Below are 72,089 nucleotides of genomic sequence, written 5' to 3' on the forward strand. Positions count from 1 at the left end.
TATGAAATGTGGAAATGTTTTATTGAGAAATGTTGAATAACGTGAAATAAGATATGTATATGTTATTATGAGATGAAATATCATTGAAATGATGAAATAAGTTGTGAATGCAAGAAATGAAAATACTGCAGTGTGAAATTTACAATGTAAATCTTGAGATGTGATTACTAAAAATGTGAACATTGTAATGTTAGTGTTGCAATAAGAATGATGAAATGTGAATATTGGTATGTGAATATGAGAAATGTAAATAATGCAGCATGAATACTGCAATATGAATGTGAAATGAGAATACTGAAAATGTGAATAAATTGCATTGTGAATACTGCAATTGTGAATTATTGAAATGTGAAAATGAAACCTTGTTGGATGGATGTATTGTTGAAGTGAGCACGGTACTATTTCTAGTGGTGATTAAGTGCAACCACATGGACTCATGGAGTGCGTGGCATGACAGTTCGAATGAGCCAGTGTGAAGGGTTGTTTTGCTCCCCAAGTCCTGATCAGGGTATATGACAGACCATTCGTACTACAAACAAGTATATGATATGATTATTTTGATCTAACCGGGTAGACCAATCGTGGTTAGGTCTAGCCTTCGGGCCGCACAACCTTAACCATGGGGGGAATCATGTCGTTGAGCATGGAGAGAGACCTTGATCATGAGGTGAAGCATGACGTGGAAAATATCCTCAGGGCAGCCATGAGTTACAGACGCAGATGTATTGGTTACCGAGGACATTGATGAGCTAGATGTAAAATGGAAATGGAAATGGAAATGAAAATGGAAATGAGGATGGAAAAGAGAAAGAAAATGAGAAATGAAATAGCGTGAGTTAATAACATAAATAATTAAAGCGAAGTAAAACACTCCATCCGAGGGCTTACTGAGTAAGGTGAGTGCCCTGATAAGTATCAGTTGTGACCGAAGGTAAGAACACAAACGGTATTAGGGCAGAGGGAAGCTACTTGTATGGGTGGGTATTCTTTCTTATTCTTGGGAACTTCACTGGTAAACATGGGTTGCATGTGAATCGATTTGGAAAATGAAATTAAAAGCTTATGGAAGCTTGTGTTTTATATTTATATGATTATGAGCATATATCAGTTTATTTTCTCAGATGATATGATGATTTTAAAGAGTATGTCAGGATATAATGAAACTCATTTTGCCACACACTGTAAATAATTTATTCCATCTTACTGAGATGTGTCTCACCCAAAATTCTAAATATTTCAAGAAATTGAAATATACTGGGTGGTAGAGCTTCGAGATAGAGGGGAGTTGATACCCTGCATAGACAGGGTGAGTATTCTGAGCTAGGGATGGAGGATTCCCCTAGAGTATTTTGTATTATTTTTGGGAATGTGTTAGACATGTATATATGGATGGTTAGTACTCTAGTATGTGTATTCGCTGTGGTATGTATAAATATAATGACTTTCGCTGTTAGATTTGTGTATATGGAAATGGTTGTGTACCCGGTACCCATTCGGGTCGGGTTATGTATAAATGGTATCAGAGGTGTTGACGTGGCCGATATGTGACTAATATGTTTTATTTATATTGAAAAAAATGGTATGAAAAATCGGGGCGTCACATCTTTTTGACCAGTGTCATAAGGAAGACTAGGATACAATAAGTAAGAGAATATCAAGTAGATGCCTTGACTTAGATAGTTGCCAAAAAATAGTTTAACTATAGTAAAAAATGGAATAAATTGACTATAAGTATATTCCAGATTTAATTGATCTTGGAAAAGGAAAAGTGAGCAAAAAAAGAAAATATCATAAATATTGATATAAAGAAAGGGGGCCTATTGATGAAAAATGAGCTTGACTAGACTAGCGAAATTCATCGCAAGCATTTGGAGATAATTTTATAACTCCAAGTTTGACATGCAGCGATATAAATAATTGTAATGATAATCTTGCAAGAACCTTGAATCCAATTCACATATCAATACAATTAGTCTAGTTCTCTATTGTTTATGGTGTGGCTCTTATACTTGGGGATTCATAAACAAAGGAAGAAAAGCATAAGGGTGCAACACAGCAGGGACTTGTCGACGAGTGCCCAATGCTCGTTGATGAGTAGATCCCGAGAGTAAGGAAAATTAAGAGTTTCTGAGATACCGAGAGTAGAAAAATGGGCTCGCCGACGAGTGATCATACTAGTTGATGAGTGGTCTTCTCTGACTCGTCGACGAATGCCCTGTTCTCGTCAACGAGTGCGCCTAGGCTACGAAAAAATATTTGAATTTCGAATATGAACGTTGGGGTGGTTGGGTAATTTGAGGGAAACCTCTGGGGGATTGTTATATATATCATTCTAGGCGTATATTGATAGTAAAGAGGGATCATTGTGAAGTGTATTGTGTACTTTGATATTTCTTAGTGAAATTCTTGTGTTGATTGTTTCTGTGGATGTAGGTTTTGCCGAACCACGTAAATCTTGTTGTTGTTCTTGTTGTCTCTTATTTACTAGTTGTGTTTGATTTTCTTGTTGTGTTTTATTTCGCTGTGCATCCTATATCAGATCTCTATTACAACAAAATTGGTATTAGAGCAAGGTTGTTATCATGGCATCAGGATCATTTTTTGCAAGATTTGACATTGTCAAATTCGATGAAACCGGAAATTTTGGTTTATGGCAGAGGAAAGTCAAGGATATTCTTATGCAATGAGGAATGACTAAGGCTCTACTTGGCGTTCAACTGGAAGGAATGGATGAGGTAACATGGGGAGATTTGAAAGCAAAGGTCATTTCTAGAATACGCTTGTGTTTGGCCGGCAAAGTACTCTATCGTGTGATGGAGGAGGATTCTCCAGAGGCTATATGGCGAAAGTTAGAAAGCTAGTACATGTCCAAATCACTCAATAATAAATTTTTTCTTAAGCAGCGTCTTTATTGGCTTAAGATGGTTGAAGGATCAAACTTAGATCAACATATAAATGCCTTTAATCAAATCATAAGAGATTTGATGAGAGTTGATGTTAAGTTTGATGAAGATGCTAATACTTTGATGTTATTAAACTCCTTACCGTTGACTCATACCTATGAAAATCTGGTTACCACTCTTACATGGGGAAAAAAGACTCTTGATCTAGAAGAGGTAACAAGTGCCTTACTGAATTTTCATCAAATGCTAAAAATATGTGATGAAGGAGAAGGACTTGTGGTGAAAGGTCATAATGAGTGTGGCAAAGGAAAGTTCAAAAGTGGGTCAAGAAGTGAACCATTTGAGCCAATAATCAAGTTTAAATGCACTAAATATTTGAAATCGCATTTTGAAATCCAAAAGAAAAATAATTATGTATATTCAATATATTACAAATAGAAATATAAAACAAATTCCTTTTTTCTTTTTTCATTAGTGACAAATCCTTTGTAAGAACCCAACCCGTGAGATAAGGAATAAATAAATAAGAAAATGGTAAAAGAGTAATTTGAGCAGGCTTCATTAACGAAGCTAGTGTTTTCGTTGACGAAGACCCTTCTATTGTTCGGCAACTAAATGCAGAGGTTCATCAATGAGGAGAAGCCAAGAGATTTTGGGAAATCCTGAAATCTTAGGCTCGTCGACGAGGCCACCGTGACGTTGACAAATTCCTTTGCTAGCTCGTTGATGAAGACGCCCCCTCGTCGATGAGGTTGGCCGGGTCAAAGGCTCTATAAATATCCATTTTCTTTGCTTCTTGGCTAAGTTATCAAAATTCTCCCTCTCTCTCTAGAACTTGAAACTCCTCTCTCACTCTCACTCTCTCTCTAGATTTCTTCGCCGTTCGTCATCAAAATCAACGATCCGACATTACTACGAGGATCAGGGAAGGAATCTCTACGTGTTATGTGGAACAAATCTTCGTTTTGAGGTCTTTGGGTTCTGACCCAAAAATTGAGGTAAGGCTCAGTTTTCATTTTTGTTTTGGTAGATCTATAGAGAGTAAGATTGTAAGTAATTATCGTACTATGATTTATAGGTTTTGAGAACTCCAGTTCGCTGTTTAGGAGCCGTAGAGTTTGTGTTTGGATTTTTGGGGAAAGGTAAGGGGATTCTATTTTTATCGGTTATTTTTGAAATAAGATTATGTAGAACTGTGGTTCACGATCTTGTGTATGTTTTGGCTACTTATTTGGGGAAATCTAACGGGTAAAAATTACGGGGTTTTCACGTTACAGTTTTGGGGAAAAATGGGGCGTCAGGTTGCATCTCTTGTTTCGTTAGAAAATTGTGGATATATTGTTGAGTATATTGTGTTATGGAGATGGCCGTGCCATGACTTGTTTCAAATTGTATTATGAAAATCATGATTTTGTGATTACCAAATAAGTGTGGAATGAGTTGTTATATGAATATGCATTGAGTTGTGATATGTTGAAATGAGATATAGGAATGAGTGTTTCAAATTGTTCCAAGTTGTGAAAGAGTGTCCGGCTCTATATCCGAGGGTGTGAAATACCACCTGCCAGTGGCAAGAGTGTCCGACTCTATATTCGAGGGCATGAAGTATCGCCTCTTATTGATTGATCATCGAAAGGTGTGGATCCACCAGATATATCAGTACGATGTCATGGGAGCCTAGGGCTACACCATGTGCCGGGGACGTTGTGTAATGTGAGCCGACTTTGTGCCAAAGAGTGTGACAACACTGGGTTGATTGATCATGTGTGTGTTGAGAACTATACTAGAAATGTTTTGTGGAAATTCTAAAACTGAACTATGTATGTTTTATGTCATGATAACACTCACATGCCACACACTGATATAACCTGATTTCGCCTTACTAAGATGTGTCTCAACCCTATCGTACGTACATGTTTTCAGGTCCTTCGAGTAACCGGAACTATCGTCCTAGTGTTGGGAGAGTGGTGGTTGGTTTACTGTGTAGAGTACTTGTGTAAGTACTTGGACTGTAACATGGTTGTCGTTTTGGGTATTGCTACCCTGGGTTATATTTTTTAATATGGAACTTAGACTCTATTTGTATAGACTTTGGTATGGTATGATATATGTATGGAATGAACTTTTCTGCTGCGTATATGTCATGTATGTGAATGTGTATAGGGTGTACGGGAACCCCACGGGGTCAGACCCTCATTCATTATAATATCATGTGTGTTTTGTATAATACAGGGACAAGTTAGGTTACTACATTCACACCCTGGGGCACATTGCCAGGTTCGGGGTGTGACATCCTTAGTGAAGGCTGATTTGATTTAATTACTTTTTATATGCATTAGAATTTTTATTTTGTTTTCATTTAAAAAATATTTAATTTGTATTCCATTTTTAAGAGGAAAGCTTAGAATTAAGTTTACTCAAAATTTCATCTAAATAGCACGTTTGTCATCAATTAAAAATTTTCAATATGTGCATTACAATATTTTAAAAAAATTAAAAAGTAATAGCAACAGAATCAAGAAAAATCACAGTGGAGATCTTTATATATTGAATTATGCTAGTTTGAGAATGTCAAACCCAGCATCAGTCCCTCTCGGTAAGCCTACGAGTCAACACTTACAAGTCTAAAATGAATTCTAAACTATATAATAAGCCATTGTCTTATTGTTAGTAGACTAAACAAACAAAACATACTTCAAAATTAATAGTGTAATGGGAAAAAGAAAGGAGAATGAAATGCACAAGCTATTTATGATGGTAAGACATTCAGGAAAAAAAAAATAAAAAAATACACCATTACTCTACTTGTGAGAAGCTTGATTGGATGCATAGGTAACTGTAATAAGCATTGACAAAGCACTAGAATCTTAGGAGATCTTTGATAAAAAACTTAATTAAGATTTAAAATATTATAAGGTTGATATATATATATATATATATATATGTATGTATGTATGTATGTATGTGAATCTATTTGGGCAATTCTTGTACACTCCTTTGGAATATAGCGGTAAGTGTTTGACCATTAACCATGTGGCAGATGGAATATTAGGATTGGATATTTACTGGAGGATGAAGTACTTGGCCATACTCCAAAGGTGTATGATGGTTAGATAACCCAAGACTAACATCATGTCGGTCGTAAGGCAATAGCCTAAGTAAGGCAAATCACTTATAGCCTAATCGTCCAAGAAATTACAAGAGAAGTCTCCCAAGCAAAGCACAAGACAAACATCACCCAAACAAGACACTTTCTTGAGGAACATGATTGATTACCCAAGGAAGGTACAAAGACAAACATCGTTTAGACAAGGCATTTATTTGAGAAATTAAATGGAGGTCATCCAAGCAAGGAAAAACCAACATTGTTCAAGCCCAAGGGCCACAAGGAAGGTCACCAAGGCAAGATAATCATGACCTCTTTTTGACCAATGTCATAAGGAATACTAGGATATAATAATTAAGAGAATATCAAGAAGATGCCTTGACTAAGATAGTTGCCAAAAAATAGTTTAACTATAGTAAAAAATAGAATAAATATAAGTATGTGAATTACGATGTAATCCCAAGAGGGGGGGAGGGGTGAAATGGGTATTTTTAAAAGATTATGACCTTTAAGATCTAATTTCAAAAAACCTTTAATTACAAACTTTCAAATTACCTAACAACGAGGTTAATGTTTCACAATTAATCAATCTAATATGTATCTTTGTCAAGCATACACTTTTACCCAATTACTCACAGATGTAACAAGTGTTCAATGCATAGACAATGCACAAGTAATTTAAATATAATGCAAAAATTAAAAAGAAGTTAAGGGTAAGAGAGATGCAAACACGATTTTACGAGGTTCAGCTACCCCGACCTATGTCTTCGCCTAGAGCAACCCACTCAAGGATTCTACTAAAACTCTTCTCCTTTAACCGGGACGGAGCTTCCCTTACAATCTGTTGCTTACAAGAGGTACAGTTTCCTCTTACTCCGCTGCTTATAAGAGATAAAGTTTTCTCCTCAAACTCGCTTCACAGCCTGAACCGTGATTACAATATAGAATTACAATTATGCAAAACTCAATATTGCTTCCAACCAAGCTAGTGAGTAATAGAAAATCCCAATACATATTCATATGATAAAACTTGAAACTCAGTATGTATGTAATGATGTAATCGTTATATGAATGATATGTTTCAAAAAATTACCCTTTAATCAATATCTCCCAAAAATTGATTTTTAAAAAAATAAGAACTTTGGAGATCTTAGGGTTTAATTTCAAAAGACTTTATGCAAGAACCGAAAATAAGATCCTTTAAAATAATATTAAATAGTGCTCAGATATATGTTCTTGCTATCTAATAATTTGTAAGATTAAATCTTTAACTAAAATAAGTGACTTTGAATAATGCAAAGATTTAAACAAAACTTTTCACAAGATATTTCTCATGAATATATATTTAGAACCTTTAGAATTTTCAATCAAGTAGATTTCGCAATAACAAAATATCGAGTCTTTGAATAAAAATAGGAAGTTTAAGATTAGCAAATATTTAATGTTTAGAAAATCCTTTCACAAATAAATTTTTTTGTAACAACACAAGGATTTTTCTTCTCAATAAGAATAATAGATGTATGAGTATGAGATATGAAAAATATTCAAGATATCCATATATTGAAAACACAAACCAATCCCTTGTTTACCAAACTTCAATCACCAAAGCTTGCTTTCAAAATGTGTAAATGAAATCCCTTTGAAAAGATGAGATGATTTGCCCAAAGAGAATGAAATCAGTAGAATATTGGCAAAGTCTTGGTATGGAGGCACACGTAGCACAAGATGTGTGAATATCTCTCTAAAACTCTTGCTTCTAGTGCTTTTAGGGTTTTGGGAGTGTTTATAGAGTTTTTAGAGTGAGTTTCCTTGTTGCCCTAAATACTTGGAATATCTCCCAAGTTTTTATAACATTTAAATTTGAAAAGCTTATTTTTGGAAGTTTCCTGTTGAAGTTCAAAATTTAAAATCTCCGTAGGGTCAGTCGACTGAGTTATCGAGTTCAATCTTCCGGTGTTCCTTAAAGCACTGAAAATTATAGTCCGAACATAGGGTTAGATAATTGAACTGTAGGTTCAATCTTCTGAAGTCCCAGCTTAGACGACTGAACTGAAGGTTCAGTCTTCTGAGGGTGTTTTGCCTGTTCTATGGTTCAATAAATAAATTTTCAGTAGATTGAACTAATTCTTCGGTCTTCTGAAGAAAATTTCAGACGTTTGAAGTAAAACTTTAACTGTTTGAGTGTGCATCTTCAGACTTCTAAGGGTACACCTCAGCCGTCTGGCATACCAACTTCAGAATTTTCATTTTGGTTTTCAAAATCCTTTTTCGGGTTTTGAAATAAGGTCTCTAAGTCCATGTTTAACCCTAAAAGATTTTCATGAGATACATGTGTCCTAAGGTCAGTCTAGGGTATATTTTGAACTTCTAGCTATATCATATAAAATATGCAAATATAATTAATTCTAAGTACCCATTCCCATGACGATCTTGAACTTGACGCTTGCATCTTCATTCTTCTTCTCTTTTAGTTACATGGATTGTGCCAGGTTGTATATGTTTTAATCCTCATAGCTTCCATAACTTCCTCATGCTAAATAATGTTCCTGCTCCCAATCTCAATGCATAGGTCAAATACCAGGTGATTTGTCATTATCAAAATTGGATTGGACTCATAGAGTCAACAATCTCCCTATTTTTTATGATGACAAATACACGAGCAAAAATAGAAAATGGGTTATGCCTAACAAGTCTCCCCCTCAAATAATGCACAATCTAAAATTCAGCAATATGAAATATGCTCAAACACAATGTAAAATAGGCAATAGTTTTGCACGTATAACTCATGTACTTATGTACTTTTCTCCCATTGCATTCAAAAATTTTTGCAAACTATTTTTTCTATAAACTTATATTCTTCTCCCCTTTTGACATCAATAAAAAAAGGTGTAGATATAACAATATCGTTCTAACATAACTTTATCGCATCTTTGAACATAAATATATATCTCCTTGTGTTACTCACCTTACTACTCTCCTGTTATTAAGAAACAAGCAAACTCTCACCCTTTCTAAGATATATCTGTGTTGTTTAATCAAATTTCAATGAGAACATATACAACATGTTAGCTTTGGTGCAATCCCAAGAGGGGGTAAATTGGGTATTTAAAATTTTATCGCCTAGGTGAATCGGTTTAACAGCAGTATTGCACAACCTAGGGTCACTCTATGCAATCAATAAATAAGCATACATGTGCAATAAAAGTAAAGTGCGGAAAAGTAAATAGTACATGCGATATGTTATTGGGGTTCGGCCAATACTGCCTACGTCCCCGCCTTGGCCACACCAACACAAGAATTCCACTATTACTCACTTAACTTGTAACAAACACAGGGTTTCGTTGACGAAGGTCTTTAGGACCTCGTCGACAGAGGCAAGATTTCGTCGATGAGAAAATACGGAGAGACGAATTTGGGCTACTCTGAATTTCTTCGACGAATACAGGGATTCGTCGACGAATTTACTAAGTATTCGTCGACGAAGTGACGTGTCTCGTCGACGAATCTGGCCCTATAAATAGTGGAAAACTAGGATTTTTATCATGTTGATTAAGGTGTAATCCCAAGAGAGGGGGGGGGGGGTGAATTGGGTATTTTAAAATATTTTTTGAAACCTATTTACAAATCAATCCCTATATCTAAGTTTAACTAGTCACTTATCAAGTTGGTGTGAAATTATTCAACATACACAAGCAAGTTGGAAATTGAAATACGATGCGAAAAATAAAAAGATAAGGGAAGAAAGAATGCAACCACGATTTTACGAGGTTCAGCCTACTTGGCCTATGTCCTCGCCTTAAGCAACCACTCAAGGATTCACTAACCCTGCTCCTTAAAGTGGGATGGAGCTTCCCTTACAATCTGCTGCTTACAAGAGGCACAACTTCCTCCTACTCCGCTACTTACAAGAGATACAACTCTCTCCTCTCACACTGGTTCACACACCGAACTGTGTATACAATATAATCTGGAAAATACACTCAAATACAATGCTTCTAACAAAAGCTGGTGAGTACAATTCAAATTCCTAAAACATTGACATGTGAACTTGAAGCTCGTGAATGAATGAAAGAGATAAAATCGTTTTATGTATGATCTGCCTCAACACACAAATCCCTTTTTAACCAAAACTTTCAAGTAAAGATAAATTCAAAACGTTTTGGAATAATTTAGGGTTCTTGGTTCACTTTGCAAAAATGCACACTTATATAATTGAAGTGAACTTGTTGGCAAAAACTTTGTCTTGAATATACACTTAATCAAAATCACAAAGTTTTATTTCAAGTACTCAACCACAAAACTGAGTATATTAATTTGCAGAAAAATATCCCTAAATTAAAATTATATTTATAAGTATCAAGGATATTAAATCAAGTTCTAATGTATCTAAAGATAGATCCTTTTAGAAACCGCACACTTGAATCAAACCTTTCAATGAGTCACACACCATAAAACAAATAATGATCTCGTTTAAAATAGTTTGGTATATATAAAGATACTTTCAAGATCACTCTTTTAATCAAAAACTAGGTTTTTCAATAAGAAGCTCTTTGAGACAATATATGTATATTTATATGCTCTTGAACCAAAATTTAATCTACCAAGTTAGACAAAATTTCTCAAGTAATGATCTCTTAGAAAATTAATTTTTGTACGAAGGGCACACTCAAGATCAATACTTTTCAATACTAGTCAAGAACAAACAATGAGATGATATGCAAAAATCACAAGACTAATAACTTGAAAGATCAAACCTCAGTACTAGATTGAAGTACAGTAGAGTAAACAAGTTCCCTTTGAAAATCTAAATTGATTTGCCCAAGCTTGAAGATATGAGATTGATGTATAGGCAAACGAATAGCACTAAGAGTAGATAATCAACAAACTTGCAACAAGGTGTGTTCTTCTCTTTCTTGTGTGTGTCTCTCTTTTCTAGGGTTTAGATATTCATAATATATAGTATATTACCCTTAGAATTGATCTCAACCGTTGGATCAATAAGATACCTCGTGTGTCTTTTTAATAAAGAATTGATTTTTAGGCTTTCCTGCGAGTTCAGGCAACCGAACTCGACTTCAGGCTCCTGAAGTGTCAACTTTAGGCACTTGAGGTTCCAAGGTCAGGCGACCGAGGTACCTCTACCAGGTTCTGTCTTTCCCATTTAATTCTTCAAGTTACCGAACTTAATCTTTAGGCTACTGAAGAAATTCTTCAGGCGCTTGAGGTTAACTTCAGGCTACCGAAGTCTCCTTTTTCACACATATTCATTTCCAGTTTAAAATTCTACTTTGATTCTTTGCTTGGGTCTTTTACAAAACAAGTTTTCATGATTTTAAACACATTTCTAAGCCCATGTAAGTACTCTAATGATGTACATGAAATGCATGAATCCTAAAATCATTCTAAGTTATATTGAGCCTCAAGATAAATCATACGAAAATATAGATACATGAGTTCTAAATACCCATTCCCAAGACATTCTTGAACTTTGCCGCTTGCATCTTGATTCTCATACTCTTTGAGTTCCATGGTACTTTCTAATATGTATAAGCTTTACTTTATGGCATCCATGACTCGTTATCTTTCCTTGCATGCTCAGTGTAGGTCCTGTTCACAAACTCAATGCACAGATCAAATATCAAGTGATTTGTCATTATAAAAAATCGGATTGGACTTATAGAGTCAACATATCATTTTCAGCGCCTCTCTCTCTCTCTCTCTACGTCCCTCTCTTAATTCTCTCTTCATTTCCAGACCTGTTTCTCGCTGGATCAAAGATCTGAGGCTACCACGACGCTCCTGACGAAGTTCTTTGCAAGTTTGGAAAAACTGATCGTTGGAAAAGTTGGGTTGGATTTCGTCTTAATCTCAGGGTAAGACATTTTATTCAGTATTTGCCCTTCCCTCAGTTATGAGAAATGTTGTAGGTAAGAAAATACTGATGTTTTGTTCTGGGGGATTTTGTTTCAGGATGTTGAGCTAGGAATCCTGTGGGTCTAGAGCCAGAATTTCATAGGTACTCTTCAGAGTTAAGGTAAAGGAAATATGCTATGCTAGGAGTTTTAATGATGTTAATAGAGACTTCATAGACACATATTTATACCAGTTTATTACACAGTATTTACAGAATATGAGTTTAAATGCTTGTGTGGCTTGAGTAGATTTTCATGTGATGAAGAATTTATACAACTTTTATAATGTATCATACTATACTAAATGCACAGATATAGATAGTATATACAGTTTATATAGTTTTTCCAATATATGGAGTTATACAAAATATACAGATATAGAAATATATTCACAGAGATTATACAGAGAAATTTACATGCATATACAATGTTTATACAAATAGTTTCATGGAACAAATATATATATATATATATATATATATTACAGTTTTATACAGAACAATATGTACAGATAGATATATAGAGGTAGCATCAAGATGCTACAGATACAGTATACAGAGATTACAGTATTTACAGTACAGAAAGATAGCGTTATGATAATTTTGGAAACATGATGAAAACAGTAAAAGAGTATATATGTATATATGTATATAGTATAATATCCCTGTGGAAAGATTACAGACAGATACAGTACAGATATAGAATACAAAGCACGGTACCGTTGCTACATACAGATAGAGTGCAACCACATATCTCAGATAGTGTGTGGGTACCGTCAGTCGTGTTCGGAGAGTATGCAGCTCCCCAGTTCACTGGGTAGAGGGGGCCGGTTTGACGAGGTAGTAGCCAGTCCCGAGCCTAGGAGTGGATGCAGTTTGGCCGGACTGAGGTAGTGTAGAGTATATTGACTTATCTGGAGGACCGACCAGATGAAGTCCTGCCTACGGGCCGCACAATCCTATTATGAGGGGTCAAATCATGACATACAGAGTCCTAGAGATAAAGCACAATTATGTATACATATACAATTTTACAGTATATGATGAGTATAGTATGATATTATCAGTATGAAAAGTATAAAATACAGACGATACAGTATATTTTAAATTATGAAAGAAAGATATGCTTTACAGATTATTTATTGCATTGTAGTTCAGTTACTATTTAAAAGTACTCTTAACTTAGTTGCCACACACTAGTAATAGCATATTTCCACTTATTGAGCGTCAATTCACCCCATTACTTTAACATTTTTCAGGTGAGCGAATTAGGAGAGCAGATCAGGCTCGCGGATAGAGAGTATTCTGATTACCCTGGTTATAGGGTGAGTTTTTGACAAAGTTGTGTATATTTTTGGGTAGATGATGCTAGAGGGGTATTTTTGTATGACTATAGTCTGTATATACTAGATTCTGGTATTGTATAGTATATATGTGAATGGTTGTATGATTTGTATTTCCACTGTTTAGATATGGATATGGATACACAAATATATATAAAAAAAATGGTAAGAATTTTGAGGTCGTTACATAACTAGTGGGGTGGCACCGATTATAACTAGGTCAATTCAAGGGGCTGACCTCAACCAACACGCCTTACTAGGATGACGCACCTAGCTTTCCTAACCAGGTCTAAGCCAGTTCGGGACTATTCAACAGATCTAGTCTCCCTCTTCAGGTCTATGCCTGGAATACAACCAATGTGTATAAAATTTGTACACAAAATACGCTTCTTCACAAGCAGATATGTGCACCAGTACAACTCAATCAATATTGCAAGTATGAATGATATGTAAATATGCTCAGTGCTCTAATGTGTGCTAAACACTCAATCAAGTATAGATTATCAATCGAGATCTAGAGTGTATATCAACGCACGATTTGAAACACAATATGTGAACAACATAAGATCAGATTAGGATTTCAAATATACTAAGTAAGTTGATTCAAACAAACTCAACAAGATATTTCAATATACAAAGCACAATGGAGTGTTTGAAAAACTATCTTTTGAAAAGGATTTTGCACACAAAAATATAAGTTTAGGTATCTTGCAATGACAATGCAAGAACTACAACCTTCTAAGTCTTCCCACACAAGATTTATCAAGTAAAATCGGTGGAAGAACTTAAGGTTATACTCTTAAATAAAATCAATCAAACAATATACCAAATAAGAGTATTAGCTAGTAAGACTAAGCACAATTAGTTTAGAAATACTCACAACACTTGAAAGATCAAGAAATATGGAGTGTATGAGTGTTTGGGAGTAGTATAGGCTAAAAAGAGATTTTTGAAGTTGAGAGAATTTTGGCCTTAATTAAATTGCTAATCCTTGCTAATTATGACAAATGAACAGGTATTTATAGACAAGGAGAATTTTTTGACTGTTGGGGACACAATGGGGATAATTAAATTTGTTTCAAAAGCCATTAAGAAAATTAACCCAATTTACCTTATTAAAAAATCGATAAAAAATATTTTAACCATGGAGGTTCAGGTGTCCGACCTGAGGTTCAAGTGCCCGAACAGACTCACTCAGAAAATCGATTTTTAATGGTTCGGGTGCCCGAAGAAACGGTCGATTCGCTGAACAAAAGTCAGTAGCATTTGTTCGTAAATTTGGGTGCCCAGTTCCAAGTTTGGTTAATCGAACTACCTAATTTGGTCACCCGAGCCCAATTTGAACAAGATCATTCAGTCGCCCGAGTAGTTGAAAAGCGCTTTGACATAGGTTCGGGTGCCCAAACACAAAGTCAATATTTTGACTTGTTCGGTCGCCTGAGCCGTTTTATAAGGCTTAGGTTCAGTTGCTCGAACCCTCTCAAGATTTTTAATTTAAGTCCATTTTTGCTTGAATTGTTTCCACAGATATAATAAGTGATATAGGGACTTATTAGTGCATATGTCTTGAAACCTAAGGTCTTTTCAAGTACGCCCAAAAACTTGGCGTTGGTCGATCAGTGCCCTAAGGTCATTCAGTCCCTAAGGTCAATCTACGACATTTCTGAGCATACCTACCTATCATGCATGATGCAAATTATTACAAGCCACATGGTGTACAGTCCATAATAAAATTACATCCAAGAATGAAGAAAATGAAAAAGAACTATAAATACAACACAAACTTCTTCATTCATTAGCACGAACACCGTACGCCATCATGATATTTCTTTAAGTCTGAATACACGTGCACAGTGAATCTGCATGCAAGCCTTAGTACAATCATTAGTAGCAAGAGTATTTGTCATGATCAAAATTGGGTGTGACCAATCAGGTCAACACAACATTTTAATTTTTCATAGATATGGATAAGCAAATCAATCCATTAAAGTCCAAAATTTATGTGAGCATGTATCCATAAAAATTTAACATTCAATAACCATTCTTTAGTTTTAATACCAAATGTGAACAAATGAGCGAAATTTGAAAATTCTAACCAATTGTGAATATTAAATGTGAATTATTAATTGATGTTGCTCCCCCTGAGTTATGTAATCTAATATAATTCTAGACAACTTCTCGACTATGTATCAGGCCTAATTCACGTCTAATTTGGATAAACCTATCCTCCGTAAGTGGTTTCGTAAATATGTCTACCCATTGTTCTTTTGTGCATACAAAGTCAAGTGTCACATCTCCTTACTACTGGGATATCCTCCAGCTTTAGCTCTTTTATTAGTTTTTCTTTCACACATGCTACGTATCGCTGGCATCCCTCCAGGAGTAGCCTCTTTGCCTGAATAGCGGACAAAATTTGTGGTGAGGAGCACATGCACGACCCTACAAACTTGTACTTCTACTCCCCAGGAGGTCAGAACACTACCTCTTTCTTGTAACAGTCAATACTGGCATAATTGGAGGCTAGCCAGTCCATTCCCAGAATCACATCAAATTGTGCATGTCAAATACCACTAAATTGGTGGGTAGCTTCTTTCCCTAAATACAGATCGGATAGTCTCTAAGCACTTCTCTACATATCACTACTGTTCGTGTCGGTGTGACTACAGATAATTTGGCATCTAATAGTTGAGTTTCTACCCACAATTTGATATACCCCAAAGATATGAAAGAATGTGTTTCTTCTGATTCAAATAACATAACAACTTTATTTGAAAACATAAAAATAGTACCCGTCACCACATCACCAGCATTCTCTACGTCCCCCGGAGTAAGAGAATAAAACTCCCGTCTAGGTGGTATTCCTCTGATGGTTGCCTCAGGGTGCTTGGTTATTTCCCTGGAATTGACTAGGAGTGGGTGCATGGCTCGATGGCCCACAACAGTCTCGTGCAATGAGGTCGGTTCTAGCGCATCTATAACAGATAACCACTCTAACTCGACATTCCCCTAAATGTCTCTTATAACACCTAGGACAAGGAGGGCGTGATTGATTGCCCTGTTCAGCTCGATTCCCCATTTCCGGTCTCTAGCCCACATTGTTGTTATTTCTCCTCCATGGATCCTGACTTGTACCTACGTGAAAATCAGGAGGCATGGGCCTCTTCCTCTGATTCTATACCCTTGCTTTTCTCTGCAGACTTATTTCCAATACAGTGACTTTATCCACCAACTTCGAAAAGTTTTGAACCTGAAATGCCACTATTTGCTTGTAGATCCCCTGTCTTAGGCCTTTCTCAAACGTTTGTGCCTTCTTTGACTCATTTGGAACCATATACAGGGTGAAACAAGACAACTCAACAAATTTGGTTACATACTGCTGAATAGCTAAGTGCCCCTAGGTCAAGTTCAAAAACTCCTTCGCCTTGGCATCTTTGGTGGTAGCAAGGACGTATCGATTGAAGAAGATTTCTTTAAAATGGTTTCAGGTCAAAGCTATGGGTCCTAGCCTCTGATCTTCTAGTAGCTTAACTGATCTCCACCAGTGTTTAGCCTCCTCAGTCATTTTAAAGGTGGCTTAAAGGACCTTCTACTCATCAGTGCAGCGAAGGACTGCCAGTATCTCCTCGATCTCTTGAACCCAATTCTTTGCAACTATTGGGTCAGCTTCTTCTGCAAACGTTGGGGGGGTATTCATGTGGATAAATTGCTCAATTTGTGTAGCCCTAGTCAGCAGGTGGGCAGTTTTGTCCCCTAGAGTTCTGTGCAATCTCTGCCATGACCTGCTGGGCTATACCACGCAGCACTGGATTAGAATCACTGTCATCCTCACTGGAAGTCCCCACATTGCTACTTCCTCCAACATTTGCATTGCCATCGCTGGGATCCATCCTAAAGATAGGACAAAAACTAATCTTAGATTCCCAATATCATAACACGATCGATGCAATCATCTAACTAAGAAACTATAAAATGTACTATATCTTCATACTAAAATACTCAGGCTACCTTAAGAACTTCCCTCGCACCAACAAACCAATTTAACGTCCATGCTCCCAATTTAAGGTTCAGTCTCACCACTCAGAAACAAAACTGTCAATGGTTTGTCGTGGCTTTCCTGAAACCACCATCTCAAGAAAATCACAGAAAACTGTCAAGGGATTTTTGCCTCCATGCTGCGAGACAAAACCCAAAATCCCAATTCAATATCCAATAATGACTTACTAAAATCCTAATCTACCCATTTCTACTCTGATCATAATTCATACCTATACTCTGGTATTATTATCCCCTAAAATCTGCAGAATCTAGGAACCTAGGCTTTGATACCACAACTATAGCGCCTCAAACTTGGTGGGGCCCGAAGTGCTATTCTCCATACATATATCTCTGATACCATCATTATAATGACTCGAACTCGAAGTGGGATACCAGGTATACCTTTCCATAACTCAATTAAAAACATGCAGTGGAAATACATCAAACCTTAAAAACTATATTGGAGGTCTAAACCTTCTCATTTACATAAGTATCTTCCAAAAACAATATTACAGCCCAAGGTATACAAAATATATATATATACATATCAGTGTCTCACTAGTACTTACTCTATGCTATATTATCTAAGCCTCCTCCCAAAGCTCGCTAAGCTCGGCTCCTTGTATTTCTTGAAGTGTGATAAAATTTGGGTGAGAACAACTGTTCTTCCGTAAGAAGGATAAATTATTGTCAGTGGGGCTTAACCTACGTTTTAGTGTAAGCAAAATACATCCATTAATTAACTTTAAATGAGATTGCATATAAAACTGTACTCACACCTATATATTTGAAAATACATACTTTTCTTCTCAAAACATACTTTGACTCAATAAATAGTCATTTTTACATAAATCTACATATATGCATAAAAAAACCCTCGCTAACTGGACTAACATCATGTATAACCCACATGATCAGGTTATGTGGTCCGACGACTGGACTTAGATTTGGCTGGCCAACCATCAAGTTAAGTCAAAATACCTTATCTGTAAGTCTGATTTGTCTACCGCAACTTGGTCTGGACTCTAGGAGGGTACACAACCCTTCTCTGGCCAATTGACTTTTCATTAACCAACATTTTCACAACAGTGTGACTGCACTAACAATTTAACTAGCTACGGTATCGAGCTCTCAACACATCTAATCCATTAGGATTCTTAAACCATATAATGCAATTTACATAATAAAATAGATAAAATGATCTCATTTTTTTCAACATATGATTCGCAATAGTTTTTCCACAATTTTCCCAAAATCCCTGGGATCAATATAAAACCGTCAAATTCACAGTATGCACGTTATTCTCAACCATTCAAGAAACTAATATAATATCACAACTTTCATCATATAATATTATACAAATTCAACAGGTTTAATTATGCAACAATAATAGATCATTCTCATGCCACACAATTTGAATGTTAAATTATAATATAATAAACTGACCAAGAAAAGTATATTTTGCTTAAAATAAGGGTATAATCACCTCTATGGTTTTATTTTAACTCAAATTATATATTTTACATAAAAAAGAGATGATCACCCTACTCACTTTAATTTTTCTCAAATACGTATATAATAAACCAAAAAGCATAAATTTTATATGCTTAATTCATTCAGAAAATCCAATCTTTTTTTACAAATTTGAAAGAATTTCTATATCCAAATCCTCAAGTTTAATCGGTTCAATTTTAAAATAAATTGACATAATTTATTCCCCTTACCTATTCCTGAAAATCTGCCTACAACGTTTGGAGGAAACCTTAGCTTTCCTTAAATGCTTGTTAGGAGAGAGGAAGCCGAGAGCCGAGAGGAGAGGAAAGCCGATTGGAGAGCAGGGGCGGGTTCAAGAGGGCTTTAGGGAGGATGCGATATGGAAAGGGAGAGAGAGGAGGAGAGAGGAGGAGACGTAACAAATAAACAAGAAGAGTGGGTTTTTTTGTTTTTTGTCTTTTGGGTGTTTTTTGTTGTTTGTTTTTCTTTTTTTTTTTTTTTTTTTTTTTTTTTTTCTTTTTTTTTTTTGTTTTTTGTTCTTTTTTTTTCTCCTTTTTCCGGAGAAACTGCAACCCAAAGAGAGAGTTTCCTAAAAAATGAAGATTATTCCTTATGTTAGCATGCTGGCCCGCACAAAACCGTCGATAGTTTGGTCACTTACCAAACCAAATTTTATCGTGTTCTAACATATAGGCTCTTGGTAGTTTGAAACCGTCGACGGTTTTCCTAAAATTGTCGAAACCATTGATGATTTGGTCTCATACCAAACCGTGTTCACACAAAAGCGTCGGCGATTTTTTCTGAGATTCCTCAAACCGTCGACGGTTTGGTCTTTGTACCAAACCATTTCCCTTCTTTTCTTTTCTTTTTCTTTTCTTTGTTCGGGTTCCTACATATTCAATTCTTGTTAGACATTAGAAGAAATAAAAGAAAATATGAAATTTTTTCATATTTGGTTATATGTGAAAAAGATGACTAAATTTATCAAATCCATAAATAAAATTTTAATTTTAAGCATAATTAACATTTGAGATTTCTTCATTTTTAATTATGTTAGAATAAATTTTCATTTTTGACAATATTTCGTGTAGAGAGAAAATGTAATGGAAAAGGAGCTTCCTTCTCATTTTCTTTTCTTTTCCTCTCCTCAATCAATATGCATATCCCAACATGCATCCCTCTTAACTCACCAATTTTACGAGAACTACAAGCTTGATCTGGAAAGACAATTGCGGACTTCCCAAACATAATTTGCTAATGACTAGAAGCAAAATTGCAAACATAAACCCAGAAAAACTGGACAGTGATCAAAGATGAACAAATGGTGAAGCACTCCAGTTTATTTTTCCCTTTTACCTGTTTTCAAAATGATGCAATGCAAAATAATAGGAAAGCTGTGATGAGTAAAAAATCATTTGGTTGTATTTGGTGACATGGATTTCAAGTTTTAAAAATAAATTTATGTAGATTGGAGAAAAACTTGATATAAATTTGCATTGTATTTGGCCAAATCCTACAAATCTAAATTAAAGGTCTAAATTAACATAAAATAAGTGTTAAACATAGATGTAGATCACTCATACACCTATTCCTCTGCTCGTAAGATGCATGTACACCACCCAATGCTTACAAAACTCATTTTTGACTTGTGAAATGAAATATAAGATTGGAGCAGAATAACATGATTACAACAATCATACAAAAATTAAATTAAACCAATTAACATAAAATAAACAAGGATCTAGCATACCCAAATCTGACTATAACTATAAATTAGTTTGAATAACACCCATCTTTTACCTTTACCTAAAATTGGTGCTCTCTTTTATTTTTCTTTTCCTTTCTTTTTTGTTTGTAAACGAGTATATTATTGTTCAATAACTATTACATTCCCACCCTATTCTATTTTAGGAGTCAAAGGTAGCATGAGTGCATAACTTCCATCACATGGTCTTGATGGTGCAAGTGGAATGTTCTGAGGACATCAAGTTCATGCTCCATGCAGAACCCTGGCTATTCAAATTAATTAAGCCCTTGGAATTAGAGAAATATGTAGACTAAATGTAAATAACCTTGCAGGAAAACTATAAACAACATTGGGGAAAATATTGTCTATTATAAGAGAAGCAACAACCATGTCTACTGATCGTCTACGCATATATTGCTACATTTATGCTACGCTACATTTTGTTCCATTTTTTGGTTACAATTTTATTTTACCCGGGTTCCTCTTTTGGATGAAAACTGGAAGTTCCTTCCCCATTAATGATTCCTCCAGAAATGGTTGTACCTCCACAATCCAGGTCTATCCATGCTGAATCACCATTCTGAAAGTCAGTACCTTCGACTTCATTTGCAATCCAATCATCCATAGAGTCGATCTCTTCGTCATCAATATCACAGTTTAAGCCCGAATTGAAATGCTGCAGCTGCAGGTTGTAATGAACATATGTCAGATCCCTCAATTGTTGTTCCTCTATGAGGTTTCTACCTTTTGCCAGAAGCTTCTCGGCCAAGCTCCTCTTGAGCCTGTATCTTGATGCACCATCACATGTTTGGCTTAAAATTCGAAATGCAAGCCTTTGCAACTCAGGACACTGTCCTCCATAATAGGACCACCAGAGGGCTGCAATCCAGTTTTAGGTGAAACATATAAATACTATAATCCTGGCAATGGCAGTATGCGAACCTAGCACAAAAACAAACAAAAAGACAAAATAAATAGTTTTCTGACCTGGAGGATATTGATCTCTGCTTTCCATGGCTTCCCCTCCCACACAAAAAACACCCTCACCCCTTCGATATTTATCAATCTGATTCGATATTAAATCTTGAGTGTGACAATCTTGTATCATGCGGACAACACAACACAGAAGACCGCTACCAACCTCTGAATCAAAAAAGAAATCACTTGAATATTTGAGAGAGGGATTCAAAAAGTAACCAGCAGAATGGAGAGGACTATGGAGAACGGGGTTCCAAATCCCATCAATCAATTCCCAGTACGGCAAATACTGAGATTTCCTGTCATTAAACTCTTCACTGATTGTTTCTTTTGCTTGATCAAGGGTTTCATATATGTAACCCATTTTTTCTTTGCTATCTTCATCGAGCAGACACAAAACGCGCACCAGCGGAATAGCTGCCTTCAAGACACTCCTGGCCCCAGTCCAGAATGAACGATCCACAACTAAATCAGCCACCCTCTTTCCCTCTGACCTAGAAGCCCAAATTGATGTTTTCCAATCAGATGATGAGAACATCTTCTTCAAGTTTTCTCTTTCTGTTACAATATTCTCCAAAGTCAAGAAGGGCAATGTTGACTTAATCTTGGATGGCTTAAATATGTCACGGCCATTGGTATGATTTCTCAAAAGCTTCAACACTGTTGCATGGTTGTAAATAAACCTTGTAATGATCTTGGCTTTGTCTAGTATCCCTCTAATTGAATCCTTCATTTTAATCTTATCTAACATGAGCTCTATGCAGTGAGAAGCACTCACAGTCCAAAACACAGTTCCGTGCTTCTCCATCAACTTCTTGCCCACGGCAACCATACAATCAGACGTAGTATATGAGATAATTTGAATCACATTTTCAACCCCAACCTCTTCGATAATACCATCAAACAACAAGCACAGGGCATCAACATCTTCAATGAAATCTGAAATATCAGTTGAATGGAGATAAATTGTGCCACGAGAGCAATCTACAAGAAAGTTGATCAGGTTTCGGCCCTTTTCATCAGTCCATCCATCTAATAAAATGCTGCAACCTGTGGCTGTCCATGACTGTTTTATGTCCTCCACATATTGCTGCATCTCCTTTACTTCATCCTGAAGGATCCAGCCCTTCAACTCTTGACAACTGGGGATCTGAAAACCAACCTGATGATGACTTAGGGTGGCATTTAGCATTCTTCGGAAGCTAGGAGAATTGATAGCACTATAATCCATACCTGTTTCAAAGAAGAATCTACCAATGCATTTTTGGACTAGCATTGATGAGGAATCTTTTCCTTCCCTGCTATTGGTGGTTGCTTGGGGACCTGTTTTCCCATTGGGAACCGTATCCCTCACACTGTACTCTGATACACAGTCCTCCAATTTCTTTCTGCCTGATAAACTGATATGATTGTTTTCAAGCTTAGCAGACTTTATGCCATTCGAGCTTTCGCACCAGTTCCTCTTCAGTGGAAGATTTGGGTGCTGCAGCTCCCCAACTTCCTTGCCCAGCATTCCTTTTTTCTTATCAAGTAACTCATTTCTCATCAATTGTCTCACATTTGGGGGAACTTGTTCACAGGGAGTCACATCTCCACGAATGCCACCAATATGGTACTTTAGACGGCTGAATCCACTTACCACTTTAGCACAATAGTTACACTGCACTTTCTTCTTTCGCTCATCTAGAGGCTTACCATGGTCATGAACATTGACGGAAACTTCACTTGCATCCATGTGTCTATAAGAAGTTACAAACAGATCCTAAACTTGATAGAGACAATTCTTTAGATAGAGAACAATTATCGATGATTAACTTAAATAATCTTGCAAATACCCTCCCAGAACTTTGCGGCAATACATAAAGCATCAGTTGTATCGTTGATCAAGACCAACTGTAGAAAACCCATATTCTTATTGAGCCAATAAGAGTTTTGAAAATTTCTCAATCCATTTGTCCAGCTCTTCAGTAACTTTCCCTGAAAATGATTAACTATGAGAGAGGGAAAAAAACAAAAGAAAAAAAAAAAAAAAAGTAAACTTAATGTAAGCAATTTGTTCCACCATAAAAAAACAAACAGCCTAAGAGAGCAGACTGATCCAAACCAGTTGAACCATCCATCACATGTTTATTCAATATGCCATGACAAACAAATTATTTTATAATAATGGAAGTGCAAACACATAGAGAAAAATGGAAAAATGAATGATATTTCAAATCACAAATGTCACAATAAATAATAAATTCTATTTGCACAGTAATCCAAAAAGATGCACAATGCTCCTCTAGTCAGTTTTCTAGGAATGCAGAGTGAAACAGAAATGGAATATCGAGAAGAAATGTGGGGCTCCTGGTCACACTCAGAAATGGGCAAATAGGAGAGTAGAAAGCAGTGAGAAATAAGGAGAGAACAAGATAAACAGCACAGCATCTGACAGAGAAGGAAAAAAAAAATGAAGTGTAGAGAGAGGGAGAGAGAGAGAACAGACAGAAAAGGAAGAAGAAGAAACAGAGATGGGAGATTAAGGAAGCCAAAAAGTGAATTGCAAGATTATTAATCCGGTAAAAGATCTGGTTGAAGATGTGATGCAAGACCAACATTAATTCAAAATTCAAACTTCCTCAAGTTAATTGATAAGGGACTATTTATAGGGCTTAAAATGCTTGGAAGGTGATCAAACTAATTTAAGAAACCTAAATAAACTAAAACACCACTTAAATAAAAATTCCCTAAAATCTTGTTTCTTGAACCATAATATCCTAGAATCTAGAAGAAATGACCATAAAAAAATAGCCTAAAAAAAAACCGAAAATATAATAAAATTCGGAAAGTAAAAGATAGATCTTGTTTGCATACTGCATCATTCTTCCCCAGTTAGAAAGAATTCCACCTTGAATAATAAAAATCCTAAGGATGAAGGATAAAGACTACAGTTTGACAGTGAGCAAGGCAATTTGTCGACTTCTGAACGGGATAAGATTGTCTGATGGAAGAGCACTTGGAATTGTAGTTGGCAAAGTTACTTGGAATGATGAATTCGACAGGGTGGGGCTTGTGCACCCAAGACAAATGATTCTTTAATCTTAATAAAAGCTTCCTCAACTGCTAAATATGTTGGGGCAGCTCCTAGGTGGTTCTACAATTATCATAGCAGCTTTCCCAACTACCTCTTCTTGCATGACAACCTCTTCTTGAATGAGCAGAATGAAGGCTTCTCTTCAAATTCATAATGCTCAGGCTCAGAGAAAAAAGTACGGTGTGAAGCAAAGAATTAATCTTGTTCATCCTCAAATCCAACTTTTGCAAGGCCAATTAAAGAATCAATTTTTTTTTTCCTTTTCTGTTTGGCTTGTTTATATCAGTCAGATTTGATCCAGTTTGACTAACTTCCAGCTCGCGCCAGTTTAATTGAGCTAGTTCAAATTGATCTGACTTAGATGAAAATTCTTGCTACCGAAGTGAATGTGTGTTAAAATTGCAGCCTCCTTCAAACAGAACTGGGGCCACAGCTTCTTCAAAAAATTGACAGTGGCATGAATCACGGTTGCCAAGCAACTCCAATGGCTTCAAATGACATTGGTGCTCAGGCAACAAGGTCAAAGTCCAACTCCTACTGAGAATATCATTTGTGATGAAACAATGATGAGCAACTAACACTTCCAACCACAATGTAGTGTTTTGCTCCAGCAAGTGTGTGGGTCTGTGAAAAGATGCCCACAGAAATCTGCTCCAGCAATGACAACCCAGGGTCCTGCTTCAGTGAAGGATGCATATCTTGATATTCTGCTTCAGTGACAAAGATTCCTGCACAGGACAATTTTATTTCTCTGCAACTGCAACTTTGTTCTTTGTTGCAGCACCTTTTTTTTTTTTTTAATCTTTTCCTATTTTCCAATTTCAAGGAATGAAAAGAAAAAAAAGGTTGAATGGTGAGATGTAGAGGAGTGGGCATGGTCTGAAGTTGGGGAGATGGTGTAAGCGCAAGAAGATTTAAGTTAAATTGTGAATCTTATATGTTTAAGTGAAACTCACAGACAACCACAGCTGTGGCAGCTTGAGTTGAAATCGTGAACTCAAATAAAATTGATGGCTGTGTTGTCACAACCAATTCTGATACCAATTTATGCAAGATCAAAGCCCAATAACTTCAATTCTCAATTGCACTGATACATAAGGGCTTATTTACAGGCATAATATACTTGGAAGATGAGCGAACTAATTTAAGAAACCTAAATAAACTAAAATAACAGCTTCCTAAAAATTAGCACGAAACCTAAATACTATAAATACTACTTCCTTAAATAATTACGCTCTAAATTCTTGCCTCCCAAATTATAGTATCCTAGAATCTTGAAGATATGACCCTAATAAAAATACTTTAAATAAAACAAACGACTATACAATAACATCAAGAAAGTAAAATAGATCGTGCTTGCATGCTAAATCAAGATGCCTACTAAGTAAAGAAATTCCCCTATCTATATGCTTTCTGACACGTTTAATGCCCTGCACACAAGGCTTCCACACCATTGGGGGTCTGGGAAGAGCAACATGTATGTAGTCATACCTCCATGCTCAGATATATTGTGTTCGCGATTTGAACCTTTGGCTTTTTGGTTTGGATGTAATGCCCTTACCATTGACTCAAGGCTATGTGCTAGCTAACCTGATAAACTAAAATCCTCATCACCACATGAAAATAAGGATACTCATCTTAAATGGTGATGTTAGCGTACAGCTTATCTAATATAACTTAAAGCAATTAAAAAATCTATCTTCATCTATGCTTAATCACTTTGGCCAAAACCTAGTGTGGCAGCCCCTTCAGTCCAAGTAAGTGTCTTTGTTAAGGCTTGATAGACATTGTTCGCCCACAACCTAAGAGCTTAAGATTTTAGGTAAAGTGGTAATTTAACATGGTATCAAAGCCATGGTTACTAGGAGATCCTAAGTTCTAGTCTTATTGCCCATGTTTAATGTATGTTTGCTAAAAAATTATTGTGTTCCCAATATGGGTGTTATTAATTGTTTGTTTATCTCTCCACGTGCAATTGGGCTGCACGTGCAGGGGTGTGTTAAGGCTTGATATACATTATTGGCCCACAACCTAATAGCTTAAGCTTTTGGGTAATGTCGTAATCTAACAGTCTTAGCATGATAAGACCCTAGGGTTTTATCATAGTGAAATTGGAGGGAAATTGAAAGGATAGAAATAAAAATAGAAAATAGGGTTGATTACTTCGTGGGGATTTGCCTCTAAATTAGCCGATGGCTCTGAATTTCATTATTACTTAAATGAAAAAGCTCCATAAGTTTAAACATATATAGGGTAGGGAAACCTACACCCAGTAGGAGTATAAATTCAAATCCAAGTCCTTAATGGACTCTAGTAACTACTCCTAAAATGAGGAAAATAAAGAAAAGTCAATATGACATTAAATAGAAACCCTAATTGAATTGGGAATCCTAACATAAACAGAAATCCTAATTAGTTTGGGAATCCTAACATAAAAATCCTAATTGATTTGGGAATTGTAAGATTATTGCCTTCTTTGAACCAGCCTTGTCCTCAAGGCTAAGCAGCAATAAACTTTGAGAATCTCTCCTCCAAGGATTGGTAGGTTTTCCAAGTTGCTTCTTTAGCTAGTAAGTGAAACCAGTTAACTAGAACTTCTATGATGTCTTAACTTTTATGTTTGACGACTCAACGATCGATATTTGCTTGTGGCTACAATTGAACCTCACCAATAGATGCAATAGCAAACAATTTACACTGCACAGTAACTTGCTACCCTAACTTCTTCTTGAGGCAAGAGATATAAAAAATTGGATGTACCTTAGAACCTAAAAGCAAGTCAAGACGATAAGCAACAAAGCTGATACGTTCTAGGATTTTATAAGGTGTAGAGAATCGAGGAGACAACTTCATTGAAGCACAAACAGTCACAGATATGTATAGGTGTGTAACTTGAGAAAAATCCAATCTCCCATTGAGAATTCCCTTTCACTATGATGCTTATCAGCTTGTTGATGAGCTATAACAAGATTTTCCTTAAGGAGCTTTAGCTCTTTGTCTCGATCATGTAACTCCTTGTCAACTTGATCGATTCTAGAGGATCTAGCTAAATATCTAGCAACAAACAGGAGGAGCTCAACCATAAAAAGCCATGAATGGAGTCAACTTGATGGAGGAATGATAAGTGATATTGTACCAGCATTCAACCCATGGAAGTCATCACACACAATCCTTTAGATTGTCGCTAGCAAAGCAATGAAGATAAGTCTCCAAGTACATGTTCACAACTTCTGTCTGCCCATCTGATTGTGCACATATCTCATTTGCAATTGTGTTCCTTCCAAATGGAAAAGCTTCTTCCAAAAGTTGCAGGTAAAGACTGTGTCATGGTCATTGACAATAGACTAAGGAATTCCATGTAACTTACAATGCTCGAAATAAAAGTATGAGAACACTTATGGCAATACAGGGGTGAGCCTATAGCACAAAAATGAGAATATTTTGTTAGATAATCCACAACAACAAAAATAGTAGATTTACCATAAGATGGCAGCCCCTAAATGAAATCCATGGAGATATCAGTCCAATCTTCTTCTAGAACAGGAGGAGGCTGAAGAGTGTCCTCTAGTGCTCAAAGCTATACTAAGAAACCATGTCACTCCTCTTAAAGAAGTTTCTCCATACAATGGCTTGAAACTATTGTGACACTATCAAAATGTTTACCTTTAAAAGTCACTCTTTGGCCATTCACTACAAACTTCATAACCAATTTTGAAAAATCCCAAGCTATATCACCCAAAGTTCGTAACTATTCAATACTCAAAACCACTTCATAGTCTTCTAGTAGTAGCAAAAAGAAATCAACATACAACTCATGATTCTGCAAAGTTTAACATTTGGACACCTGCTTTGACATGTCAAGATCCTTCCATCTACAACCTTCAAATCAAACTTTTCACATTGCTCCACTAGATAGGCTAGTCGTTTGGCAATTTTAGTACCCATGCAATTTATTAGTGCTATAAGAATGAATTAAAACAATGAAAAGTTCGCATTTTAGGAAGCTAGCAATTTTCATGGTCTGAGGATTAGCATACCTATGAAAGCATTAACTGAAGAATTGATAGATTCATCACTATCGTTAGACTGTACACCTTCCTGATTTGAATTAACACAATCATCCTCAACCTCTTTTGGCTCCTCTAATGGTTCAATCATCAAGACTTGTCCATGTTTGCAATAATGTCCCCTATGCCACTTTTCATCATAATGACAGCACAATCCTTTTTTGCTCACTCCTTAATTTCCTCTTGAGTCAATCATTTGATAAGAGGATTGCAAGTGGTGTGATAGTGTTGCTAACAATCTGCTTGCTTATGGTCTTGATGGAGTGATGTAGTTCTTCTCCTAACTTCTCTTCTGCTAACCAACCAAAAGAAATTACAGCAGTTATAGCCGGTGGCCAATGCTCTTTGACCTCACGTCAAATTTCAAATAGAAGACCTTCAATAAAAGTATTGACGAGTTGGATTTCATCTCAACCTTTAGTTTTGTTTGATAGTCGCTTAAATCATGTCTAGTACTCCAAGACAAGTGCTAGTTTGGTGTATTTTGGCAAGCTCTCCATCAATATTCTCATATCTGGTAGGCCCAAACTTAACAAGTAATCCAAAACAAATTCCCCCCATGAAAGCATTCCATAACAAGCTTCAAACCAATCATACCATTGAATAGCATCACCATCCAAACTAATAGCAACAATCTCAACTTTAGATGTTTTTGAAGTGTGGTGAAAATGCAAAAATATTTCAGCCTTAGAAATCTAACTAGCAGGGTCATCACTAACCCACTGAGGGAATTCCACCTTCATAAGAGAAAGACCATGATCACTCTCTCCTTGTAACCTCCTTCGCACATGCCTGGTTGCTCCCTACAATTTGCTAATGTAGAGGCATCATCTTCTCTCTCTTTATTGAAGGATGCACTAACTAGTTTAGAAAGGGATACATGGATCCATTCAAATTGAGGCCTAAACATATTGCTAAGTTAGTATTTAGCCTACCTTCCTCTAAGATTGCTGAATTTTTTGAGGTCATTGCATACGAGTGAAGATAAAAAATTCCAAGATCTTGTTTTTGTCCGCGTGAGAATGACATCCACAAGAATGCCAACTTTGATACCAAATGATAAGACCCTAGGAAATTATTGTAGGAAAATTGGGGAAATTGAAAGGATGTAAAATAAAAGAGCATAGGGTTGATCACTTTGGGCGGATCAGCTTCCAAATTACCCAAAGGCTTTGAATTATATTATTGCTTGAATGAAAACAAAAAAAAAAACCCATAAGATTACATATATAGGGTATAGAATCCCACTCCTAGTAAAGTATAAATCCCGATTTAAGTTCTTAATGGACTCCAATGACTGCTCTTAAAATAACAAGGAAAATAGGGAGAAGTCAACACAATAATAAATAGAAATCCTAATTGATTTGGGAATCCTAACACAACATATGTAATTATCAGACTATACGGTTGATTTACAAGAAACATTATTCAGCCAAGTTTCTCTCAACATGCTTGATTGTTCATTCAATCGCCTTGCTTACAAACTACTCAGTTGAGCTATCCTCGCATGCTCAATAGCTTGAGTGACTCCTATAAATCATGTCATTCATTTAACCCACATCTTGCTATTAAAAAAAAGTCCCATTATTTATAATGAGTTGATTTCCCTTCAAATTATAGCTACATGATGGCATACATAAAAAAACTTCCCTCTTCAGTTTTACTTCCCCCATTGTGACCTTTTGAGCTCCTATAACTTCATTATTCTTTTCATCATTATTGGGCAATTCTTGCTGCTCTGCTCCACTTCCTGTCAATTTGATTGAATGTCTCTCTCTGTGAGGGTTCTCGTATTATATAGCAAATAGAAACATCAGTTACAAGGCTAAAAATCTGCAATTAAGCCATCTAGGAGACTAATTAAGGCAATTACAATCAGCCTATTAATTACAGAATATCAACTACAATCAGCCAACTAATCACAGAATATCTACAACAATAATATAAAATCATGCCATAATTAGAGAGACTAATTATGACATCATATCTGACTGACATCCCCTCAAATTGATGCCGGCTGATCAAGAAGCATCAATTTGTCCACAAGGAACTGATGGCGCTGTCGTATCATAGCCTTCATAAAGATGTTAGCAATCTGGAGGTAGGGGTGAGCATAATTCGGGGAAAACCGAATTAACCGAATTAACCGACCGAAATTGGTCGGTTCGGTTCGGTTAAAAAAATTGATTTGGTCGGTTCAGTTATGCCTTCCAATATTTCGGTGAATCGGGTTTCGGTTCGATGAATAGAAAATATTAATTCGGTTAACCGATTAACTGATTAACCGATTTAATAATTAATTAAATTTTAAATATAAATTAGGCGTAGGCGGGATAGGGAAAAAAGGTGGAGCTGTTGGACCACGTTGCTCTGCCTCTGGGCGTTCTTCTACGCCAGAACACCATCACCGCCTCCAGCAACAAGCAGAATTTCATCCCCATGATGAAACAGAATGTTGCCTCCGCGACGTTGATGACTTGACGTTGCTCCCTATGGTAGTTACCTCTAAGTGACTGCAATACCAACCTGGAAGTAGGCCAGAGCCGTCCAACGTCAGGCGCATCTTGCAAGCCAATCCGGTGAGGCAATCCCCTCTCCCGCCGAAGATGTCGAGGTTGCCGCGCTCGAAGTAGTCGTGGTTTAGGCCCATCAGCCCGCCCCACGCCTCCAAATCCGACATCTCCACCATCGTGCTGTTGCCGTCGAAGAGCGCCAAGCTAATTTTGGCGTTCATGCTAGCCCCCATGATGTCCCCTGTTCCTATAAACAATGTGTACACACAATCATCTCCCTTCACCTGCCAAGTGCCAATTTTTTTTTTAGACAAAATAAAAAAATTTAAATGAAAACACAGTGCCCAACAGTGGTCCCTCTGCTGCCGCGCCCAAACAATTCTTGGACATGAGATCGTCGTCCACTGGCGGGGTCCTGAAGCCATCTTCACTCCAGTTGTGCATGCAACTCAACGAGCTCAATTCAAATTTTGGGTCCCAAATGAAAGAACCCACCAGCTTGGAAGACAAGAATTATGTCAATGTCTGCTATTCTGATACGCACCTGCCTCCTCTTGGCCAACATTGTTAATTTCGGTTAAATTTAGTTAACTGAATTACTTGAAAAGAAATTCGGTCGGGTTCGGTTTGGTGAGGCCCAACAGTTCGGTTGGTTTGGTTAAAGTGTTCTTTAACCGAAAATTTCAGTTAATTTGGTTAATTAACCGAAATTGGCCAAACCCACCGTTTGCTCACCCCTATCTGGAGGTGAGTAGAAACATGAGGCAGAGATATAATCTGAGTGTCCAAGGCTTCTCGAATAGAATGGCAGTCTACTTCAATGTGCTTTGTACGCTCATGATAAACAGGATTAGTAGCTATTTGAATGGCAATACTATTATCAGCATGAAGAGGAGTAGAATCCAAATGAGAAAAACCAAGCTCAACCAGAAGCCCACGAAGCCAGACAATCTTAGAACACACAACATACATTGCCCGGTATTCGGATTCAGTAAAGGATTTAGAAACACGAGCTTGTTTCTTACTTTTCCAAGATATCAAGGAATCACCAAGAAACACGCACCAACCCATGATAGACGCTGAGTATCAGGACATCTGGCCCAATCCGCATCACTATAAGTGACAAGGAAAAGCAGAGAGCCAATTAGAAAGAACAACCCATGGCCAGGTGACCCCCGAAGATATCGAATAATATGGCAAACAACAAATAAATGAAGGTGGCAGGGAGTTTGCATAAACTGACTAACCTACTGGACAACGAAGGAAATATCAGGCCGAGTAATAGTCAAATAGTTCAAGCTCCGTACCAATTGTCAGAACACAATGGGATCAGAAAGAAGATCACCCTCCTCACTTCAATATTTCACATTGACCTCCATAGGAGTGTCCACCGAAGGCGAATCCTGAAGACTAGCTAGCCCAATCAAATCCTGGGTATATTTGCGTTGATTCAATAATACACCTGAAGAATCCGTGTGCACTTCCAAACCCAAAAAATACGTAAGAGGACCAAGATCTTTCATATAAAAGAAGCCTAAAGATTCTGCTTAAGATGATCAATCAAGTTGGAGTCGATGCTAGTAATGACAATATCATCCACATATACAAGTAAGGGAATGAGACCAGTTGGATACAGAAACAAAGAAGAGACAAAGCAAAGACCTGAATTTTTCAAACCACGCTTGAGGAGCCTATTTTAAGCCATAGAGAGATCGCTTTAACTTACATACCGCAGAAGACGGGAAAGAAAACAAACCCTAAGGAGGACTCATGTAAATATCCTCTTTGAGATCACCATGAAGAAAAGCATTTTTTACGTCCATATGGTGAAGTGGCCAGCCTTGGGAGGCAGCAATCGAAAGAATCATATGCACTGTAGTCATCTTTGCCACAGGAGCAAATGTCTCTTCATAGTCCACCCCATATTCTTGCTTGTTCCCAAGTGCAACTAAGCGTGCCTTGTACCTATCCAGAGTCCCATCAGAGCAGAGCTTAACCGAGAAAACCCATTTACAACCAACAATTTTAACTGTAGAGGAGCAAGGAACAATATCCCATGTATGATTGTCCTGGAGAGCCTGAGTTCCTCATCCATCGCTTTTTGCCAACATTCATGTTTAATAGCCTCTGAAAAGCATGTAGGAATGGAATACCTGAGTAGATCGTCGAGGACCAGGCTCAGGACGCATGGGAGAACTAATCGGACTTGTCTCGGATGTCATGTCAATGTCAGAAGAAGTATTTGGAACAGTTTCAAATGAAGAGTCAGTCTCAGGAAGAGGCAAAGTTGGTTGACGTCGAGTATAAACAAGTTCAGGTTTGAACCGGTCAGGAAGAGATGGCAATTCATCAAAACAAGGTAGAATACTAATCTCAGACAACAACTCAACATGTATAGGAAAGAAACATTGATTCTCAAAGAAAACAACATTACGAGATATGCGAAATTTGTTAGCACAAGAATCATAGCAAACATAACCTTTGTGGGAAATACTATAACCCATAAAGGTACCTTCAACAGACTGAGCAGAGAGTTGGTGACGTTCATGATGAGGTAAATGAACAAGGCAAACACATCCAAAAGTATCCAGATTAAGATAGCTAGGATGCTGATGGTACAAACGGTAATAAGGAGAATCAAAACTCAAGACCTAAGAGGGTAGTCTATTAATTAAGTAAACTACAGTAGATAATGCCTCAACCTAGAATTTAGACGGGACAGATGATTCAAGCAATAAGGTGCGAACAATATCCAGGAGGTTTCAGTTCTTTCGTTCCGCCACCCCATTTTGCTGAGGACTATAAGGACAAGAATGCTAAGAGACAATTCCTCTGTGATGTAAGAAATCATGAAACTCATGGGATATGTACTCTCCACCAGAATCAGACCACAACATCTTAATACATGTAAAAAATTGGTTCTCAATATATGCGACAAAATTATGAAAAACAGATAGGACCTAAGATTTGGGCCGAAGAAAATAGACCCAAGAATATCAACTGCAATCATCTATGAATGTCACAAAATATTTATATTGAGCGTGAGGAATTATAGGATAAATGCCCCACACATCACTATGCACAATATCAAAAACATTTTGCAACATGACTACCATGAGAAGCAAACGACATAGCCTTACTCTTACCAAGTTTGCATACAGAACAATCAAATGACAAGTGTTTAGAAACATGTTCTTTATTGCCTAACAAACAAGAATTTAACATACGAGACAACACAATAGAGTTTGGATGGCCCAAACATTTATGCCATACTTCACTCGGAGTATTAACTTTCATACAAGCCAAAGATAAACTACTAGGAATAGAAAATTGCAGTGGAAAGAGTCTACCAACTTTAGGCCCCTTCGTGAGTATCTTCCCCGACACCTGATCCTGCATAAGACAACCATCACGAGAAAGTTGGACATCATATTTTTCTCAACTAACTGGCCAACCAAAATAAGATTATTAGACAGTCCACGAGATACATAAACATCTTTGAATGAAGGATTGGTATCTCCTATTTCATTAATAGCCAAATGACTCCCATTAGCTACTCGAATTTGCGACGAACCATGGTATGGACGAACATTGCACAATGCATAAGATGATTTGGTCATATGATTGGATGCAAGAGAATCAATATGCCAAGACTTATGCGAAGTAGTACCTTGAAGCCCCAAGGTGGGAAAAGCTGACATAATCATTTGCTGGACCATTTCAGGGGTTAGACTAGAGGATCCAGCGGCAGATGAAGAAGCTGAGGACATCCCTAGAGCAGAAGAAGTGTTCACTGTAGCCTGATAAGTAGTGGTATGACGATTTGGCGGGCAAGTGGAACATTCTCTGATAAAGTGGCCTTGTTTCTTACAATAGTTGCACACTTTATTTGCACAGTTGGCAACAATATGACCATACTCCTTGCAATGAAAACACTGGACCTTGCGCATATCCTTACCCTTCCCTCTCTTGTAGGTTGCATGGGCAATGGGATTCAGGTTAGCATCCTTCTGGAACTCAGCCTGTGTGAGAATGCGTTGCTCCTCGCGAAGTAATTCTCCAAAACAAACATCCAAAGATGGTGAAGGATCTCAGTTCATTAAATTTGAGCGAGTACTCACAAATTCAGGGCACAATTTCATTAGAAATTGATCTCTCTTGCTCTGCTCATGAACAACTTGAACAAAAAAGATAGATGCAGTAGGTACCTTTGCATAAACCACATCTCTTCCCATAAATTATGAAAATCAAAAAAATACTACTGAATGGAGAGATTGCCTTAAGTGTAACTAGTTATGTCATATTTAAACTGAAATCGACGTGCAGTATTATCCTGGTGATAAACCTTCAACAAGTACTCCCACATAGTCTTCGTAGTCTTATAGGCCCTTAAATTGAGCACAATAAGAGGATCAATCGACCCTAAAATCCAGGACATCACACGTGCATCTTTGACCTTTCACTTGGCTAACTCCTTAGGCTTCGTAGGAGCTGGATCATTACCATCAATTAGGCCTCTCAATTCTTACCCCGTAACAAATAAACGAAACTGGAATTCCCAGGCAGAGTAATTTTTTCCAGTAAAACGCACCCCAAAGGAATCACTAGAAGACATGATGAAACCCAACAAAAAATTGAATCACCAAAACTAAAACTTGATTCACGTGTCAACAGCCTTCAATGGGACCTCTAGAAACTTGAATCGGCAAAGATAAGCACCAAAAACTCTCCACAGATCAACACCACCAAAGATTTGTGACGAAACAAGACACTAACAGCCACTAGAAAGGATAACTGAACACCACTGATTGACAACTACCAAAGATTTTGAAGCAAACAAAATCAATCGCCTAATCCCAACCCAATAAAAACTGCTGAATAGCAGTTTAACACCCACCAGAAACGCAACAAAAACTGCCGACAGTCAGAAACTGCTGACAACCCAAAAATTGCCGCTACCCACACAAAAGAACCAAAAAAAAAAATTAGAACAACCCTAATTGAGATAACGCTATCATACCGTGTCAATTGGATTGAATGCCTCTCTCTGTGAGGGTTCTCGTATTATATAGCAAATAGAAACATAGTTAAAAAGGCCAAAAATCAGCAATTATAGTCATCTAGGAGACTAATTAAGGCAATTACAATCAGCCTATTAATTACAGAATATTAGCTACAATCAGCCTACTAATCACAGAATATCTACAACAATAATATAAAATCATGCCATAATTAGAGAGACTAATTATGGCACCGTATTTGACTGACACTTCCCCTCTTTTAGTGTTTTTTGTTTCTTTTTCAGCTTCTGTTCAAGATTCCAAGGCATTTAATTGGTTAAGCTCAACATTGAACTGCCATTTGCTGAAGCTAAGCACTTCATCCATTACAATTCTTCATCGTTCTCCTACTCCTTTCTTATTTTGTAAAGATTCTCTGTTTGACATAATGGCTCCCTCCTTTCATCCCTTTTTGTTCGTACAATGATGCACAAGGGTAAAAAAATTTCTGAGTCCAGCCACCCCATCCAAGAGAAGGCCAAAGTAACTAATATGAAGCCTTCTCTGATTGAGTACATATTCCACAAGAAGAAGTCGATTAAAATTTTTGAACTATCGTACAAGGACATGGTTGACTTTCTTTTGGATGATTCGTTAGAATTCAATGAGTTCCTTCATTCCTCAAGAGACAACTATTGCTTCAAGCCCAGCTGTTGTCGATAACCTTATTGAGCTGTCATCTCTTGGTTCACTAATTTCATCCGCAAGCATCATTAACAGAGTTCGCTGCTCTAGCATTAATCTCTAAACCTGAAATAGAAACACTACACATCCATGGATTAGTATCCCTGAAGAATACATCCAATGGGTCCATAGCGTTCAGCCTGCCAACAAGGATCTTTGGGAAAGGGATGGTATTTTCACTCTGCTACAATTATCCCACATTGAACTTTTTCCACCCCTATAAGCACCATTTAGGCCATGAATGCAACTGCTGTTCTGTTGAAATCTGGTTAACACATCTTGATTTGACGGTTTTATTTGCTCTTTTTGCCCACACAGCAAGGAAGTGTGCACAAGCCAAATCCTTCAGTCCCTCTCCTTGCAATTGGGTAATCTGAGTTACCCGTCCTACCTCAAGAACAATATAGGTGCAACCAAGTCTCCTATATCCAAGAATAAGCACATTGCATTCTTGCTCTACTGGTTTTGTATGTTGGTATTCTGCACCTTCAAAATAAAGTTGTGATAATATATTGAACCTAGTTGTTTGCTTCAGCAAAGGTCATCGCAAATGGCCTTCAAGTGCTCAACCATATCATTTGCAGTCTTGAAGACTTGGTGAGGTCAAGTGACACTTCAAGGACTTTTGGAAATACAGGTGGCCCCGTCTGGATGCTGCAAGTGTGGCTCTATGCCTACTAAGCTCCCGTCAATCAGTAAGTTCAACATTGCTGGCAAGCAATTACTCCAATGCATTTCCAAATTTCCATTTATCAATGCCCAATTAGCAAGATCTCTCTTTGTTCCTCCACTGAATGGCTCGAAATGGCTTCATAATGATCCATTATGTCTGAAAACATGGAGAACAACAGATGTGGAGTAGAGATCGACAACCTGCATTACTACACCAGTGGGGTTTGGGTTAGTCCAGTTCACTCCTTTCCCTTCTGCCCTTACTTTCAACAAAGGCTTAATTTGTTACACCAACTTTGGAGATACCAGGACGGTTGTTCAGGGGACTGACATATTCAATGAGTTCAAACCCAATTCTGGCCCTGTTTCACCCATTGTCGCCCAGGCACGACTCTTTTGTTCAAATATTGATGAAATGGCCAAATCAACAAGATTCTTCCTGGATTATGAAATGTTCCACTGTGTTATCTACAAGCTGAACCAACAAAAGAAAATTGGCTAAAGAAAGCTCCCAACCACACTCCAGCAGACACCATAGTATTTGCATCCAGTTCCATAACTCCTACAAATCTGGTCACCAAGAAGCACAAGTGCACTGCAGGTGTGTGCTAGTTGATTCTATTATATCTCTTCAATTTGGCCTTTCATGTGACATATGACCCACACTGTAGAGATATACAGAGGATTTTCGGAAGAGGCCTTAAAAAGATAATGGCATGCTGACAAGTATCTCTAGATGTTTGCCCAGTTGCTTGAAAAGTACCCCATACCACTCATGACTGGGTATATAAACCCTTTAACTTGGATGAGTCTCATCTGATCCTTGATGTCCCATTCACCCCAGCCCAAGAAATTAATGCCCATATTAGGGCTGAAAATCAACCATACAGATCAATAACAAGTGCACTGCAAGTGTGCTAGTTGATTCTATTATATCTTTTCAACTCAGCCGTTCATGTGACATGATCTGCACAGAGGGATATGCAGAGGGATTTGGAGAGGCCTCAAAAAGACAATGGCATGCCAACAATTATCTCTAGATGCTTGCCCAGTTGCTCGAAAAATACCCCATGCCACCCATGACTGGGTACATAAACTATTTGAACTTGGAAGAGTTACATCCGATCCTAATGCCCCATTCACCCAAGCCCAAGAAATTAATGCCTATGCTGTTATGCAAATATGGAAACAGAGAAATAAATATGAGACTTAATGGTCTTGATGATGATGAGCTGCAGATGAGAATGAGAGTCGCGGAGGAGCCAGCTTTCATGCGCTGGAATGATAATGCCCGTGTGCTTATTTATCCCATTAAAATGCAATAACTCCTTTCCTTCTCTATCTATCCTATGTATCTATAAATGAGAGCATTTGTGTTGTGTGAATAGCACAAGCAAGTGAAAGTTAGTGAGGAGTGTGAGAGTGAAGGTGAGAGAGAGAAAAGTGTGAGAAGAGTTGAGTTGAGTGTGTGTTTCCTCCTCTTGTTTTTCTCCCAGATTATAGTATATTTGGTGTGCTCCGTGGACGTAGGTCAGATCAGACCGAACCACGTATATCTGGTGTTCTTATTTTGTGCTTGTTTTGCTTGTGTGTGTGATTATTGTTCCTAGATCAACATATGCTAGAGCTGACAATCAACCATACAGACCAATATGAAGGCATCAGAGTTGGGAGGTGGCGATTTACAGGGTGATCCTCCCCCTTGGCCCAGGGGCATTGCCATCAGCTTTCTTCATTTTTTTTTTTTTTTTTTTAATAAAAGAAGAAGTGATATTAGAATAGAAGAATAGTAACAGCACATCAAAGGACAAGCAGTCCTCCTGCAATGACAAGCAGTCCTCCTGCAATGACAAGCCGTCCTCCTGCAATGAACTGCAAACCAATCAGCCGCACAATTAGTAAGCATTTTTTGAATAACAACCACTAAAACCCAACTTTTTCCCTCATTAAATACATATGTCTGTATTCTAAGTTCTTTCAATTTTATTTATTTTCATGTTTTTCTTACACCTAGTTTGGAGACTAAAATATGTTCTTGTAAGCATTTTTGTTCTCCTTTAACATATAAGCATCCTATATTTTATTTTTTAGGATAACAAAAATTTCATTAAATACTAAAAGAGTACAAAAGATGGCATTCTCTATTTCTATTTCTTTATATTTATGATTGCTTAGCTTGAATTTCACTTACAATCAATAAAGTAGTGAAAAGTGGTAATGCATGCTTCTTCTTGCTAATAGCAACTAAAGCAACCAAGATGACCTCCAATACTTGTAGTATATGGTATTTTTAAATTGATTAAAATTTACTAAAAATCATTTAAAGCTTTAGTGTATAGGATTTTGGGATCAAAACATGTGAATCTATATGGTTTTAAGAAGTTTGTTAATGTAAAAAATGAATTCATGGATGCAGTGTTCATTACCCGTTACTAACGTCTGTGATGGTTGCAATCGTTACACCACAACTGTTACCGTTATGTGGACTATACTGTTATTTAAAACCATGGTCGCACCCCTTCCTGGGGAGATTCTTCTTCTTATCTTTCCTTAACTTGTTGACTTTCATGACTTTTATTCTTTGTCAGCTTACTCATATGTTTCGTAGAGGAGGGGGGTGGGCCACAGAGAGAGAGAGAGAAGGAGCTCAAATCTGTGAGGGTGCCTCTCAATCCATTTACAACAAAACATATACACAATGGAGATATTATCCCTCTAACATTACCCTTTTACCTATGCTCTTTAACACTCCCCCTCAAGCTGGAGCATACATATCAAATGTTCCAGCATGTTACAAATATATTTAACCGGCACCTCCAAAAGGCTTGGTGAATAAATCAGCAAGTTGATCGTCTGATTTCACAAGTAGAACTGACAAGGTTCTTTAGAAGTTTATCTCTGATGAAGTGACAATCAATCTCAATATGCTTTGTACTCTCATTACACGGGATTCAGAGCAATATAGGACGCATCCTGATTATCACATATAGACTCATCATGGTACGCCTCTTCCCTAGACCCCACATATCTGGGACCTTAATGAACCAGGCTGCCCTTTATCCTGATTATCACATATCAGCTACATAGGTGATATCTATTGAACCGTAAGCTCCTCTAACATATACACCAACCAGATTAACTGACAACTAGCATGAGCCATAGCATTATATTTATATTCAGGAGTAAACTTTGCAGCTACTGATTGTTCCATACCATCCAAAATAATAATTTTCCACCAACAAAATACAAACCATGTAGTAGATCTTCCATCAGATGGAGACCCAGCCTAATCAGTATGGTCGTTGTTTTGATATAATAATCCTCAACTTTTTGTGTCTTTGAGATACCTCAAGATGCAGATAACAGCATTCCAGTGACTAGTTCAAGGAGAGTACGAATTTGACAAATACACTATGCAAAGGCAACATCTAGTCTGGTCCCAACTAACCTCTTACACCGTCTCGGATTTGGCACCAATTCACCATCATCAGCAGTTACAGGTATATTAATGGGCTTAGATCCTAACATTCATGTTTCACTCAACAAATCCAGTGCATACTGCCTCAAATCCTTGATTTTCTTTGCAAGAAAATTTTCAACTCTTGTATTCCCTCATTATCATCACCTGTAATGACAATAACTCAGTATCATCCACACATATTATCAACAAAATTTTCCCTCTAGTAGTATTACAGTGGAATACAGAACAATCTAATGCATGCCCATGAAGATTAAAAGCACTTGCTACTTCACTAAAGCTCCCAAATCATGCTCAATGAGATCATTTTATACAATATAATGATTTCAAACCCATATGGACCCCCACTCAGCAACAAAACCTGGAGATTGCTCCATGTAAACTTCCTTGTGAAGCTTTCCATGCAAAAGGCATTTTTATGTCAAGCTGACGCAACTGTCAATTAAAGGTGACCACAAGAAACAAAAACAAATGTATGTGTGCAATCTTGGCCATAGAGGAAAAAGTGTCAGTAATTTTGGCCAAAAATCTGCATATACTGTATATAGCCTTTGGCCACAAAACAAACCTTTAATCAATTAACTGAACCTTAAAAGGGTTGATTTTCAGTGTAAACACTGTTGGGGAAGGGGAGATATGGAGGTGATGGTCAAAACACAAAATCCCAAGATAAACCTTTCCTTAGTCTAATTAACACTAAATAGAATAATTAACTATCAAATAAACTTAAATAATCAGCAGCCAAAAAAATACAAACCAACCACACAATTACAAAGGGAACACCAAAATTGTAAAGGAAAAAACCACAAGACTGAAGTCCACTTCCAATCTTTCACTATGTCAAATAGTATGCTACAATAGGTCTTCTTTAGTTAAAACTAGAGGCATACATCAACTAAATTCATCAAGAACAAGAAATTCTTGGCATACAAATCAACATAAGTCATCACGAACAAAAGGTTGAATCAAACTTTAAGAAAAATGGAGAGGTCACACCAAAAACAGAGGCTGCTGTCCAAGCCACGAAACCATTGCAAATGACCTCCAAATGATGATCAAACCGACCAGATTGGAGGAAGACAAGTTACAAACATGGTGCCAAAATTTCAGCTCGGTCAGACAATAAATCACCATCGGATCGTAACGATCAATCTGACTGCGCAGACACCTCTAACCCCAACTTTCATCAAGTTTTCTTCACTCCTTTTCCTCTCTTCTTTCTCCCTTCTCGGCTTTCACAATAATGCACGAAAAATGCAGTAACTCTCAGCCATAACTCTCATTAATTTGCTGCCTTTAATTTCTCCAAAGATGATAAATCATCTTCCAAGCAAATCACAATTAATTTTAATGAATCAATCATTTTATGACACCTAAGTGAACTATTCCAAAAAATACAACTTTTCTTCTTCCACTTGAGCATTGGCCAAGACATCCAAATGGACCAATCACACATGCAGGCCATCCTCCACATAGGAGAGAAACCCAACAATTCTCCCCCTCCTAACTATGTGGAGGAATTCACCATACTAGCAGTCATGCAAGAAGTTTGATGTTTCTCCCTTGATAGGGATTTTGTCATCATGTCTAAACTATTGCCATCGGTATGAATCTTTTTAATTTCTAATAAATCTTAAACCAATGCATCTCTAATCCAATGGCATTTCACATCAATGTGTTTAGATCGTGAATTAAAAGTGTGATTCTTACAAAGATGAATCACGCTCTTACTATCACAATGCAACACACACCTCTTTTGCTTGAATTTGAGCTCCTGTAGAAATATTTTCATCCACAACAATTCTTTGCAAGCTTCAGTAGCTGCAATGAAGTCCGCTTCAGTAGTAGAAAGGGCAGCAATTTTTTGTAACTTTTACTGCCAAGCCACAGCCCCCCTGTGAAAGTAATCAAGTACCCCGATAAAGACTTTCTAGTATCAACATCTCCAACCATGTCTGCATCTATATAACCGACATATAATGGTTTTCCATTCCCAAAGCAAACACATATGGAGGAGGTACCTCGGAGACACCTGAGAATCCATTTCACAACATTCCAATTCTATTTACTAGGATCGGAGAGAAATATACTCACAACACCAACTGCATAAGCTAAGTTTGGCCTTGTACAAACAACAATTGGAAGATCTAATTCAATAGGAGCTTGATCAAAGGAAAAAAAAGAGCAGCTGGAAAGTAGGTTAATCCATAGCTGAGGACACTGTGATGACACTATTGAGTAGGCAAAGATAGAGATGGACTAGAAGAAGGAATAGAAGGCAAAGGTAAGGTTTCGGAGAAAGTTACAACAACAAGAGTAGGAATAGGAATTGTTGACAAAAGACATTCATGAAGATCAACAAAGTTATGTGTGTGTGTGTTTTGTAGTAGATTCAAAGAATGTAACGTCAGCACAGAGAATCAATTTAATATAGGACTATAACACCAATACCGTTTGAGTCCGAGAATACCTCAAAAAGATAAATTTGATTGCACAAGGATCCAATTTATCAATGAACAATTCCAGAATTAGTCACAAAAGTATGAAAAGACATACAAAAATACACCCAGGCATTATCACTACGAAGTATATGAACAGAATGATTGAAATGAGTCTTAATTTCAGCACAAAAGAAGAAAGTTGAACTAAATCTTTCATTAAATAAAGCCAAATAGTTCTTGAATATTGAATTTTCAGCCACAATTATTACAAAATTTAAGAACCTCAATCTGGAAGTAACATCACCTAGACCCTAAACATAAGGTGACCTCCATCCATGTTGGATTGACCTTTGTAAGAGGCCTTCCCGACTTGGTCAATATGGAGACTTGTGAAAGGTCCTCGATATTTGCATAGCTTCCTATCTTAGCCATGTTCAGACTTGATTTGTTCTTAACGGAGCTTAACAATCACCAAGTCACCACATTGAAGTGCAACAGATTTCTCCCTTGTCCTACCAACATCTTCATCTGGTTGGAAGCTTTTTCTTCATAGGCTTGGGCAATCCACAAATTACCTCTCCATTCTTTGGTGAAGATGTACTGACTCTTTCCTTTATACGACTCATCCACTATGTGAAATAACAATGTCACTATCCTATAACAAGCTCAAAAGGACTATTTCTGGTTGTTGAACTCTTTCGGGCATTAAGACAGAACTGAGCCACATCAAGTACTATACCTAAACTCTTCTGGTTCATGGTGACAAAATAGAGCAAGTCCTCTAATAGTTGCGAAATCTCTTCTTTTTTCCTTTTTTTTTTTGCAGTAATAGCTTGAATAGATGTCAAGCTATGAATTAAGGATTTTGATAAGTTATATCCAAATGTTTCCTTGTGACTTGTATCTCAATCATTGATGATGTCATAGGGAACACTCCAATACTAATGATGTTCTTGAAAAACAACTGTGTTTTCGCCTCAACTACATGGTACTTCAATGAGCATATAACCGTACTTCAAAAATCTTTATATGAACAAATATACCCCATATCCCCAATACTGCAGGTTCATAATAAAGTTAAGGAACTCTCCTATGGTCTCGTTGGTATTTGAAGATGCTCTAAAAGCCCTGCAATCTTCTTTCACTCTTGTCTCAGTGATAGGTGAGATAGGCTTACTTATACTAAACCACCTTATCTCATAAACGAGGCGAGTAGTACCTTTATTCAATAATGCCAAAGTCTGATGCCATCCTAGGTGGCCTACCCACATGGTGTCATGACACTCAGGCAAGAGCATCTTCCTAAGGTCATCGACTCAAGGAACAAAGAGTCAATTTCCATTTGTCAATAGTAGTAATCATCTTTTAACTACAATTAGAGGGCTTTCCCTTTTGCCACAAACTTCACAAGATCTTGAGTAACTAAATCTTTGACAAGGTTCTCCTTAATGCACCCTTGCTTTGTTGTGGTAACTTTACTTATTATCAAGTGAGTTACCAGTTGCAAAGTCGCAAGCTCAACCTTCTTCCTATGTGCGTTAGCAACTTGATTCATTCACCCCCCCCCCCTCCTGGCGCCTTGTGTGTGAAAATGAAATCAACCTTGCTAGGAATTATTTCCAAGAGCCTACTCGAGGGATAACTTAGGTTGTGTAAAGAAATGTATAACAAATGAGTTGCCTTCACCATGAACTTCAACACAAGCAAGTAATGTCACCACATTCAAAGACAATTAATCATTGTTGCATCTCCTTCCCTTGAACAATGTTCTTCCACTTAGTGTCACTAACCTAATAGTTCTCGTACACCCTCATGTAACAAGGGCATTTTTTGGTGCATTTTTTGTACCTTGAAGAGCTTCATGATGACCATGAGAAAGTACCAAATTCCTAGGCTTTTTTAAGGTTGTCAAAGGCTCCTAGCACTCCTGCATGCAATTCCACCCACAAAACTACTTCATCAATTCAATTAATGGGGCAATGCCCCTTAAGTACTCCTTAACAAACTAGTAGTAATGGGTGAGTCTAAGAAAGGACATTAATTCCTTGACTTCCATTGGGATATTCCAATCTTTAATATCTCTCAACTTTTCTATATCCATCGGGATACGACCTTGTTTATCACATGACCATGGAATTTAATTTTGAACAAAAGAGCACTTCTCTTTCTTCACATATAGGTTGTTATCCTTCAGCCTATTGAACACATTCCATGGATACTAATGCTCTTCTAGAGTTAACCTATAGACAACTATGCTGTGAAGGTATACCACAACAAACTTGTTGAGGTAGTCATGAAACATCTAACTCATCAATGAGCAAAAAGTTACTAGAGCATTCATCAACCCAAAATGCATCACCAAGAATTCATAAGCTCTAAACTGCATCACACAAGTAGTCTTCAGTTGATCAATCTCAACACCTCATTGTGAAGGTAAATTGTGTGGTAGCTTATTCGGCACAACTTCTTGATATCCCTTCAACATATTTTGGATGGCAATAAGCATTAGCTCTTGTCTTTACATCTTCATCTACAACCAACTAGGCAAGATATTATGGTTCATCCCTTTTCAAACCCTTTTAGAGTTGCATGGCAAAGAGGGACTTCTCATCGTCTCCTTTATTTGCCATAGCTTGCACCATGCATGGTTGAGGGTCAACTAACAAGATTGGGGCCGCCCTAATCTACCATAAGAATTTTATTCCAAGTATCACTTGGAAATCATCCACCAAAATAGCAGCGAAATTCCCATGGCCTGACTACAACCAAGCTTCACAATCACCTACTTGGCTACTCCCATAGTAGGTTGGACAGCAAAGTTAACCACTTTCACATGTTCCAAGTCCTTGTACAACTTCAAATTGAGTCTCTAAACGTCAAGCTATAAGGCAAAGTTATGTACCCCGGTATCCAACATAGCACGATGCTCTTCCCATTAATCCATAGATCCACAAATATTAGCCCTTTAAATTAAAAAACCTTGGGTTCCTTCGTCTGCCTCTCCAGCGTATTAAGTAACTACATTGCACCTATCCATAAGGTTTCCTCCTTGTCCTTATCTTGTCCTTATGACCCCTCCTTAAAAAAAGCTTGCAAGGCATTAAGTGATGACTTGTGAGGGCGACAACTCTATGTCATCTACGAGGGCCTCAACATAAAAAGCATACTGTCTTATCCTTATAGCCAAATATGTTGAAAGCCCGAGACGAAGATGCTTCCTTTGTTGGTGATGCCTTGGTTTCGACTCCCATTAAAAGGCTTTCTACTTTTCCAACAAGCCTGTCTCCTTAGGTATGGGGGTTTACTTTCTAGCATAGTTAGTGAAGTATTTAGTAGCACTCTCTGTAGTAAACAAGTTTTGAACTCTTTGCTGATGAAATTTAGCCCATGTCTATGGTTTCAAGCCTTCAAGGAAAAATACAACAACTTGTTTTTCTCTGACATTTTTTGAGATCCAACATTAAGTCCAATAACTAGCTTACAAATTTACTTTTTGTCATGGTATGCTTAAGATCTCATAGTTTACGTTAGGCATTATGCTCAACATTATCAAGAAAGAATTGATCCTTGAGCTTTCTCTTCAAGTCTACCTAAGTATATTATACACCAATTGTTTTAAATCTCATCGCATTTGGTATGCCACCATAGCTTAGCGTTCCCACTCAAGTACATTGTAGCCATGGATACTTTCGCCTCTTCCGAACCAGCTCTAACCACACAAAAGAAAGTTTTCCAACTCCTTAGCATTAAAAGCACCATAAAATGCTCTTGGTTCCAATAAACTATTCTCCCATGTTCCACCTTTATTGGATTGGAATTTCCAATCGCACGAACCATCAGGTTATCTTGGTAATAAGCTCACCATCAAGTGTTGTAGCACTTCCACCATACCACAAGAATCTTTTGAAAATTCAAGAAGGAATCTTATCACTATTTTTGAGATCCCTTCAATGCATCAACACATTCCATAAATTGAGCCACCTCTGTTGCCATATGATTGACAGTCTCAACCTGCAGGGGTGCATCAAATCTCTCGATATTAGTGCATGGTTCTATCACCGATGCTTCACATAATCCTCCCATAATTTAGTGCATTTCCACCATACCACAAGAATCTTTTGAAAATTCATCAAGGAATCTTTGTCACTATTTTTAGGATCCCTCCAATGCATCAAGACATCTTGTAAATTGAGCCACCTCTTTTGCCACATGATTGACAGTCTCAACCTACAAGGACACATCAATTCTCTTGATATTAGTGCTTGGTTCTCCTACTGATGCTTCACATAATCCCACAATCCAAAGGCAATTGAATCATGAAGCAATTATCCAAGCTTCATAGCAACTGTCACAGACCAAACACTTCAAATTGTGTGACTAGTCGTAGTACACAAGCTTAACTAGTCAAACAAAAGTAAACCGCAGATTCACCACATGAACAAGTTCACAAGTCACATAGTCAACCATAAAGCAACGCAATTCATTATCACACTTTTGTAGGCAAGGTGTGTTTAGCAAGGCTAGCAAGTAGGCTAAACATGTTTACATTAGCTAGTGCATTTTACAAGATTGATGAACCCTCACCCTCCCTTCTAACTCTAACACTAGGAAACATCACCTTGACTTAGGAGTCAAGCTCCCTTTTCTAACTAAAGCAATATCCCACTCAAGAATAAAACCTATAGTAGCATTTACATAATGGTTAGTCACTTAATCTACACTAGACAAGTGATCACAAGCAAACACATGGTGGTGTTTGCTAGTGGAAAGAGTTGGCTGGTTCTTGGAGGATTGGTTTTTTTATAAATAATTAAATAAAATAGGTGCTAGTTGTGACTCAAACTGCAAAAAACAAGAACAAAGATCATATAGAACCTCCAAACTTCTAGAACTTTTTGAGGTCCTAGGAGTCCCATCTAGAAGATATTATAATGGAAGAATCTTACCATTAGATATTGCAAAAACATTAAGGGTGTTCAAAAGTTAAAGATGCAGGAGAGAAGAAGAGAAGAGAAGAACAAGAGAAGAAGAGGAAAAAAAAACAAGAGGTAGTTTCCCGTAGCATGCGTGTCTGCCATATTATATTAATAATAAAGGCACAAAAGACAAAATGCCCTTGTTAAAACCATATAATTACTAAAATCGTATCTTGTCTTTTGAGACTCCCCCTTGAGATTGAGATGTATAAAATAACCTAACAACAACTTGTTACAACCACTAGATAAGGCAGGTTCAAATAAAGCCTTCATTAAACTATCACCCAACTGTTCCACAGGTTTCAAAAAAGGATTCATGGCAACCTTCTTTAGCACAATTTCTCTTATAAAATTATAGTCAACTTCAATGTGCTTTTTCCTCTCATGAAACACTAAATTGCTAGAAATATAATGGCACCTTGATTATCATAAAGCATATCTACAGGTTGTGTAACCAAAAGTCCCATCTCTAGCATAACAGACGTCAACAACAAACATGGTCTTAAATTTCCATAAAATCGTCAAACTTTCATTGAAATAATTTTCTTTCCATCACCCTAGATATCGAAATGGCAAATGATTTCCATCTTACATAATTTCCACCAAATTTCAACGAATCATCTAAAATTTATTGAAATCTCGAAATTTTAGTGAAACTTGTCGAAATTTTAACTATAGAAGAATTCAAAATGTGAGATTAGATGCAAGGTGAAACTCCTCTCTTAATTTATCTTATGTTTTTATTGAAACAAAATATTATTACAAAGTCTTTTGAAATTATATGAAAAATTTCACTTAAAAAACATTTTATATAACCATTCATCTATAAATTATATTTAATTGTATAATAAATAATATTTAATTAATTTATGAATTCATTTATTTTAGCCGAATATGTTTAATACACATATTATATTACAATTTTTTTTAACACATTATAATACAACTATTGCACCCCATACACAAAATAGATGTATTTAACTTGTAATATATTAGTACTAAATTTACACTATTATGTCTATTAAACATTTTTGAAGTTTCGTAAAAGAATTCCATGCCTTACTACTAATTTACGTCATTTTTTCAAATTGATACTGAAATTGACATCAAATTTGAAATTTACGTACTTTGAAGCTTCAAAATTTTAGTCAAAATCAAAATTTAACACCTTGCTTGCAAGGAGGGGTGTACACGGTTCTGTACAGTTTTGTTATGACTTAAACCAAAGATCAAACTGAAATTTTCGTTTTTAAATAATGTCAAACAGATATCGAACAGCTAACTGCGGTTCAATCAGATTAGGAACCGTAAATTTGTTGGTTTGGCTCAGTAATCAAAACTAATAAATTTAGGCCCTCAGCAAAAGATGTTTCGAAGCCAGCCTGTGCACTATGACTAAACCAGCTGAAGCCCATTATTTGAATCCAAAAGAGCCCAAGTTGTCCTTCTATATGGGAAGGATGGCCCTCAACTTTTCTAAGTAATTGATGTGGGACTGACAGGAATGGGGATTGCTCAGGGCTGAAGTAGTACACCAGCAAGAAAGTCACGAAGAAAAGCATGAATGAAAAAGTTGTCTCACATCATTTAGGAAAGGGGAAATAGCCCTCATCCACAGCTATAAATCACTTCTATCCCCACTTGATAAATAATATGTTATTTGAAAGTCATCGTCATATGTTTTGAGAATTACACAGATTTAACAGAGAACTGTGTAAAACATAACATATAAATTTAAAAATATATTTGAAAATTTTTCAGATTTCTCAGTTCAAATTATTTGTAAAATTGATTTTAAAAGATTCTAAATTGTAACCTAAAAATGCAACCAAAAAACCAAACCAAATGCAAATTGGTTTGGTTTCAGTCCAGTTTCAGTTTTTTGATGATTTTTTTACACCCGTACTTGCAAAAATTTGACCACGGATGTGTTGAAGGTCAAGATTTAACCCAAAACAAAAACTTGGCAGCCAAGAACTCTCCCTGTTGCCTCTTAATCATCTTAAATAATGGACCCTCAGAGTGCCATGATACTCAAATAATGGACCTACCTTCTTCATTGCATTTGATAAGCTTCTCATATACGTCAAACACACGAGTTTAATATTTATCTTTTGAGAATCCTTCACAAATATCATCCCATATGCCTTGGCTGTTTTATGAAGCATCACAATTGCAGCAGTTTGTGGTTCCATGCTATTCCACAATCACACAAGTAGTATGCCATTCTTTTTCATCCAATCTTTACAATTTTGGAGTCTGGATACACAGGAGAATGCAGACTTGGACTTCCCTCTTGTCTTAACATATACACGTTGGAAGATCCAACCAAATTAATGGATGTGATCAAGACATATCATCTAAAGCTCTCTCCAGAGACTATCAAAACCACCACCAATAAACAGCAACCAGCACACACCAATATAGGGATGAACAACACAGTAACAATGTACAAGTAGGCACCAAAAACTAGCACAGAACAACACTTCTTAAAGATCCAGAACTTACAACATTTCAGAACTAAATTCCAGAATTTCAAAAGGCAGCTATGACCAGAACTGAAGTTACAATATCCTAGGAGGAACAACTTGACCATGAATATCAGGCCAAACCACAACAAAGCACCACAGGCACTTAATAAACAACCTAGCAGCAACTAGAGGCATTATGGTTGGCTGCAACTAGAAGCAAGTGCAAGCAAGAACAAGGAGTAGAGTGATTGAACACCAACGTAAACCAACTAACAACTGATACAAGATTGCGAGCAGTCAATCACAAACACACGCAGCATCAGAATAGCATCATGCCACAATCAGCCTATGGAATAGAGGAATGGCTACAGCAGTATACCAGAAATGTACAAGTGGTTTCAAATTAGCAAACCAACACAACATAGAGCATCCTAGTAAGGTTGCAACACAGCCTAATTGAGAGGAAGAATGTATCTAAACAACTCTCAAACCAAACTGAAAATCATATTTGATAACTGATAAGGGAAAGATAAGAAAAAAAAAACAGACAAAAAAAAAAAAGTAGAGTGTCCAAAATAAACTCAGATAAATCAAATTTAAAGAAGAACAGCACTCTCATAGGTGTGCAAAAATTCCCCAGGTCTAGCAGAATAATTATCGACAGATTTCTTTGTCAAGCCAAAACCCAACATTAGTGATATAAGCATCAATCAAAACCATTATTCCAAATAAAAATAAATATCATGACCACCTTCTTTTCCAAAATGCAATATGTTGACAGTTCTTATGACTTAGGAGATCTAATTTTTTGGAAAAAAGTTCAAATATTATGGCAGACTTTATATGGAATATTGTGAATATTATTCTAAAAGAACAGAACTTATTGGACCTGTGAGTGAATTTTTGTTGAGTTACAGCTCATATTCAGAAGAATTTATCCACTTGAAGCCTACTATAAGTGGGAATTTGCACACAAAGTGCTAGGGGGCCCTTGATCTCTCTTTTGTGAGTATGGATAGAAAAACACAAATGAAGATGTAAGCTCAACCAGGGGCCTAGGATTACATTAGGCAACACTTGGGTCATGTCCTATTTGGATATCTTGCTTTCCTTAAAGTAACATGCACAGAAGTTTGCCACCTCAAAACACTCAGCATAGTTAAATATGGTATGAATTATTTAAATACGGTATAAATTGCATACTTCTTAAAATTACTCACATAAATTGACTAGCATTCTGGAATCACAATTCAGACAGATAGTTGGCCGCTAAAGTGCTACCTGAGCTGCAAAATCAAATTCAATCAAGTAGAAAGAACGTTATCCTAATAGTTGTTCTTAGAAATCAGTTGATCGGCACACATCATAGAGTCAATGATTAAGACTTAGCATTTCATAAGCGATGAGCATATGTAAGCCCATGCGCAAGCGAGTGCGTGCACGCGCACAAACCCTATGGCCATTTTCAATAGTCCGAACATATATACAAATCTAGATTTTCAATAATCCCCTCAAAATCCAAAGGAGGAATAATAATTTATATGAAAATCCAATATTAATGATCGGATTACGAATGCCGAGTTTAGAAAACAATCTACAACCAGATCAGAACCTACTTGGAAAAAAGTTAAACCTTTCGAAGAATCGATTTTCAAATACCGGAGATTTGAGCAATTTTCCGTGATCCATCAAGCGCTAGAGCTGCAAGGAAACTTTTAGAGTCATCTGAGCAAGGTCCCAACACCCCCACCCCCCCCCACCCCCAACACACAAAAAACACCTCCCATATGGATTTTTTTTTCATTTAAAAAAAAAAACAGACTACTTTTTTTCCTTCAAAGGTGGTACCACATAAGCCAGCCCTCCAATGTCGTGCATATGACTAAATTTATCATCAGTCGAGAATTTTTGAATGCTATTAATAAATCTTCAGTTGCATGCTAATTGCTAAAATAACTGTCATAGGCAAAACAGTAAAGAAGAGCAAAATGAAGATACTTTCCAAAAGAGCAAGAAACATAAACTCAGTCCCCATCCCCGTCTTAGCTACAAACAAGCGCGCATTCACAAAGATTAACACACACACACACACACACACACACAGAGATTAGGAAGGTATACCTTGAGAGTGGAAGGAAAGCAATAGGCATGCGCTGTGCAGTCCTGGCCCTGCAACAAGAAGAAGAAACGCAGCAGCTGTTGCAGAAGCAGAGTAACTGTGGAGGAAGTGAGGATGGTCTGTATGTATTGGTGGGTCTGTGCAGTCAAGCGCAAAACTTGTTTAGAAATCCACAGTAAATAAGAACTGCAACTTAATAATCTGGTTTAACAGCCCAATATATTATATAAAATTTATTTATAATCAATTTCATATAATGGTCCGTGCATGCCCCGTGACTTTTTCTAATATTTTATATTAATTTTAAGAAAATAATTGTAAAGAAAATGAATAAAAATTAAAAAGTACTTAATTTACTTATAAAAGTAATTATAATTAATTATAAGGGTGTTGTGGTATCGGTAGAGGTGAGTGTATAGAATAATTATAAGTAATTATAAGGGTATTTTTAGTAGTTTAAAAACCAAACTAAGAAAGAAGAATTTCCTTTCTAATATTAAAGAAAAATATTTACATAAAAAGGACTAAACAGAGTTAAATAATTATTGTTGAGAATTCCCCAAGCGAATTTGTCTCAAATTAGAAAATTTGAATGGATGATGGGTGCTTATATACATGATTTGACCCAAGATCCAATAGATTTAAGCTTTTGGGTCAAGTTGGGTTCACCCATGTATCAAGCCCACCAATGGGCTCCATCCTAACAGTTATAAATTCAACATCATCTTTTATCAATACCAGTGAAGTGAAGTACGGGATGGTGTCTAAGGCCCTTTGGATATTTTTAGTTCTATTATACTAAAATTATATTCATGTATTGGAAATATTTTTTCAAGATTTTTTAACAATTAGTTTTAAGTTGGATATTGTATCTAAAATAATTAATGCGAATAATCATGAGATAATTAAATAAAAATGCAATTTTAATATCAAAATGTAATTAATTATTCAAAATATGCTTTAATAAAGCACACCCCTAACTGCAAGTGGCTTAATATTGTTTTAGGATTAAATATATTTACATATTGTCTAGTTATGTATGATTCAAAAACACACAATTAACCAACCTCTAGGTAAGTTTATAAAATTTGTTATTCACTTATAATTTTAAATGTCTACACGTGATAAAAAAAATAAAAATAAAAACATAAACGGTCAAAGGCTATTTTCTTAAACATGTTATTAACTTGTAGTTTTTTAAATTTGCACTTAATCATCCCCTAATGTTAGCTTCATTAGATAAGTCTACAATGATTTTTGAACATCACATAACCACATAGAACAAGAAGGAACAAATATCCGTGCAATTCATTCCAAAATTAATCAAAATTGAAAAAATAATTTTAAATCTTTAGTAATAATTTAATGGATTATGTTAAAGTTTGAGTTTAAATTTTGAAAAAGATTGAAAGGGGAGGATGGAAAATCAATTTACCTCCTATTCTATGGTCCAAACCTAATGTGGAACTTTTAAAAACCAAAAAATTATAAAATTAGCCAAATTAATGGGGAGAACCTTAACTCATTCATAGAGAGTAGATATTTAAAAAATAAATAAAAAAATTAATTATGTCTACTATAAATGACAAGTGAAAATAAAATGAAATAATTATAAATTATCATAAAGAATTTATACCAACCTTTACAAATTTTTTTAAGCCCTAAAATAAATGCAAGCAAAATAGTTTTACATATTATGGATGACAGCTATCAGAGTTATTATCTCGTTGACTAATATTTAAAATTTTTTTTTTATTGCATGCCAGAAAAACGCATATGCTTGCCACGTTTGCATGGCTTTTTGGAAATGGGGCCCATTACCGTCGTGTTTTGCTTTTAAGCTTAGAAAAAATTTATTTTATTTTTTTGTCTAAATATTTTTATATGTTAGAGTAATGAATACAAAAGAGAAGTCACTTGTCGCACTCACAACTAGTGTCAAAAATGGCCATTACGTCCTTTGAGAGTGGGGCACACAAGTGTCGAGCGTTATCAATTTTCTCCTATTTAAGTAGGAAATTATTATCATACCCTCATCCAATTATTTTAAAAAAATAAAATAAATTGCATAATCACATAAGATATGGGGTAATTATGTTGGAAAAAAGAAAGAGATAATACCTAAAGACGTGTTTAGTTGTCATATGGGGTTTTTTAAAAATGAAATCCACACGTATCAAAGTTGATTACCTTTCTACCCTCATATAAGCGCGCGCGCGCACGCTCACACACACACACACACACACACACACATATATATATATATATATGTATGTATATTACAATGGGTATATATATATATATTCTAAAATTATATAAGTTTTTTTTTTTTTATTACATAGGAACTCCAGCCACCAAAGAGCCTTTCGGACCCCCTAGTGCGGCACCAAATCTACAGATCAGCATCCTCCGCCCTCAGGTCTCGCTAATCAGGGCAAAGTCCAGATGAGACCTTCCTTCTTCTTTAGTCCTATTATGTGATGGCTAGCAATTATCAACCTACTTGCTCATCTAAGTGTCAAAAGCATCAACTTAGAAAACTAGATTTCCACTTTGTCTAATTTGTTGTATTGTCTCAAGTTTGAAGGCTATTATGTAATTTTGGGAATTTAAGTTATTTTATGATTAGGGTTATGAGATGCCACAAATAAAGGCTATATTATGTTTGAAAGTAGCTTTGAATGAATATTGTATTCTCTTTTTTTGGGTCAATTGTAGGATTGTGTTGGGATTAAGTGACAAAATGAGAGGTAACCCATATCCAATCCTATACCCCATTCCCACTCCTTATGGGATTTGAAACTACGACCATATCTAACATGAAAGTTCTAAACCTTAATCTAGATGTCTCCTAGGAGACCATGAAGCTTTGGATCCTTCTTTCTAATGCTTTTGTCTTCTTTCTTTCTCTTCTCTTCTCTTCTTATTTTCTTGCATACGAGCAAAAGCATGGCTCTATGTCCCTCCCACCTCTTTCATCTTTTATCCTCCTCCTACATCATCATCCATTATTATTAAAAAAAAATTTATGTTTGCGATGCTTTCGTTTGGATCAATCGAAAAGAGTTGTCCACTTTTAGGATCTACCAATGCATTTTATTTTTTTGAAAAAAAAACATTTGATAATATTAAAAAATGAATTTTAGTTTGAAAGAAAAGATACAAAGATCTACATTCTCTCACCTAGCTCATTTCTGGTATTTGTTGTTGGACTCATCATTGTTATTTTTCCCCACCATTGTAACGCCCTAAAAATTCTGCTATATTTTTTTCACATAATAATAATAATAATAATAATAATAATAATAATAATAATAATAATAATAATAATAATAATAATAATAACTCTGATACCATAAAACATAAACTAAATCAACCCAGACCCCAAAGGAAATCGGGGATATACCTGTCCATACATATATGATAACTATGCAGCGAAAACTATAATATATTCAACCTTATATACAATATAAGAGTTTTACTGTAACCAAAATACACATATATATCCCAAAAAAGATCATAAATACCTTGAGGTCATACCCCCCAAAAATTCATCCTGATTTCAACCTAACTACTTACCCTTCAGTTAGGGTAGCACTATTAGCCTCCTCTATCTCGAAGCTTGGTCCACTCATCCATCTCGGTTTCCTATAATATTTGTAATTCTGGGGTGAGACACCTCTCAGTAAGGGAGATAGATTAATATCAGTGTGTGGCAACATGAGTATTATTATGTTATAAACATATACTGTTCGTAATAAGTTGTATCTGATAAGTAAGGAAAATTTGTACATAGTTTAACTGCATTTGACAAGTCAGGTAAAATTGTCTTGTATAAATCTTAATAAATTGTAAATCAACATAACATACTATATCATACTAAATTTCTATATACATATAAATCATCTGCTATATCTGTATATTACTGAAATTATACCCTGGATGGATAAATGTATATCATGAATTAACCTCGCATGATTCAGGTTGTGCGGTCCATGGGCTGGACTTAACTCTAGTTGGCCTATCAGGTTAAGTCAAACATGACATAATTACGCACGATTGCCTAATCAACTTGGTCCGCCCATCCTACTCTCTACAACACTTCTCGGGTCGGCACACAGTGGGTATCCTACTCTCTGCAACACTTCGGGCATGATCGGCCTCCGACCCAACACTTTCTGAATAGTGTGGTTGCACTGTCGGCTAACACCAACCTGGTTCGCCCATCCTACTCTCCGCAACACTTCTCAGGTCGGCACACAGGGGTTATAGTGTCAGCTAACACCAACCTGGTCTGCCCATCTTACTCTCCACAACACTTCTCGGGTTGGCACACAGGGGTTACACTGTCTAATCTAGCTAGCTTGTTATGGTACCGTGCTCTAAACAAACCTAGTCCATTAGGGATTCTGATATCATATAGTACATTTCATATAATATAATTGAAACATATCTCATTTCATATTTCTGCATAAAATTTGTCATATCATAATATCTCTGAATATTTGTTATAAATATATTTAGTCACGACATCTGCGCCGGCTGAATATCACGACATATGCGCCAACTGAATATTACGGCATCTACACCTGTTGAATATCACGACATCTACACCGATTGAATATCATAATATACTAAAAATATAATTTTTGTACTGTTTATAGTTTTTCTAAAAACTGTTATCAAATCATGCTTGTATTGTGAATTCATAAAATATTTTGGCATACCATTATTTACAGTAAAATTTATACTCATGCCACACACAAGTGAGTACTACTCTGTAATATATTATCTAGTGTGGGAAAACATATTTTGATGACAAAATAATATTAACTTTGTTTTCAAAGTTTCCTCAGTTCAACATTAGTATTCCCAAAAATTATACTAATTCATACATATATATATATATATATATATATATATATATATATCTTTCGGAATCAAATATTGTATATTCAATGATTAATTTACTGAAAATGCCTAACTTAATCTATCCCCTTACTTGGCTTACTGAGAGGCCTGCTAATAACCCCAAATCCATGCCTCATGACATTTGAAACTCAAAACCTTGAAATTACATTTTCCTCAAATTAATCAACTTAGCCTCCAGAATATTTCTCATTTAGCATTTCGTAGGCCCCATATACTCCAAATTAACAATTAAACCCTAAAATACCTTACTTACCCTCATTTTGGAGTGGTGCCCTGGAATCCCAACTCAACAATTCGCTTTAGTTAATTTGCAGGGAATCACCCCCATGAACCTCTTAATAGCTTTTGATCATCAAAACAAGCTATAATCAGAGCGAAAATGAAGAGAGAAGGGGGTTAGGGTCGTAAGCGTTAGAGAGAGAGAGAGAGAGAGAGAGAGAGAAAGAGAGATTTTGTTTTGATTTATAAAAATTGTTTGTAGTTCTTCTTTAATTTCAGCACTATAGAGAAAACCGTGGACGGTTTTCTACACCCCTTACAAAATCGTCGACGGTTTGGGTTTTTAACCCGCCCTTTTTACCGTTTTACCTGTAACTGGCCTGCAGTAAAAACAAAACCATTGATGGTTTTCCTGGTCTCCCACCAAACCAAAAACCTTCTTTTTTTTTTTTTTTTCATAAATTAAAATTTTTGGGTCTCTACAACCATCATCACACCATTGAGCCCCAACCTTCATGGATCCCTTAGTTATATCTTATGCTTCAAAAGCATTGAGGCATCCCCAAATCATTTTTCTTATGACATGACTTGAACCGTTGCTCGCCTTAATTTAAAATTCTCAATGACCTGATAGGTGCAAGATATGGATCTACAAACTCATATGATGTTCCACATCTATTTAGCATCATTTTCCCTTAAGCTATTGTTGACTCTATGAGTCTGATCCCATTTTGATTATGACAAAACCAATGTTTCTCAAATGTGTATTGAGCTTCTTGAATAGGTTTATTCTTAGCATGCACTATTGGTAGGAACTTAAGCAAGCCATATGGACTACGAAGATCAAGCTTCATTTATGACATCTGAAGAATCGAAAAAATGAAGACCTATTCTTCTATTGTATTTGCATTCACTTTTTAATTGATCTGTAATAGTAAATATAGGAAATGGTCTGTAACAATCTCTGCATGTCATGCATATAGGTAATTGTAAGTTTAAGACCTTAGAAAGACTTTAGGGATCACCATTTGGTCGACCGACGCCGAATTTTTGGGACCATTTCAAAATGACCCTAGAAAGACCTTAGGTCCCAGCACATGCACAAAATAGTCCCCATAATCACTTATAATATCAGGGGAATAAATTGAAGTGTAAATGGACTTATTAGAAAAAAAATGTGAGAGGTCGGGCGATCGAATCCTTTGTGTTCAAAACACATTGGGCACCTGAACCGTGGACCGGTCGACATGTTGACTTATGTTCGATAGATTGAACCAAAATGTATATACCATCCACGGGCGACCGAACAGTTGAGGTGACCCTTTTCACCAACTCGGGGCAACCAAACTTTATGTTCAAAATGGCCCCGGGCGATCGAACACTTGAGTTCGATTAACTAAATGGTAGATCAGGCAACCAAATTGCGGACAGAATGGAATCGCCTCAATTCAGCAAACCGAACATACATCTGGGCACTCGAAAGTCCAAAAGAGACTTTTTCTATTAAGTCTGTTCGGGTGACCGAACCAAGGTTTAGCTACCCAAAAGCTCTTGGGTTGCTTATTTTTTACCGGGGTTAAAAATAATTAAACGGGGTTAATTTTCCTGATTGGTTTTAAAACAATTCTAATTATGACCGCTATATCCTAAACGATTATATTTTGGCCAACTTCTATATGTAGGGCCTCATTTGTGTTGATTAGCTAGAGATTAGTGAAATTATTAGCAAAAATCCTCTCAAACCCAAAAAGCTTATTTTGCCCAATCTTCTTCAAATACTCTCATACACTTATTCCTTTGATTAATCCTAGCATTGTGAAAGTTCTTATTGAGCTTATTGTTTTGATATAGATTGTTTAACACTCTCATTAGATTGGTTGTTGATTATTTGATTTTTGAGAGTTAATCAAGAGTGTTTCCCACAGATTTAATTTGATTAATCTTGTGTTTGGGAAAACTCATTAGCTTGTGGATCTTTGCATTGTTATTGCAAGATTCCTATAGCTATATTTTTGGTGTGCAAAATATTTTACAAGCTATATTTCTTTAAACAATTCTTATACTTATTTCATTTAAGGAAAATATTTTTGATTTGATTTGAATATTATTTGCAGCATCTTTGAAACCCTAATCTAGCATTGAGATTTGATATATCTAGTTTCAAAGAAATAGCTTGTTAGAACACTCTTGAGCCTAATTGTGATTATATCTTGTTGAGTGTTGCTTGCACAAAAATCACATCACAGAGCTTACAATTACCTATACTATTGATGTGTGGTTGATTGATTACATTTGGTACATATATGCTTTATTGAGAAGTATAATCACTGTACCCTGTTATATTGTGAAAAATACTGTTGTATTCTAGGCATGGCCTGAGGGGGCGTTAATCCAGCCCGAAAGGATTGGTTGAGGTCAGCCCCGCTAATTAACTTGGTGTATTAGGTGTCGCTCCACCCATTAAGTGAGCTTATAGTGTAATCCTTGTACGTGTGTGCCAAGGTGGAGACGTAGGTAGTATTGGCTAAACTGCGATAACATATCTGGTGTTAGTTTATTTTTCGCATTTTATTTTTTGCACCTGTATGCTTATGTTTATTTGTTAAATATCTGTTTGGGTTTGAAATTGCCTAGATTGACCCTAGGGTTGTGTAATAGTGTTGCTAGTTATTTGACCTAGGGGAAAAATTTTTAGAATACCAATTCACCCCCCTCTCAGGATTACACCAAAGCTAACAATTGGTATCAAAGCCTCGTCACTTAGACTTAAACATTATTTTGTAAAAGATTATAATGGCTCGAGTTGGTGTATCCCAATCGTGTGAGGGTAGGTTCTCTGCAAACCCTCCAATGTTTTTTGGTGAAAATTTTTCTGATTGGAAACTTAGAATGACTATCTTTATAAAAGTATTGAATTGGAAGACTTGGAGAGTTATTTCTCAAGGGAATATCGTGCCTATGAAAACTGTCAATAATGTTGATATTCTAAAATCTGAAATTGGGATGAATGAGAATGATATGCATTTATTGCAAATGAATTTTGACGTCATGAATATTCTATTTTATGCCTTAGATACTAATATCTTTCGTGAAGTAAAGGCATGTACAAACGCTAAAGAAATATGGGAGGAATTTGAAAAGAGGTATGGAGTAACTGGGCAAGAAAAGGCTATCACTCCTACTGATTCAAGCTCAACGGATCATGGTGAAGAAAATCAGTGCCTTATAGCTTTAACTGACGATGAGGTAAATCCGTCTCCTTCTTCTTTATCAAATAATCCATGTAACGATTCATGCGATAAATCTTGTGATGCATCTGATTCTGAATCTTGTGATAGTTCTGATAGTGAAAGCATGCCAACTTATAAGGAATTGCAAGTTGAATATGTTAGAACTCATAAGTCTCTTGTTAAAACACTTAAATGCTATGCTGTTTTGAAAAACAAGAATGAGCCATCATTGAAAGAACTTGAATCACAAAATCTTGTTAATAAAGAAAAGGATTTGAAAATCATAAATTTGGAAAACAAGAATGTTATGCTGTAAAAAGAGCTTAAAGACGTAAGATCCCAACTTACAATTGAAAATGAAAAGGATCTTCATATCCTTGATCTTGAAAATAAAGCAAATAATATGACTAAAGAATTTATGAAACTTCAGAATATTTGCAAAGGTCTAGAAAACTTAAAAATTCAAGATCTAGAAAAGAAAATAGAAGACCAATCTAAGATCATCCATACATTCACTAGAGGTAAAAAAAAAACTTTGACAAGCTCTTAGGTTCACAAAATATGACTTTAGATAAAGAAGGTATAGGTTTTAATGGGATTGAAAATAGGAAAAAGAATAACCTATACATGGGATACTTTGTAAGAGAATCTAAACATTATGCTAGTACCTCCTCTAGTCCATACACTCACCACATGTGTCTTGTGTAGAAAGAAGGGGCACATAAAATTTGATTACCCGTTTAAAAGAAAAGGTGTGAAACTCGAACGAGTATGGAAAGTCAAAGAAACACCAACTCCTAACCCATCAAGAATCAAAGATAAAAAATTGGTATGGATTGTTAAGAAAACAAACCCCTTGAAATTCAAGGAAGAATTTACTCAAACAGGAATTACATGATCACATAATTTTTCCTTAGCATTTAGGATTAGCTATAGGGGGTAGTGTTGACTAAAGGCTTAGGAAGTGGTTCGGGCTGAAAATGCAAAAACTTAGTAATTTTACATACTAAGGATCTTGAAAAATTAAGCCAATACGGAAATTCAAGTAAAATAACCAATATGAACTTAATGCATATATTCATTGGATAAAATATGAAAACATTGGCTATAGCATACTTGAATGAAAATCCACTTCAAAATGGACATGACATCTTTGCTAGGTAAATAATTCTAAATGATTAACTCATGCTTAAAGATAAACATTTTAAGTTAAGCAATTGTTGTCCATTGCACAGAATTGAGCTTTAGGGAAATCTTTACCATACCACGATCACATCAGGTAAAGATCCATCCTCTCATTGGTTTGTATCCTTGCTCCAAAATTGTGATCATATCTAAAGGATACATTCCAATCACCAAAGAGCATCAGTTACTAGTTATTCATATCCTCCACAATGCTCTTTCCCAAAATAAGTTAAGACATATTCTTTAAAATGCTTATCTTGTACAATGTCCTGCTACTACCAAAATACTCTTCCAAACATAATAGATATTAAAATTTTAAGAGTATTTATTTTAATTCGCTTCGTAAGCTCTCAAACTTTAAATCAAATAATTTAGAGTTTCATCTAAGTGAATTAAGTTAAATGGCTAATATGATTGTTGTAAGTTTCAACATATATGAAAATGCAATAACTGAGAAACCTATGCATGAACGATAATAAAGACAAGCCATTTGAATTTAGGCCTCTCACGTATTGTAAATCATAAGAAAAGAGGCAAATATAAGCTTAGAACTCTCAAATAAATACTCATTGTGACTTTTTGGTCCTCTAAGCCTAAGCATGTTTAGCCAAGATTAAATCATGAAAAATCTAAAACACTTGGGTAAGTAATTAGAAAATGAAAAAGGCATAAAATGGATTAGCACATAACTCAGGGGGAGCATTTCACTTTCATGGACATAACAAATTAAATGTTCTCATAATTATATTTTGTGTCTATATGCCTTATGAGATCTGAACTGTAGCCAACTATCTATTGTCATTTAGTGTTCATGTTATCTTAATGGATGGTATATATTTTATATGTATTGTTAATTGAGCTACCTGATTGCATGCGTAGTCAAAAACACCTCCTACATGGCGGATGCTGTGGATGTGTATTGCATGCTGATAGTTGAAATAGGTTCTCGCATGCTCAAACTGAATTATTTTGAATCGATTGCTTGAATCTATCAGGTTTTGGTGCATGAAAATTTGGAAAATGTTGAATTTATATACGTCATACTGCCAAAATTTCGATAGGAATTTTCCCAAGTAAAACCTTGCATATGGATGATTATGATAAAATTAATGTTAAAATATTTTTTCAAGGATGAGTGAAAATCATTTGAATATATTAAACTTCATCCTTACATAATCATAGATAGTTAGGGGTGCTGAGCTCCATCCTTATAGAAAGAGCTTAAAAGACTCATAAGCATCTTACGAATTTATTCTTGTATATTGAGGCTCTTCTATAACTCTGAATATAATATCTAATTTTTATGGCTTTATACTTAGATATGAATTGTTCTTGGTTATGTACTATATAGTACACCTTAATATCTATTTATGATGCATTTTTGGCCTTTTGGGTTGACTATACTAATCAGGTGACAAATATATACATTCAGTATAGTTGGTCTAAGGAATTTAAAAATAACCGCTTATACTGCTTAGCAAATTTATTATTGGCTAGTATATGTAGTTCATCTCATTTTGACCATATCTTCAAATTTTTAGGGGGAGCAACTCAACTTAACTTTCTCAGGCTCTGAAATTCCTTAACAATTCTAGCACTTTCATTCATGTTCTTTATATATATTGAGATGTGTGCATCATATTGATCATGAATGTTGGGTGTTATTGAATCATGACATGCACTGTTTTAGACTATACTGAATATCTTGCATGCATTGATAATGAGTTATTCTTGTAATCATTCAAGTCTTTGATTTATTTTTTGGAATTGCTTTATTTTCAAATGGCATGCTGCCAAAAATTACAAAATTTTCCTAAAATTGGATCTTATATCTGAATGTCTTGTGTTTACTTTCCTACCTTAGCTCCTTCTTGCCGATGTCAAAAAGGGGGAGAAGTGTCTAATGCAAAATTGGGAAAGTTAAATGTATCTCAGTTCATATTATCACTTCATACTATTTTAGTTTTAATTGACAATTAAAACTGAATGCATAATTTGTGTATGTTTGTCTTCATTCAAATGTTTGCACTTAAAATTCAAATTCTATGCATATACTTAGGGGAAGCTTGTTTGGCTTTGCCCACTTTTGCAAGTTGTTTTGTCATAATAAAAAATAGGGAGAATGTTGACTCTATGAGTCTGATCCCGTTTTGATTATGACAAAACCAATGTTTCTCACCTATGCACTGAGCTTCTTGAACAGGTTTATTCTTAGCATGCACTGTTGGTAGGAATTTAAGCAAGTCATACGGACTACGAAGATCAAACTTCATTTATGATGTCTGAAGAATCAAAAGAATGAAGACCTATTCTTCTATTGTATTTGCATTCACTTTTTAATTGGTCTATAATAGTAAATATAGGAAAAGGTCTATAATAATCTCTGCATGTTATGCATGTAGGTAATTGTAAGCTCAAGACCTTAAAAAGACCTTAGGGAGGTCGACCAATGCCGGATTTATGGGACCATGTCAAAATGACCCTAGAAAGACCTTAGGTCCCAGAACATGCACAAAATAGTCCCTATAATCACTTATAATATCAGGAGAATAAATTGAAGTGTAAATGGACTTAATAGAAAAAAAAATGTGAGAGGTCAAGCGACCGAACCCTTTGTGTTCAAAACACATCGAGTGCCTGAATCGTGGACCAGTCAACATGTTGACCTATGTTCAGTAGATTGAACCAAAATGTACACATTGTCCACGGGTGACCGAACAGCTGAGGTGACCCTTTTCACCAACTCGGGCAACCAAAATTTACGTTCAAAATGGCCCCGGGTGACCGAACACTTGAGTTGGATTAACCAAATGGTAGACCAGGTGACTGAATCGTGGACATAATGGAATTGCCTTAATTCAGCAAACCGAACATACACCCAGGTACCCAAACGTCCAAAAGAGACCTTTTCTACTAAGTCTATTTGGGTGACTGAACCAAGTTTCAGCCGCCCGAAAGCTCTAGGGTTGTTTATTTTTTACCCTGATTAATTTTCTTAGTTGGTTTAAAACAATTCTAATTATGACCCCTATGTCCTAAACGATTTTATTTTGGCCAACTTCTATATATAGGTCCTCATTTGTGTTGATTAGCTAGAGATTAGTGAAATCATTAGCAAAATTCCTCTTAAACCCAAAAAACTTATTTTGCCTAATCTTCTTCAAATACTCTCGTACACTCATTCCTTTGATTAATCCTAGCATTGTGAGAGTTCTTATTGAGCTTATTGCTTTGATATAGATTGCTTAACACTCTCATTAGATTGGTTGTTGATTATTTGATTTTTGAGAGTTAAGCAAGAGTGTTTCCCACAGATTTAATTTGATAAATCTTGTGTTTGGGAAAACTCATTAGCTTGTGGATCTTTGCATTGTTATTGTAAGATTCCTATAACTATATTTTTGGTGCAAAATATTTCACAAGTTATATTTCTTTAAACAACTCTTGTGCTTATTTCATTTGAGGAAAATATTTTTGAGTTGAATATTGTTTGCCGCATCTTTGAACCCTAATCTAGCATTAAGATTTGATATATCTAGTTTCAAAGAAATAGCTTGTTAGAACACTCTTGAGCATATTTGTGATTATATCTTGTTGAGTGTTGTTTGCACAAAAATCACATCACAGAGCTTACAATTACCTATACTATTGATGTGTGGTTGATTGATTACATTTGGTACATATATGCTTGATTGAGAAGCATAATCACTGTACCCTGTTACATTGTGAAAAATACTGTTGTATTCCAGGCGTGGCCTGAGGGGGCGTCAATCTAGCCCGGAAGGATTGTATAGGTTGAGGTCAGTCCTGCTAATTGACCTGGTGTATTAGGTGCCGCTCCACCCGTTAAGTGAGCTTATAGTGTAATCCTTGTGCCAGTGTGCCAAGGCAGGGACGTAGGTAGTATTGGCTGAACCGTGATAACATATTTGGTGTTAGTTTATTTTCTACATTTTATTTTCTGCACCTTTATGTTTATGTTTATTCGTTGAATATCTGTTAGGATTTGAAATTGCCTAAATTGACCCTCGGGTATTGTAATAATGCTGCTAGTTATTTGACCTAGGGGAGAAATTTTTAGAATACCTATTCCCCCCCCCCCCCCCAATCTTAGGATTACACCAAAGCTATCAGCTATCTTTGATACTACTTACACATTGATTTGGGCCTTCTTAGCTTGCCATTATATAATCATCTCCAATCACCCATCATTGTCGATCTCATCTCATTACAAGCAACTATTAACATTGTCCTCATTCGTCAATTGTTATAATATTTGTTATTCTTGCACTCCCACCCCATTATTTTTGTTAATTTATTACCTCAAGTTAAAATTCATGCTTTTGAATTTCTTTGTCCTTTATTGTCATTCCTACTATCATTGTGCATAACTCATTTGAAAATTAAAGATGTAATCCCAAGAGGGGGGATAATTGGGTATTTAAAAATTATTTAGTGGAAGTTTAGTTTATTTTTAAACCTTTTAATTCAATATGGGTCTATCTTGGGCGTGTTTTTAATATTGGCAGCCTTTGACTTAATTTTTACAAATAAAAAGGGCCAATTATAGGCCTTTCTTTTCAAAGTCAGCCCAATTTGGGCTGCAGACAACAAGTGAGCCCAACCCAACAACCTCTCTCACGGTTGTTCCCCATGGCAGGCATGCATACCATCTCCTCCTCCTCATAAGTCATTTTTCAAGGTGGCTGGTTCCCATGACTAGCCACCTTCACCCTTTCCCTTGGGAACTAGCTTTTCTACCAGCTTGCCTATAAAAGGGCAGGTGGAGATTCAAATTGTAGAGGCTAAAATTAAAAGGAGAGGGGCTTTAAATTGAAATTTGGGGGCTAGGAATTGAAAAAAGAAGGGAAACATTGGAGAATTTAGAAGATTAGAGAGAGCAATTGAGGTTGATAAATTGAAAAAGAGAGGAACTGAAGAGGCCAAAAGTAGAGAAGGACTAAAAAATCATTGAGGTTGGTAGAATACAATCAAAGCAAAAGAAAATAGAGTTTGGGAGGCAAAGGAAGGATTTTACGTAAAAATAATGAAGAAAAATAGAGAAAGAGAAAACCAAGCTAAATCCCTTTTAGTTATATTCATTTTATATATGATTGTTTGAATAAGTGTTGTATTGGATTTGAAGTTTGGATTTGATGCATGAAATTACAACATTTTGGGTTAAGTAAAATTATTGGTTAGCAAAATTACTTTCTACCCAAGAAAAGAAAACAACTCCCTCCACACAAAGAAATTAATTTTCTTCAAAAAATAAAGATTCAAAAAAATATATATATTTAATTTATTTATAATCAATTTCATATAATGGGTCCTTGCATGCCCCATGACTTTTCTAATATTTTATATTAATTTTAAGAAAATAATTGTAAAGAAAATGAATAAAAATTAAAGAGTGCTTAATTTACTTATAAAAGTAATTATAAGTAATTAGTATAGGTAGAGGTGGTCATAGGAGTGTATAGAATAATTATACGTAATTATAAGGGTATTTTTGGTAGCTTAAAAATCAAACAAGAAAAGAAGAATTTCCTTTCTAATATTAGACAAAATATTTATAGAAAAAGAACTTGACAGAGTTAAATAGTTATAAATTCAACATCATCTTTCATCAATATTAGTGAAGTGAAGTTTGCTTCCTCAATCTATTCTCTTGGATGAGATGGTGTCTAAGGTGTTTTGGACATTTTTAGTTCTATTATACTAAAATCAATTTTTTTTTTCAAAAAATTATCAAGATTTTTTTTAACTATTAGTTTTAAGTTGGATATTGTATCTAAAATAATTCATTCGAATAATCATGAGATAGTTAAATAAAAGATGTAATTTAAATTTCAAAATGTAATTAATTATTCACAATATGCTTTAATTAAGCACGCCCCTAACTACAAGTGGTCTAATATCGTTTTAGGATTAAATACATTTTTTGCAAATGTAGGTCGAACTGTTTTCATATTGTCTAATTATGTATGATTCAAAAACACATATTTGAAAAAAAATAATTTTAAATCTTAGACAAATATACAATGATTTTTGAACATTACATAACCATCATAGAAGTACGACAAGGAACAAATTATTGGTGCAATTCATTCCAAAACTAATCCAAAATGAAAAAAAAAAAAATTTAAATCTTTTAGTAATAATAAATTATCATAAAGAATTTATACCAACCTTTACAATTTTTTTAAGCCCTAAAATAAATGCAAGCAAAATAATTTTACATATTATGGATGACAGCTATCAGAGTTATTATCTCGTTGACTAATATTTGTAATTATTTTTTTTTATTGCATGCCAGGAAAACGCATATGCTTGCCAAGTTTGCATGGCTTTTTGGAAATGGGACCCATTAGCGTCGTGTTTTGCTTTTAAGCTTAGAAAAAAATTATTTTATTTATTTTTGTCTAAATTTGTTTATATGTTAGAGTAATGAATACAAAAGAGAAGTCACTTGTCGCACTCACAACTGGTGTCAAAAATGGCCATTACGTCTTTTGAGAGTGGGGTCCACAAGCGTCGAGCATTATCAATTTTGTCCTATTTAAGTAGGAAATTATTATCATACCCTCATCCAATTGTTTTTTTAAAAAAAAAAATAGAATTGCATAATCACATGAGATATGGGGTACTTTTGTGGGAAAAAGAGAAAAAGATAACACCTAAAGGCGTGTTTAGTTGTCATATGTGCTATGTGGTTTTTTAAAAATGAAATCCACGTATCAAAGTTGATTACCATTCCACCCTCATTCAAGTTCTTCAAGTTTGTGCCAATGTGTCACACACACACACACAGAGATATATATATATATATATATATATATATATATATATATATATATATATATATATTATAATGGGCATATATATTCTAAAATTATATAAGTTTTAATTGAACAATGTTAAAAAATATGTTTTTATTTATTTATTTATCGTGGCTTTTATCACAACTGTTGGATCATCTCTAAATCCAATGGCTGTGTGGTGTCATATATATGTTTGTAAATCATAGGAAAAAGTGTGTATTGCTTGTCATTTTGTACAATGAGAGCTAGAGGAGGCTTTCTCTCTAGGAAGATTTTTTTTTCCACTGAGTTGAGGTGAAGGGGTGTTCAGGGGATCTAGGATCGAGGAGAGTCTAATCAGATCTTGTACTGCCATCGTTTCATAGTGGATTTTTCTCCAGGTTCACGCTCTATGGATGTAGGCAATCTTGCCGAACCACGTAAAATCTCTTATCTACATTTTTTCTGTGAATGTTCTTTGTGTTATTTATTTTGTTGATCAAAAGATTAAAATCATTGCGCGTCAACAAGTGGTATTAGAGCACAATTTCAATTGGGTGCAGATCTGATAGATCATATCAGATCGAAAGAAATTTTTTAGATAGTTTTTCCGTGGGAGTGCTCAAGATCAGAGTGGTTCATTTAGATCGGATTGAGGTACACAGATTCAGATCAAGTGTCGGAAAATTATTTAAAAATTTTTTCAATTGAAGGAGGATCATTTTTCAATTGAAGGTGTGAAAAAAAAAAATTCAGAAGAAGAAAAAAAAATTTTCACGGATGAAAAACATGATGAATAGTGCCAAAATTGGGTGACAGACCCGGATTTAGAATCGGGTTGGTACGGAATGCAACAGGTTGACACGCGGGTCAAGAGGTTGGGTTGTGGGTCAGATCCAAGTGGAATCCACTGGGTCAAGGCGTGGGTCAGCATCTGCGTCGGCTATAACGTGTACGGGTCACACATGTAGTGGATCAGGGATCTGAGTTGAGCGGAATGGGTCAGGTCGAGGTATGGATCCTCCTTGTGGAGTGCTGACGTCACACTGACGTCATCCTGATAGGTCCTGACGTAAGAGGAGAGAGAAAAAAAAGGGAGAAAGAAATTTTTTTTAAATGGCAAGTACTTCGACGACCAAGTTCGAGGTGGAGCCCTTTAATGGAAAAATAATTTCAGTTTGTGGTAGAGCACTGTGAAGGATGTGTTGGTCCAACAAGGACTGATTAAAGCATTGTGTAGGAAAGACAAGAAGCTAAAGACCATGTTAGATGATCAGTGGGAGGAGTTGGAAATGAAAGCAGTAAGTATCATTCGCTTAAGTTTAGCTCCAGAAATTAAATACAGTGTGTTGAATGAAACATCACTAGCTGAGCTTTGGAAAAAATTGGAGAATATTTATATGTCCAAGTCCTTAGTTAATATACTATATTTGAAGAAACAGTTGTATCAGTTGAGGATGACTGGGGGCACAGGAGTCAAAGATCACCTCAATTATTTCAATAAGATAATCACGCAGTTGCTGAGTATTGAGGTAAAAATTGAGGAGGAAGATAAAACACTGATTCTGTTGTATTTGCTTCCCAGTTCACTTGATCCTTTGAAAACCACACTACTGCTAGGTAAGGAGACTCTTATAGTTGATGAGGTGATTACTGCCATTCTGGAGAGTGAGAATTTTTACAAACCAGATTATCTAGGACATGGAGAAGGGTGGGTGGCTAAGGGTGAGTCTAGCCAACAACGGGGCAGGAGTTCTAATAGGGGTAATTGGAATTGAGGGAAATATCGATCCAAGTCCAGGGGTAAGAATGGGAACTGGAGGAGTGGTTGTTTTTATTGTGGAAAAGAAGGGCATATGAAGAAGGACTGTCTGAGGAGGAAAAAAGATTTAAAGGAAAAGAACAAGAAGAAAACTGAGTAGGCTACTGTAGTGGAGAGCAGTTCATCAAGTTTTGATGGGGATCTTTTGGTTGTTCCTACGGGTTCCAGTTACTTAGCCGATACCTAGACTTTGGATTCAGCGTGTTCATATCATATGTGTCCATACAAGGACTATTTTGACTCTTATGAACCAATATTTGGAGGGACGGTGTTGTTGGGTAATGATGTTTCCTATGGTATTCTTGGTATTGGAACGATTAGAATCAGAATGTTTGATGGTGTGGTTAGAACCATCAAGGATGTGAGGCATGTTCCAGATCTGAAAAAGAATTTGATTTCCTTGGGCTCTTTGGACAGTAATGGTTTCTTTTTTTCAGCTAGAGATAGTGTGCTGAAAGTGGCTAAAGGTTCACTAGTAGTAATGAAGTATCATTTGAGGAACAATTTGTACACTCTGGTGGGTAGCACAATGACACGTGGAGTTGCAGCTAGTACCTCTTCAGATATAAATGCTGATGATACTACTCTGTGGCATATGAGGCTGGGTCACATAAGTGAGCGTGGTTTGCAGGAGTTGCACAGGCGAAATTTACTAGGAGGTAATTCTTGTTGTAAGCTTAAGTTCTCTAAATACTGTTTATTTGGTAAACAATGCAGGGTGAGTTTCAGAACAGGAAAGCATACGAGCAAGGAGGTGCTGGAGTACATTCATTCAGATGTATGGGGTCTAGTATAGGTACAGTCTCACAGTGGTGCTATTTATT

At 36.1% G+C, this 72,089-nt stretch overlaps 1 protein-coding gene across 18 annotated transcripts; it reads right to left on the reverse strand.

Moving 5' to 3' along the window:
- Positions 1-20,888: 20,888 nt before the first annotated feature.
- Positions 20,889-53,295, reverse strand: LOC131157427 (uncharacterized). 18 transcript variants are annotated; one of them, XM_058111584.1, is made up of 7 exons: positions 53,077-53,264; positions 52,572-52,656; positions 52,176-52,241; positions 41,038-41,214; positions 39,238-39,430; positions 21,527-23,494; positions 20,889-21,418 (listed from the first exon to the last, which is right to left on the reverse strand). In XM_058111584.1, the coding sequence occupies exons 6-7, from the start codon at positions 23,250-23,252 to the stop codon at positions 21,009-21,011; spliced, it is 2,136 nt and encodes a 711-aa protein (XP_057967567.1). In that variant the 5' UTR covers positions 23,253-23,494; positions 39,238-39,430; positions 41,038-41,214; positions 52,176-52,241; positions 52,572-52,656; positions 53,077-53,264; the 3' UTR covers positions 20,889-21,008. The 18 variants fall into 18 exon arrangements, with proteins under 18 accessions (XP_057967567.1, XP_057967575.1, XP_057967571.1 ...); XM_058111592.1 differs by lacking the exon at positions 39,238-39,430 and having other exon boundaries at positions 53,077-53,283; XM_058111588.1 differs by lacking the exon at positions 52,572-52,656.
- Positions 53,296-72,089: the final 18,794 nt, after the last annotated feature.

This window comes from Malania oleifera, chromosome 6 (genome assembly GCF_029873635.1).
Source record: "Malania oleifera isolate guangnan ecotype guangnan chromosome 6, ASM2987363v1, whole genome shotgun sequence".
NCBI lineage: Eukaryota > Viridiplantae > Streptophyta > Magnoliopsida > Santalales > Ximeniaceae > Malania > Malania oleifera.

Bases quoted from the DNA above. Each gene is read 5' to 3' on its own strand.
- LOC131157427 (XM_058111575.1), bottom strand. From the start codon at position 23,252: ATGGATGCAAGTGAAGTTTCCGTCAATGTTCATGACCATGGTAAGCCT. The intron at 21,419-21,526 runs GTCAGAAAACTA...ACTGGATTGCAG, and splicing joins CAGAGATCAATATCCTCCAG to CCCTCTGGTGGTCCTATTAT.